Source organism: Stegastes partitus, unplaced genomic scaffold, assembly GCF_000690725.1.
Source record: "Stegastes partitus isolate 25-593 unplaced genomic scaffold, Stegastes_partitus-1.0.2 Scaffold6, whole genome shotgun sequence".
Lineage (NCBI taxonomy): Eukaryota > Metazoa > Chordata > Actinopteri > Pomacentridae > Stegastes > Stegastes partitus.
This window is the reverse complement of record NW_007577737.1, coordinates 1,774,777-1,845,520: the sequence shown is the minus strand read 5'-3', so window position 1 is coordinate 1,845,520 and position 70,744 is coordinate 1,774,777. Positions and strand designations below refer to the sequence as shown.

The window sequence follows — 70,744 nt, the reverse complement described above, 5'->3', positions numbered from 1 at the left end:
CGGCGGCGGCAGGCATCGGATGGAGAGTAGGAGCTTCAGCGGCCTTGGGAGCAGCAGCAGGACCGGAGACAGCTGCATCGGAGGTAGCAACTGAGCCAGATGCACAGAAGGAGTCAGTTTGTGGTGGATTGAAGGTGATGGTGTCCATCAACAACTCGGCTTCACGGATTTGGTACAGAGTGGATATGCGTCCCTCCAGCTCTGTGATCTTCTCGGCGAGAAGGGAGCAGCTAGTACAGCCAGACGGAGAGGTAAGAGGAGCCATGATGTGGGTGTGTGTCTGTGGTACCTGGGGACGAAAGCAAGAGAGGGGGCCAGTACGCCGGCTCAAGGTGCACGATTTTATGATCCCTTAAGCGGAGCGTAGTAGCCGCTAACAGAGGGGGCACGGGCACTTACACGCAGGGGCTCCCCAAAACGGAGCCCACAACGTTGAAATGGTGTTAGCTGTTATCCACAGAGAGAGTGTCAGAGCAGGGCGTCAGGTGGCGGAACTTACCGGCACGGGCCCAGAAGTGGGCCCGCTACGGAGATCAGGCTTCGGTGTAAAGGCAGCGACTTGAGACCCAGTAAAATCCAACGTTAAAATCCTCAGCAGTTGAGCTTTGCGGTCAAAAACACGCCGGTGATAAAAGCAGGGAGGCCGAGAGGCTGGTTGTCCTCAGTGACAGCAGAAGAGGTTTCCCACGCTGTCATTTCACGACTTGTCAAAAAATATGTTAAAATCACAAACCGGATGACTACAATCTTCCGTCCAGTTGTACCATGCTCATGAATAACAAATGTTAAAAAAGATTTGACTATAAAAGACGGTGAGAAACTGGATAAAAGCAGGGTTTTAAGAGAGACGAGCTGGCGAGGAGCTTACAGACAGATAAGGCTGCAGATTCAGTATCTTCTTATTAATCACTCATTAAAACCCACTTTTATAGATTCACTTTTGATTGATGTTCTTTTTTGTTCCTCGTTTAGATTTTCTTTTCCCTTTATATCGGTACTGCCTGCTGTCCATCTCTTTTCCTTCATCTACTTTTATCTTCAGCTTTTATCTTATCTCCCCTCTGTGACGTCGTCTTTTTAATCATTTGAGTGTTCACCTGCACTTTTTATACTCGTTGTTTTCCTGTGTGGCCTCGTCTCACTGTGTGTTGTGTTTTATGTAAAAGCTCTTATAATAATAAAAAAATAATAAACTTTATTTGTACAGCACCTTTAAGAACAGAATTCACAAAGTTTATTATTATCATTATTAGTTTTGCTCAGACTCTACAGACAGCTCGTACAGTGTGATGCTGACGGGCTGGTGCTAGGGTTTAATGTGCGTTTAATTTGTTGTACGTATGCGTTACTCTCTCATGTGTAGAGGTCTGGGTCTCAGGTTGTTTCCAGCCTCCCTGAGCGTTCCAGCGTCCAGAGTTGCCAGCAACGATGAAAACACCAGCTAGGTGTTTATTAGCATGTTCCACCTCGAGCCTTCGTCTTGTTAAGATTTAAGGGAACAAATGGAGACCAGCATTGATCACTGTGCATGTGAGTGGATGGCTGACTAATCCTCCCACACGTACTCCCTTTCTGCTTATAGACATGAAACATCAACACTCATTTTGACTCATGCAGCTTCGGTGTTTTCATGAACACCTTTTAAACCTGAACAGCTACAGAAATAATTATAAGTTATAAACATTATATGTACATAGAGAGCCCAAATTCTAAATCAACACAACTTCATAACACTAATAACATGTTTTGACAGTTTCCCATTTACTTTAAACTGCTTTTATTTTATTGTTATCATTTTTTTTACGATGACCTTGACCCTAGTTAGTACACTCCATATACTAACATACTTTAGGAACAACCATAGTGTGTCGAGTTCTGGTCCAGCCAAGCTTTTCTGTTGCAGGTCCACAGGAGGCTGGTATGAATAAATACTGAAAACTAAAAAGCTGAAATTTTCACATCTTTCATAACAACTGGACAAACTCTATCTGCTGACAAAGCTCTCGTAACAGCAACAAACAGCCTCTAACTGGGCCGGGAGGTGAGAACCCTGTGGTGAGACGGTTTTATAAGCGAGGAAAAGGATTTATTCTGAGTCACTGTGTTCGCTCTCAGATGTAGTTTTAACAACGTGTACCTTAACAGTTGTATTCTATGGACTCCACCATCATCAGGCTGCCAGATGAAACACTAGGAATGTACTTAGTTAAATCCGCCATGTTGAACTATTAGCCCCAGTTTATGACTATTTTTAACTAAAGGGAAGTGATGCAGTGCAGTTTGGACATTAGCGATGACGCATCATTTGCAGTTCATTTTTGCTTTATCATACACCGATAGTGTGACTAACTTTGGACAATGCTGGCATACTTGGCAGCTGTTTTGGTTATTAGCTGTATCTGTGGCTTGTTCCCACACTTTAGCAGCGTTTCAGTGGCTCTGGCCCACATAGAGACGAGAGGCAAACAACAACAACAACATGTGTGATCACACAGCACCTGATGTCATCGGCTTAAATGTGCTTTTTATTTATTTAAAATGATGGACTAGATGTGTTTTCTGTCATTTAATTTGCAAGTGTACAGCAGGAGTTGAGGATGTTTAAGAGTGTGTTGTGATGCTATGAGGTGTGTGTGTCGCTGCGGGAATATCTGCTGACTTGTGTGTGAGTGTGTATGCAGCGAGGTGGGAACGCTACACAAGTGTTCCTGTGCTGTTGGGATAAGTCAGTCATAGAGATGCCATGTGTGTAGGAGTGTGTAGTGTTGACGATCCGCCCAAGCTCTGGGTCTCTCTTCCTCATCAAATCTCCACTCACAATGAGTGACATCACTGGAGTTTCCCCCCCAGGAGGAAACCTTTTTAATAAGAGACAGTCACAGTGGCAGTCAGCAAACCAGAGCGGTAGCAGCAGCAGCAGAAGAAGACAGCTCTCCATTAGGCTGCTAAGAGCTCAACTTGACTTGCAGGGACCAAAGGGACTCGTTTAAACAATGGAACATGAATGCAAGGTATTTCTGGACACCACAGTCGACACAGAAGCCACGAAACAGGAACCACCGGCAGGCGTCAGACCCAGCTCGAAGCTCACCACAGCCCTGCTGGCGTTCACGCTGTGCCTCGCTGTCACTGCTGCTGCTCTCCTCATCGTGAACAAGGATGCCAAGGTGGGAACACAGCGGTTTCTAAACTATTCAAGAGCGATGCTGATTGTAGTAGTGAGTGGTCCAGCTCATCTGAACCAACCAGTCCATAAACATTGTTCTTTATCCTTCTCCTCCTGACACAGGGTCCTGGACCACATGAAGAAAACTTTGGTGAGTACTCCCAACTCAGTCCTCTCAAATGTTCAGCACTGTGCTTCCTCTTTAGCTTTTGTCAAACTAGTAAAACCTTTAGTATGAATCTCAGCTGATACTGGATCTATTGCGGTACACCAGAACTCATGTATGTCTGTCTTCTTTTCTTTCCAGATCTTCGTCACACATTGAGGCAGATTTCAAACGTGAGAGCAGCCATTCATCTAGAAGGTAAAAACAATTCATCCATTCAACACTGAAACATACGTCTTCTGACATGTACAGTTAGTGCAATGTGAGGAAAGAGATATCACGGATGTTTCTGACTGGTACACCCTGTGAAAAATCCTAACTTTAAGGTTCCTTGTCCAGTGGTTCTGAAAATAGCCACCAATGGGGCAGACCTTCACCAGGTCAGGTTAAAGCTAGGCTTAGCAGCTCTTCAGTCAGCTCTGAGGGTTGTTGAGTAACTTTAATGGCTTCTTCAAGCAGTTTTGAAAAAAGTTCTTCAAGTTCTTTAAGAAACTCGAGGGATTGTTTTACTGGGGTTTTGTGCAACTGAACTCCCTCCAGTGGGTAGTTGGAGGTAAACCGGAGAATGTGGAAGGACTCAAAAACAAAATGAGAAACTGGATCATTTCATTGTCATGTTATTCACCAGAAATGATTTTAAGTTATTTATTTTAGAGCCAAAGGCACACGCTTTCCTTAACAGCTAATATAGTTTCCTCTCCATCCTCATGGCTCTGTCCTCTTCAACAGGAGAATACAACCCTAACATGAAGACCTCAGTGGAATGGAAGAAGAATGTGGACCAGTCCCACCTTCAAGGAGGTCTGGAGCTCCGCAACAACGAGATTGTGATTCCTGAGAACGGCCTCTACTTCGTTTACAGCCAAGCGTCTTTCCGAGTCAGCTGCAGCAGCAACGACCCTGCTGACCCAACCTCCATCCCCATGGTCCACCTGAGCCACACCGTGAAGCGCTGGTCCAGGTCATACGGGAACGACGATGCCAAGAAGCACTATCAAACTATCCTGCACTCTATCCGCACTGCCTGCCAGAAGACGGCCAGCGTTGACTCAGAGGAGGACGGGAGCTGGTACTCTGCTGTGTACATGGGAGCCGTGTTCAACCTGAAGACGGGAGACCTGCTGAAGACGGTGATGGAGGAGGAGATGCTGAAGCAGCTGGAGGACGAGCCTGGCAAGACTTTCTTTGGTGTGTTTGCCTTGTGAGGGCAGGTAGCTGAGAGGAGCAGGTGCAGATATGAAGGCACATGGCACACCTGCAGCCTGCTGCTCCACTGAAACCCACCCACACTGCTGAATGTTAAGAGTCCACAGAAGGCCTTCACTGTGTTGCAGAGTCCATGTGGGCTCTAAACTCACACTTTGAAAAAATGTATAAGCAATTTACTGCTTAAAGTTGACCAAGCTATGGTGACTGTAGAGTTGAGCACACCAGCTCATGGTACCTCTATGGGTCTATATATTATGTACTATGTACTGTGGCCGTATCGTCAGTACCTTCTGCTGTACTGCCTTGCTCAGTTTTTACTGCTTTTGGCATTTGTATGGATTTACTACAACTGCTGCATTTTTATTGTGTCACTACAGAATGACAGAAGTGGTTTTTCACGGATGTATTTATTCAACATAACATTGCCATATTTATTTTATTTATTGAATAATTAATTTATTTGTGTGTTTTCATGTGTTTTTTCCCCCAGAGAATGTCCAAATCAGTGATTGTTCTGGATTGTATGCATAATTTATGAAACTATTTATTGTAACAGATTTTTTTTCTCTGTGGAGTTTTTGTTGACATTAGCGAAGATGTTCTTACATCCTCCATCGTGCCTGTGGTGCCATAAACAAAAACTGTTTGAATTAAAATCTTTTTGCAAAGTAAGTCTACAGGAGTTGTGTTTTGTGGCCTCCTACTGCATCCTGTGAAAGAGGAAGCAGGATGTTTCCTTGAAACACACAAAGAAACTGGCTTTATCAGTTTGATGTGTCACCGACACTAACCTCAGCACTACCGGGTCGATCAGATACTGAGGTGTGTCTCTATGAGAGCTTTGTCATCATTTCAACACAGTCAGATGTAACTGACACTATCAATATGGTCAGATACCAGTACAGTGTCTAATGACTGTCAAAGGTACCAATATAGGGATGAACAGTAATACTGATGTACTTTTTTTCTTGATAAATCACCAGAAGAATGGAGGGTTTTCATGCTACTGTCACCGAGAACTCAGTCATGAGGGAACCTTTAAAGTACTATTAAATCCCTCAACATGTGGAAACTGAATTGAAGTGACTCTATCAGAACAAATGTGGTGAATCTGGCCTGTCGTGGCTGAAGGTAAGGAGAGGTTGAGTTCCTTGAGTAATGAGTATTAACCACTCAGAAAGCTCCATGTCCTGGGGTTGAGCACTCAAAAATGTTTTTGAACTGAGTTGCTTTTCCTGTTTTCTATTCTGGGTTTTGATTTACATCTTCCTGTCCTCAAGCTGGGCTGCAGGTGACTCAGTGGTTCGCACCGTCGCCTCGTAGCTAGAAGGTCGCCGGTTGGCGTCCCGGTGAGGACACCCGGGATCTTTCTGCGTGGAGTCTCCATGTGAAAAAGAGGAATGTTTTCTAGAAACTACCTCTCATGTGGTCTACAGCCCACTTCCACATACACATTTTGGTGCTTTATTTTGCATCAGAATTTGACAAGATCTGCTGAGGAAAAGTCCCCTCATGTCACAGTACATCACCCTCCTTTCTGTATTTCTGAAACAATCACAAGAAGCTAAAAACAGACATAACTCTGAGAAATACACCGTGTATTTATAGACGCACTCAGCTTCCTCATTCCAGGACGATATACAGTCGAAGGATTTGATGAAATATAAAACTGAAAGCAAAAACTCTGCATTCAGATTTATAAGGTCTTCATCCTAATATGCTGCTGACTCAGTGCTGTGAGAGGACGTGTTGTAAATGGACGTTACACAAATGAAAGTGAACCGAATTGAACTCAGGGCTGCAGGTGGCTCGGTGGTTAGCACCGTCGCCTCACAGCCAGAAGATCCCTGATCCGGGTGCTGGCCTGGGCCCGGGATCTTTCTGTGTGGAGTCTCCATGTTCTCCCCGTGCAGCGTGGGTTCTCTCCGGGTTCTCCGGCTTCCTCTCACCAGAAACATGCTGAGGTTAATTGGTGATTGTAAATTGTCCGTAGGTGTGAATGTGAGTGTGCTTGGTTGTCTGTCTCTAAGTGTAGCCCTGTGATAGACTGGTTACCTGTCCAGGTGAACCTGCCTTCACCCTGAGTCAGCTGGGATAGGCTCCAGCCCCCTATGACCATAGTGAGGATTAAGGTGTAGAGATGATGGATGGATGTCCTCAAGCTGTCCAAGTCTTCCAATAGCTTGAACATAATGTAAGCAACGATTTGCTGCAATTTGAAAATGACAGATTTCTTTTTTAAATATATTTTTTTGGATTTTGCCTTTATTTAGAGCAGTAGAGAGAGACAGGAAAGGGGGGAGAAGAATGGGGACAGACCTGCAGCAAAGGGTCTTGAGCGGGATTCGAACTCATGACCGCTGCATCAGGGAACTATAGCCCCTGTTCATGGGTCGCCCGCTCAACTAGGTGAGCTATAGGGGGGCCCAAAATGACAGATTTCTGATGAAGGACAAGACAAACCTGATCTGGTGTGCAGGACAATCCAACCACTGGAGCAGGACAAGGAGCTGGTCCAGACACTGGATGGATCCAACCATATGCTGATACCAGGGTGAGTTTAGGTCAGACAGAGACCTCCTGCAGGTCTCTAGTAACATCTGAAAGCTGCTCCTCGTACCAGTGGATGATACTGGCTGAAGCAGACGAGGAGCCCGTAAACACCAGATCGTTGCAACGTCTCAGTAAAACAAGGGAGAGCATAACAGAAGGTTACAGGCATCGTTGTGGGACTGTTGGATGAAGCAGGGTTTAGGGGCTCCGACACCCTGGGGACAAATGGACGCATCAAATGCAACAGGGTCTAAAACAGCAGGTAAGGGTTGAGCATAAAGAGCATGAAATGTGATGAGTGACATTAGCAGCAAGACAAAACTGTCTGCAGCAACTAAAATCGCTATTGTCTAATTAAAATATGTTCTGGTAACTTGCGGTGAACCTGCAACATTCTGTTGTTTTTTATTCATATTGATAAACTACAGCCTCACCGCTGATCACCTCCAGGGGAAACAACAATCACAGCATTGTTCAGGATGACTTCACTGGTGAAGGCCTTTGGGTGCAGCTCGTATTTGTTTGATAGTCTGGGATGAGCTGGCACTACAAAGCAGGAAGACACCAGAGCTCTGCTGTGACCTCATCATGAGTGAGAGCAGATAATTTTAGCTTCAGTATTGCGTTAGGAATCAACACTTGGCTCTGAGGTTGTATATTAATACATGTTTTACCCTGTAGTAGAAAAGTTTCCAGCAGCAACGTTTCCTCAACGCTCACACAGTGTGAAGGGAGGAGGGGAAGTCCCTGGTAGTGATCTGGTAATCCCCTCCTTCCTCCTCCAGCAGCCCACAGAGCGGCGCCTCACAGCGCTGGTGGAACGTACTGGTCACACGCTGGGAATACACTGGACTTTCTTTTGTTTTTCTCCATCGGTGTTTCATTTTTCGTTGGTTGCAACTGTGTGCATGTCAGTGTGAATGTAAAAGAGGAAGCAGGTATTTCATTGGTTCAGAGAGGGAAACACAGACAGAGACACAGAACATGTTGGTTTTGCATCTCCTCGTGGTCATTCAGCTTTTGCTGTCAATTTTTAAAATCTCTTTTTAGAGGTTTTGGAGCTTCTTTATGGTCTTCTATTATAGTTATTTTACACCTTTTGTGGTTGTCAGGGGCTGCAGGTGACTCGGTGGTTAGCACCGCTAGCACCGTTAGCGCCTCACAGTCAGAAGGTCGCCAGTTGGCGTCCCGGTGAGGACACCCGGGATCTTTCTGCGTGGAGTCTCCATGTTCTCCCCGTGCAGCGTGGGTTCTCTACGGGGTCTCCGGCTTCCTCCCACAGTCCAGAAACATGCTGAGGTTAATTGGTGATTGTAAATTGTCTGTAGGTGTGAATGTGAGTGTGCTTGGTTGTCTGTCTCTAAGTGTAGCCCTGTGATAGACTGGTTACCTGTCCAGGTGAACCTGCCTTCACCCTGAGTCAGCTGGAGGTGGAGAGATGATGGATGGATGGATGGATGGATGGATGGATGGATGTGGTTGTCAGGCTTGGAGGCCCTTCCAAACCCCTGGTCCTCTGGGCCTCTGCCACCTTTACCTTTTCTGTCAGCTGTCCACGGCTTTAAGCATTTGGCAGGAGGTTATCTTTTCTCTCTGAGGGGAGACACCTGAACTATGAAGCAGGATTTGAGGTTGTCAAGGTAACTTCAGGTTTAACTCTGGGTTTTCGGTACCAGTATCTCCATGGTAGGAGATCAGTGTGTATAAAAGCTCCTCCTACCGACCAGCCAGTTCTGGTCCATCAGCATTAGAAGATCCAGGCGAGCTTGGTGCACAGACAGTCAGAGGATAAGATATTTTGAGTGTATTTAGAGCTGCAGGGAATTTCAAAGCCATTTTTTGTTCTGTTTGTCTTGGTAGAGCGCTATAATCCACGCTAAAGCCTCATCGCCTAAATATTGACCTGAAAAGATTTGCAATAAGCTGATTAATCAATCTGAATGATGATTTTGTTTTACTGACTCTCAAAATGATTTAGGACTAAAGGCGTCTCACAGCCAAAGGAAAGAGACTTAATGGGAGGTTACTGAGTTTATCGTCCACTGGTTGGCTTTTTATCATGTTTTGGTTAAATAATCTGTCTTTTTGTGCGTAATATGAAAGGACAGCGTTGGTCATTTAGCGATCTGTTATGCATGATGACAGTTAAACTAAATCTTAAATCTTGACATCTGATCAGTTCATACACTAAAGGACAGTGACAGTTATACTAATGAGCATGTTACTGACGCTTTCACTCAGCTACATGATTATAATTCTGCTCTTCGTTTGTAAAACATGTCACCGTGGTGCCGGTAGACCCGTCCTGTCTGTGATTGGTCATCTGTTTTATGTGAACATGTTCACGTCTCGGTTCAGAAACCTGGTTGACTTACCAAGTTGACAACCAGCTTATCCAGTTGCTAGGTTTAGTGAAGCCAGATAACAAAAAGATAGCCTGGATATGTTGAACCTGCTTTGGAAGCACAGGCCCCAGTACGTCCCTGAGCCGGGTCAACCAACAGGCCGGACCACAAAACCGCTATAAAACACTTTCATGTCACACGTTCACATTCATGCACTGACAGACACAGCGGGCTGACGATTCAGAGGCTGAATAGCAGCTACCAGTTGTAAAATGAATCAGACATAGAGGAGGTGAGAAAACTGATCCTTCATGAATAACAGACCGACAAGGTCCATATGCAGTCAACAGAGAAATACACCAGAGGTCCAATTTCTGAAGAACAGTAACCTGGACTTAATCCGAATTCAGTGAACATTTAGTGAATATTTTTTCATATCAATATATTGTGATGCAGTAAATGTACGTAAAATCAAATCACATAAAGCAAACTGATGTTCAGCTGACAGATAACTCCCCAGTGTTCCCCCGACCCGTCACAGGATAGAGAGTGGATCCAACTGCCTGTCTGGAGCCAAGTGGGCCAGGATCTGACTCTGTGTCACTCTGTCAAGTAGATGCTGAGACGTTTCAGTGGATAAGTCCACACTCTGACCTGCTGGTGGCGTTAGATGGAAAGGCAGGGTTAGGGCTAAACGTCTGTACCTCCTGCATGGTGATCTGTCCGACAGTAGTGGACTTATTTGTGCTGCCCTGAGGTACAAGCGTGGTGGCGGAGCAGCTTCCCATGCTGGTGATGGAGCAGTAAAGCTGAACACAAACAATACTTTGAGAAAAACAGCGAGTTTTATTTTCATTCTTGCATTTGAAATATTCTGCAATATCCGATATTTCAGCATATAGAAATATATCTTGAATACTTTACCACATTAAACGCAGCTCGTATATGCAAAGTCAAATGTCATATTTACATCGTCAGTATTTACAGTCCATGTGCATATTCTCATGTATGTCGACATCACTTACATCTTCACTGCTTTACAGACTTGAGAGTTAAATACAAGATCACAAACAAACACACGGCAGGTATTTGCACATGGTTAGTTTCAAACTATGTAGCAGGAGAGCTGCACAATGTTCTGATGGTTTCTACACTGCATCTCGTACAGCAGCCACTGGTCGTTTCAGACGTGCTTCACAACTCACGTTAGCCACGAGCTAATGGAACAAGCTGTGAATAAACACGAGGCTTAACTGGAAGCTAAGAGCATTTCCATTCTTCAGGTAGAGATAACACGTTGTCATGAAAGTTCATGGTTAAAAAAAAAACCCTTATAAACATGTAGTGGAGACAGAGGAACCAACAATGACACGGGATCTCACGAGGAGAGGCGGCTACAAAACTCAGTTTGCTGAAGAAGACACCTACATGTGGCTGAGAGCTCCAGGACACGCTGGTTAGGTTCATGTACAATCTGAATGTTGTGTCAATCCTCACACAAATGTTTAGGAACCCAGCAAAATCAAAACTGTGACATGCAGGAGGAGAGTTTTTACGTTCTCTTAACAAAGCTTTCTACAAAGGTCAGTCCACCCAAATCATGAATACACGTGTCCTCGCATAACTCGAGCATCAAGCCATGTAGGTGCTACCTTTCTCTCCTCAGGTCTGAACAGATACACAAGAAAAACAGCAGCACGAGCTGTTGGTTCAACTGGCCAATGAGAATCCTTGTTCCCATGACGTCACTGAGACGTCTATCTGTCAGCAGCTACGATGAGAAGGTGAAGCTGGTAAAGCTGAGACACTAAAGACTGGTTCTGGGTTCCTCGTCAAAGTCAGGATGAGACTCTTTAAACCGCAACCACAAGTTTTATCAAGGCCGGTTCACCTGGACAGGTAACCAGTCTATCACAGGGCTACACTTAGAGACAGACAACCAAGCACACTCACATTCACACCTACGGACAATTTACAATCACCAATTAACCTCAACATGTTTTTGGACTGTGTGGGAGGAAGCTGGAGAACCCGGAGAGAACCCACGCTGCACGGGGAGAACATGGACACTCCACGCAGATCCCAGGTGTTCTCACTGGGACTTGAACCGGCGACCTTCTAGCTGTGAGGCGCCGGTGCTAACCACCACCTTGTTGCCCCCGCCCCAAAATATTGATTTAAAAAAAAGGATCAAAAAGTGAAATGGTGTACCATCTTCCCAGTAAACCTAGTGGTGCTGATTTATATCCACGTTCTCCCCAGACCGAGGCTTTGGTTCAGGGTGTGAATCATGTATTTTCACAGCCTGAGTGAAGGCCGCTGCCTTCATTTTTTGCCATATGTTGTTTTCTATTTAGGAACAGTGTAAAGTGGAGTTTTACCAAAGATCTGGTCGGTGTTGGAGCCAGTGAAGGTGTCTGATAATCGGCCCCTTCTCTTTTTGACTGAACTAACAACGTCCGGCCATCTGAGCCGTGGTGCTCAGAACCACATCGGTACCACATCAGTCCTCCTGTTTCTTTGAGGTCTGTGAGACACAATTAGGTGACTCAGAGATAAAGAGCTCACTGACAATATAGAAACCAAACCTCCCACGTACTGTCTGTTAGTGAAGCAAGTGGTATAATTTCACTTTCCGTCATGAAAACCTCTTCAGTGAAACTATATCAGGAAATCTTCCTTCTTCTCTACAAACACCCACAAAAACCTGTAGCATTTAGAAATGAGACCGAAAAAGCAGAAGTGTGAGCCCATCAAAACTGGAAGTGCTGCAGAGCGTCGTACAGTGAAACCCTGATGTGAGCCTGGTGGTTTTCTTGTTTATCGCTGTGGAGGACATGTGTGAACTGTTGGTAAAACTGTAAAAGAAGGCGGTGCGATGGCCTGGTGTATCCCCTGGAGGAGCACGAGCATCGGTGCAGGTTTCATTTAACACCGGGGGGCATTGGGGCATCAAACACTTCCTGTTGAGTGTCGATGCATCACGTAGTGCCTTTTCTGCATCAGTTCATGAAAGAAACGTCTATTTATGAAAAGAAAACCACAAACTTCTGGCCACAGGTAATTTAATGTATAATATATATATATATATATATAATGCAGTGAGCCATCTAGCGCTGCTTTTTAATATTTATTCTCCTGTAGATTAACTTTAATTGGTTAACTTTTGACCCTGTTGAGGCAACACACACAAATAAGATTTACTGAGCAGACCAGTGAACAACTCGTCTATAAACAAACTGTTAGTAGTGACACACAACGGACTCGCTTCTGAGACTATTTGAGGAAGAAATGTTCTCACGTCAGACCTGCTTCTGCTTTCCCTTCTGGCCTGTTACCAGCCTGTGGGGCACCACAGGTCTTTAAAATAAATGTCCTGTGCATCGTTCCTGCTTTAACCGGGTGATGCTCATGAGGTGGACGTTCATCAGATTCTGCACCCACAAGGATAAATAAGAGATATAGTCACACTCCGGTCAGGACAGAAACCTAATCACTATGTTTCTGCTAATCTATGTCTCTTCTTCATGAGTTAACTTTAGTCCCTTTGACTCAATTTTTTCCGCTGTATTGGACAAATTAATGACCAGATTTCCGGTTTTCTTTCTGAATCAAGACAACAATGAGGCGACCGTTGAGCCCAAAATAAAAACAGCAGGTTGAATCAGTCCATAAAAAGACCGTTAAAGACATGAAGCTGAACTTGCACCGTTATTCTGCACCTTCTGCTAAAAACAAAATTAAAAAGTACATTTAAAGAAAATCGCCCCACAGCTAGAAGATCCCGGGTTCATGTCCCGGTCTGGGGTCTGTGGGGGGACCGGATCCATCCGTTATCTAGGGATGTGGGCCGGCTGGAGTCCAGGGACTCGGGGTGAAGGCCACCAGGTCACCGGTCTACCACTTCAGAATCATCAATTATTAACTAATTGATTAATTGTGGACCAAGACCAGGATGCCAACCTGTGGTCTTCTAGCTGTGAGGCGACGGTGCTAACCACCGAGCAGAAAAATAAATCTGACTGTAGGACTGAACATGAAGTGTTCTCGGTTCAGAGCTGATCTGTTGCACTTCTTCTGCCTTTTTCACCAGAGAATGAAAATCCCGGACAGAGCTTCAGCTGAACAATAAACAGTGAAGGTGTTTTATTGTGTGCTGCTCCTGTAGCTCTGGAGTGCAGCTTGATAAATAAAATGGAAACACCTGACAAACGACAGCAGCGTCCTCAGCTTTTCTGACCCTCGAATCAACAGCGAGGGCTTCAGTCTGAACACACACAGCTGCGTATGAGACTGCAGCGTCTTTGAACAGAGACCCAAACCTCCATCAGATGTGAACAAGACAAGCTGAGGTGACAAACCATCGAGGTAATAATACAACCAACTAGTTAGTCACAAACCAGCATCCTTGATGAAGTCTGTCCTTTTATTCAACTCTCAGAGGAACACATCTGACTGAGCCTTTGCTAAGCTGTGCCACATTTAAAAACGTCTTAAATATGCATTTGTAGGCTGCATTCATGATATTACTCTAAAAATAACCGAGACTTTGAATATTTGATGTCTTTCTCTTTATCTCTTGTGACAGTAGATTAAACATCTTTGTGTGCTGCTTGGTCAGCTGACTACATCCAGTGGTTAAACAGCATCATGTCGAATACAGTAAACATTAAAGTTCCTGTTTAGGACTGCAAGAACTGTTCTGGACGCAGCTACATTGCATTTTAGTTTGCAATTCCACCTGCTTTGCTCAAGACAGCATCAGCCAAGTTTGCCGATACACAGGTTACGTTCACATTTAGCCTAAACGGTGATACTTCAATGGGTCTTTGGTTCACAAGTAAACGAAGCTACGCGTCACCGAAAACCATCACATCTGAAAACTCCAGCCAAAGTGGACATTTGGAAAAACTCCGTCTTTACGTTAGCATGAAGACAGGAGGAGGCGGAGTCTGACGTCACAGTAAGTGACAAAATCAGCATCATGTGTGCGACCATGTTTACAGTGTGGCTATGTCCATATATGGACTGACGTGTTTACAGTTGATGTTTTCAGTGTTTCCTTGTTGTGTCGCTGACCCACATGTAGGAGCAGCTCCACTTCTCTGTCCGTCCAAACAAACCACCCTCACCCATTATTGTTGAAGTAACAGGAAGTGTTCATTGTTGTGTGTTTTTTCCAGGATTCTGATTGGCTAGCATGGCTTTATGCTTCTCGTTACACTGCCCCCTGTAGGTCTGGCAGCTCATAGCAGCTCTTAATGACGTGTTTATGAGCGTTTGTGTGAATTAAGGTTTTTTTGAAAACGTTCTGGTGTGAACGATGTTATTTTTGAAAACGTAGATCCGTTTTTATGAATACTAGCTACGTGTGAACGTGGCCTAAATGCTAATGGCACAAACTGAAACTATGAACCAATCAGTAAGGGTCCCTGTGAGAAATGAGGGTCTTTGACATGATACGCTGTAGGCATTGGGACACTGTGGAGGGCAGCTGACTGCATCCCAGGAAGGTCTCAGTGTTTCACACACACACACACACACACACACACACACGTATATATGTATATATATATATGGATTCTGTTAAATAAATATAACAAAATCTGTTAGAGACAGATGTTATTTGACAAAATCAGCGGTTGCCAAAAATAGAAGATGCTTTTGTCTCCTTTTGGATTGTGATAGTAAAACTGCCACCGATGTAAACTTCACGGTCTGCAGTGTCGTAATGAAAAACTTGGCAGGTTCGCACAAATAACTCAGCTCTATATGGCACATGGAACATCGCTGGAAGAAGACAGGTGCAAAATGTTAACTAATTTAACACGATTATTCTGTGAGAGAAACGAATAACAAAAAGCACCGACAAGCTCAGTGGAACAAACGTCAACCTTAGCGGACAGTGACCCTACATCGGCTGTTCTCTGGTCTGTGCTGATCGGTGGAAGGGCTCCTGCAACAGATACTGATGTATTATTTCGATTTTGCACTTCATGTTCTCCATCTCCACACAGAACACTAGGATCCTCATCCCACCGCTGCTCACCAGGAGTTCACTTGTAGAGCAGCTGCAGCCGGCTGGTGTGACAGTTATTTCGGCTGATCTTGCTGTCTGGCTGGTAGAGGCTAGACGAGTTTGCAAAGGACGGAGGGATGGGATGGAGGTCGGAGGTGGGCGCAGGGTAGCCGGGAGGAGGAGCTAGAGACCTGGGGTCGCTGTGGGTGATGGTGTGTGGAGGCGGGCTGTGGTTCTGGTTGGTGATGGTGGATGCTCTCCTCCTGGATCGCAGGGCCTGGCGCTCAGACAGCTGGTTCCTCAGCTCTGACACACGCTCCTCTTTCTGAGGGAACGAAGAGCAGGAAGAACTTAACACACACTTCAATTCTGTTTCTAATTCTAGTCAAGTATTCTGCTCATTCACATTTTCAGTGACGTTAATGAAGAACATCATACATCCAGAGAATCCGGAGGGATGTGACTGAGGAGTGCACACAATACAAATCAGTTCGTTTTAGCCAAAATCTCATACAAACGTATGAAATCTTAACTCAGGAGAAGCATCACTTACTGTGATATTTCAGATTCAGCACACGTGCAACTGGACAGAACCTCACAGCAGTCTGGTACCATCATGTGTATGAGGTGTCTGCGGACGTGTTTCGATCAGCCACAGCAGTAAAACTAATGTCAGGTGAATAACACTGATCATTATATGACAGTGTGATGTTCTGCTGGGAAACCTTGGCTCAGGACCTTCACATGGGAAGACTGGAGGAGCACAGATCATGTTCTGCCCCGGTCCAGGGGAACCAACATGAATTGTGCTCCCCCAGTCCTCCCACTCCAAGAAAGGCCAGCGACCAGTAAGTTCAACAAGAGGAGATTTTTATTTCCTTCAGAGGGAGACATGAGCCGACATGATAAACACAAATACTCTAACTTAACCCTGAACAAAAGAAAAGTAAATAAATGATAATAACCTCACCCACCTCCTATGAAAGTCAAAAACAAGAGAAAAAGGGTTAAAATATATTTACAATACTTTACAGGTTTTCACAAAGTTCACAGAAGTCCACCGTGCACCAGCTACTAACTAACTAACTAACTAACTAACTAACTAACTAACTAACTAACTAACTAACTAACTAACTAACTAATTAACTAACTAGTGCTGCTGCCTCCTCCTACAGCACAGACAACAGAGATGTGTCATGCCGGCTAAATACTACAGATGACCCATAACGCGTGATACCTAATCACACAAACTGCTCAGGAAAAGCTCAAGAAACATGACCAAGAGCTCCAGACAGTGACCCCACGTCCAGTTTCTCAAATTTCCCAATCTGATCGAGTAGAACTGGTCTATGGGGGCCCCAATGTTAGGCAGCTGGTTTTAATTTCAGGGTTGTACAACATCTAAACCACCTTCATGCTGATGTGTGTAGTTGATCTGTGACGGTGTTTGGGTGGGTGTTGCATCTCATAGGAACATCCACATGAACCTGAGGTTTCCCAGCAGAATGTTGACTTGGAACATGATGAAAAGACCAGTTGAACAGATGTTCATTTTAGCTGTCAGTGGATTTATTGTTGTGGCTGATGGTGTATACATCTAAGGTGTGGACAGGTGTGATGACACCTGAGCAGACTCTGCGGAGGAAGGCTATAAGAAGCTACCTGCTGAATGTGAAGGGAAATGAGGAATAAAAAGACAAGCCTGTGGACAAGACAAGGGCCTGGCTGACCTCCTGAATGATCTTCTGCAGCTCCTTGTTCTCTCTCTCGAGCTGCCTGGACTTCTCCTCGTCATTGTTGTTGGTGGAAGAGCCCGTCTTCATGGTCTCCTGGGCATCTGACTGCCACTCCCCCCGGGTGATCAGGCGCCGCATCTACAGGACACGGACACGCGTTCCTCACTGAAGAACACCATCTAGTGTGCTGTTACTGCTGAAAGTTAAAGGTGGTCTAATAGTTTGGTGAGACACTTCTGCATGGATTCTACATTCAGCTGACCTGGGACCAGTTATACCAGATGCTTTGAGGCTTCTCATGTTGTTAAAAACATACAAGAACTATGCTTTACAGACGAGGTCTCACAAGTTAATGTTGTACAGGTGAGCTAGGAGCGGCCTGTCGTGTTAGACTTTGGTTTCAATCTGCACAAAAATGGCTCTGCTGGAGGTGAAAGGTCACTGTAGACCTTCAGAAGGGTGGAAGTTAGATTTCTGGTGTTTGGTGTAGATGAGAAGCCACATCGGGGCTTTCTGTTGGTGATGGTATATCTGACCTTGTATGATATTTCATGGTCATACATCTTGACTGCACGGTGCCAGATGGACACATTCTTTGTGTTGGGAACCATGTGTAGGCTTCCCACTGGGTCAAACTCAAGGTCAAACATTTGGATACTGCCATTGCACTTGAACTACAATACCATGTGATGTATACATGGATAGAACCCTTTATGCTTCAGACAACCATCCAACCATGACTAGTGAAAGTCGTGGTTGGAAAGTCCCAATCATCAGGGGCGACCATGCTCCTCTACTGAGGGCCCTCTAGTTTTATCAGGTGATGAATCTGCTGCTGTAATGTGCAGGGATGCGATACAGAGGAGAGAACAGCGCTCTGGTTTTACCTTGGGGACGAACAGAACCACCAGGGTGATGTAGACCGAGAAGATGATGGCCAGAGAGGCGAAGGCGAAGGAGGCGTCCTGCTGCGAGGACAGGATCATGGTGACCGGGGCTGTGATCATGCACAGCACCTGAGGAAGACAGAAACCACGTGTTTAGTGGTTTCATTACAGTATAAGAAACCCTGTACAAGCCAGCTCAGAGAGGGCACTCGAGACGTTAAGAAAAAAATAAAAAATAATTTTAAAAAAAAATTAAAAATTAAAAAAAATTAAAAATGTAAAAAACATCTTTATATTTCTACTTTTATTAGCCTTTTCTTTTATGGATTCATTTTTATTAATATTAATATTGCTTTATATTGCCACATTAGTTATTATTTATTTTATTTATTCTTCTTTTAATTCCCACTTTTATGTCATTATTCTTTTATTTTTGTAATTTGGCGTTCTCACTGCTCCATAGTCTAGACCTGACTGTGTAAAGGTGCTAACCACTGAGCCACCTTGCAGTCTAATTACAGACCCTTTTAAAAAAAAATATTTGGGACATCAATACATCTGACTGAATGCAACTTTTAGATTGTATTATTGTTTTATGTATAGTTGCTTTCGCAGCACAGATTTCATTTCTGTCATCTCTAACGAACACCAGGAGGAGATGAATTACAGGAGGTGTGAGGCAGAATGTGAGAGGGACACAGACAGAGCACGGCTTCAGATGAAACACGAGCGGCGTGGAGCTAAAGCTGGAAATCAATACTCATTGATCAACAGCCAGCCATCGCTGTGCAGGAGCTGAAAATTCTCATCGAAACCAGCAAATGGAAGCAGCGGGCCGAGACCAGCAGCAGCCACATCTTCTCCACGGTGTCATTACTTACACACAGCGACGCACAAACACAATCCGGCTCTGCGCTCGCACACAATCCGTCCAATTCATTTCAGCCATCTCACTCTAACAAATGGCATTTCGGTGCACTTGGGATTCTGGGGATAACCGTGATCGCTGATCTGGAGACGGACTGTTTCCACAGAGAGCAGCCTTTACACAGAGCGCTGCTTCATTACAATGTGGGTCTAATTCGGTAGGTTTGTCCACCGGTCCTAGCCTACCTTCAGACCTAGAAAACAGTCAAACATCTATGATATCCATTCCAACATGGCTGCATGACTTTGGTGATGAACCTGGAAGTGATTTACAGAGGAACGTTATCAATCACTGGACTTTAACAGCATTATGTGCTGTCATTTGTACTTCACTTTGGTATTCCTAAAGTGTCAGCATACGTGTGTCATATATATAATGAAGCTACTGCTGCTGTGTCACCTACATGAAGGCTGCAGGGCGCCTGGATCCTGCTTCATGCTACAGCTGTCTGATAAAGCTGAAGGAAAGAAGGCGACGTTGGACGCTCAACGTAAGCTGTTGTCTGAAATTAGTTCCCTAGATGTGTTGAATGCTGCAAAACTGAAGAAGACGGAGTTGAGCTCCAACAGTTTGGAGATCAGAAGGTGCAGCTCCGGTCCAGTGGGCTCTGGGCCGGTTCCAGCTGTTAGCAGCGATGGCTGGGAGGCCGGTCGACGCAGCTTCTCAGTTTTTTAAGCGTTGCTTGCTGCTGATAGGAATATGTTTTCATGTCCTGCCGTCTGATAGAAGATGTGGACCACCTGCTGTGGGAACACGTCTCGGCATAAAACCTGCTCCTTCCTGTTGCCAATTTGTGATGCTAAGATTAAACGCTGAGTCTGTCGCTCTGCTTGGATCAACACGTTTAAAAAAAAAAACATGTTTTATCACTTTGGTGTTACAGAGCCTGGTTCTGATGTCTATTTCTGAGCTCTCTAATATCCACATCAAGACTACTGAGTCTGGGTTTGTGATGCCCATGAAACTGAAAACATGACTTTTGAATTCTCTTTTTTCACACTTTTAAGTAAACAGCACAAATCAGTTTTATTCTAACTACTGTGCAGAAGATCTCAGAAACAGAGCCTGCTAGCATTGCTAAGATCAAACTAATCTGTGTTAGAAGAAGAGGGGCATCTAAGAAGCCTCGTCCTCCTGAAAACCAGACCGAACCAGGACAGACAGAGGAAACAGCAACAAACGCATGGTGATTTCTTTCCCTGCACCAATTTGCATTTCATCCACTCAGCTTAGATTTAAATTGGGCTCAGAGCATAATGGATAATCCTCAGCGATGAATTAAAATAAAACGATGGGAATGAAAATCACAAAAGCAGCCAGACTGGAGATGCTGCTGATTAAGAAGCTACTTCCAGTCAGTGTGTGTGTGTGTGTGTGTGTGTGTGTGTGTGTGTGTGTGTGACAGACTGAGGCAGCAGCAGATGCCTCGCTCGTCTTCTATATTGTCATGTGGAATACTTCAAGTGAAATTTGGCTGCAGTGAAAGGACTCCTTGTTCCTGAATACGCTTTACGAAGCTGAATAATTGATTGTTTTATCTGGCTGTGTGACACAGCAGACAGGTCCGTCCAATTATAGACACAGAGCTGGCACGTCTTTGAAGACATCTGAGAACGACAGATGTATTCACGCTGTGGAGATGAAAATCCTTCAGAAACCCGATCGCATGCGAGCCTTGTCTGCCTGCTCTTAGACGGGAGTTTTCATGTAGGGCAGGGGTGTCGAACTCCGGTCCTTGAGGGCCGCAATCTTGCAAGTTTTAGACATTTCCCTCTTCCAACACACCTGATTCAAATGATGAGGATCGTTATCAGGCTTCTGCAGAGCTTGATGATGAGCTGATCATTTGAATCACGTGTCTTGGAAGAGAGAAACATCTAAAACATGCAGGATTGCGGTCCTCGAGGACCGGAGTTTGACACCCCTGATGTAGGGTGACCAGTCCATCACAGGGCCACACACAGAGAGACAGACGACCAAACACACTCCCATTCACACCTACTGATAATTAGAATCATCATCCTTATCCTGTGAGGAACCGTAGCACCTGGAGAAGGCCCATGCAGGGAGAACATGCAGAACACAGAAAGACCTGAAGGACCTTTGTTGTGTATGTTACCGCTACGTATTTAATTAAAGTTAAAACATCTTTCTGTGTAAATATCTCATGTTCCAACGTGGACACCTGCAGCTTAGAGACCAGTGCGGCCTGTATATGTACACACCTGGTTTTCTGTTTAAAGTCAGTGGGTGGGGCTTTTATTCAGGTGCCTCTATAGTCCAGGATTTCAGGTACTTATTGTGTACCTTAAAAGGAGCATCACCTTTCCCTGCAAAGCTGCTGCTTTTAGTACAAACTGCTGTGGGAAACCTGTCAGGTTCTGAATCATGTGGCTCTGCATGGGGTGTCGGGTGTTTTCTTCCACGCTCCATTTACAATAAACTGAGCTGGTGGGTGGCCTGCTTCTTAGCCAGCACCACAACCAGCTCACTTTTGGTTTCAGTTGCTGCTTCTTGAAATGTTGCTGTTTAACTAACTTGCACTGCAGTCAGCTGAATATAAAAGTGGGCTGACTTTAGCACAAGACACACGTCAGCGAGTGTAAAAGAGTTTACAGGCAGCACTGTGTCTTTTCTCTTCCATGTAAAATTTAACACAAGCGGTTTTATGTCTGTTAAGTCCCTATGAAGCTGTAAGAGTTCTGATTCCTGTGCACGTCTTGAAAACCTTCTCTGCCTCTACGGTCCTTCTGTGTGCCACAAGCATCGCATGGCCTGTTTAATGACACAATGCTTTGTGTGTGCGCTCAGGTGAGAATTTTATCATCAGACATTCTGACCTGCAGCAGACAGAAGTGACAGAAGCACATGTCTCAACAGTGACAGCAAACACCTGAACGTCTGCAGTGTGTCCTACAAGCCCTGCACAGGAGGTCAGAGCTGGAACCTTTCTTCATCCCGTTTGATTTCATGGATGGAGCTGAAACAACAGGACGTGGGTCATAACTGCCACTGAAAATAATTTTCTCTAAAATTAAATCAAACAATATATTCATTTTCAAAGTAGTTGTTCAAAATAGCTTTCTGTTGAATGATTGGTTATATAACAAAACGTTTCAGCTCTCCATACAAGCCTGTCAGATGGTGCAGAGAGCATACCACCGTCTAACTCAGGTGTCTACTGTGGCATACACAAAGAAACTGAGGGATTTGGACATGTGACTTTATTCCTGATGATGAGGACGTATCGCAGCTGTGTCAGCTCAGGTCTACGTGTTCTGGGTGCTTTGCAGTGTCAGTTTTAGGACACACCTTCTGGCCACCACGCCCTCATTGAAGCCCTCAGACTGGGCTCGAGGTGAGCTTCAGCGCTGAGGATGACAGACCTTCCTCAGCAGAGCGTGAAGCCAAAGACAGGTCAAAGAAGAAATGACAAGCTTGCTGAGAGGAGCTGCGCTGGTAAAGGATTGGAAATGAAAGTCTGCAGTCGAACACAGGGCCTGGAGAGAGGCATGCAGCTGACAAACACATCAGTCTGGCAGCCAGCAGCCCAAACATACGCATACAGCACATTTAAATAGACAGGCTGTCCAGGCCCAGAACTCAGTCCACTGGAACAATTTGTCCTCAGATTTCTTTCTGAGATGAGCCCAGGATGGTACATTCAGAATCCTGTGGTGGTAGTTTGTACCGTGGAGAAGAATGAACGCTGTTCTGTTGCAGTGACTTTCAGAGGAAAATGAAAGTCAAGGTATAAATGTACAGCTGAAACCAGAAGTTTACATCCACTGTATGAAAAGACAGAAAACCTCCTTATCTCTCTGATATTAAATCAGACTAAACTCTTCCTGTTTCAGCTCAGTCAGGATCACCAACATTATTTCTATTTGCTAAACGCCAGAATATTGAGAGAGAGAATTTTCAGTTTTCATTTTCCATACACTAAGATGCCTTCAAACTATTTGGGAAAGCCCAGATGATGATGTCATGGCTTTGGAAGCTTCTGATAGGTTAATTGACAACATGTGAGTTACCTGGAGACACACCTGTGGATGTAATTTAAGGCACACTTCAAACACACTGCTTCCTTCTGTGACAACATGGAACATCTAAAGAAACCAGCCAAGATATCAGGAGGAGAACTGTGGACCTCCACCAGTCTGGTTCATCCTTGGGTACAATGTCCAGATGCCTGAAGGTTCCATGTTCATCTGTTCAGACAGTTCTATCAAGTATAACCACCATGGGAATGTCCAGCCATCATAGGCTCAGGAAGGAGACGGTTCTGTGTCCAGAGATGAAGTGTTCTGGTTGGAATGTGCATATCAACCCCAGAACAGAAGCTAAAGACCTTGTGAAGATGCTGCTGAAGCTGGTCAGAGAGTCATTATCCACAGTGGAACCAGTCCTGTACCGACATGGGCTGGAAGGCTGCTCAGAGAGGAAGAAGACATCACTCCAGAAGAAACATAGAAAAGACAGATTACAGTTTGTAGATGCACACAGGGACAAAGAGCTTCATTAGTGGAGACATGTCCTGTGGTCTGATGGAACTAAACCTGATCTGTTGGGCCTTAATGACCATCAGTGCATCTGGAGGAAAAAGGGGGAAGCTTGAAGCCTGAGAACACCATCCCAACTGTGAAGCACGGGGGTGGCAGCATCATGCTGTGGGGCTGTTCTGCTGCAGGAGGGACTGGTGCACTTCACACAATAGATGGCATCATGAGGAAAGAACATGATGTGGAGACATTGAAGCAGCATCTCCAGACATCAGCAGGAAGTTAAAGCTTGGACACTAATGGGTCTTCAGATGGACAATGACCCTCAGCATAGCGCCAGATTAGCTACAGAGAGGCTTCAGGACAACAGAGTCAGTGTTGTGGAGCGGCCATCACAAAGCCCTGATCTCCATCCTGGAGAACATCAGTGGAGCAAGGAGACCAACAAACCTGACTCAGTTCCACCAGTTCTGTCAGGAGGAATGGGCCAGAACTCATCAAACCAATAGTTTGATGAATTCTGTACTAAGCAAATCATTATTTTCTTTTTTAAATTACCATTCATGTGTCGAATATCTTCTAACGGATGTCTGACTAAATATTTACGGCCCCAGTGATACAGGATGAATTCATACAGGAGGACCTTTGCAACCCCTGGTGGCAGAAAACAGAAGAGTCCATTGAGTTTTATGAGACTGGAGCAGGGCAGGAGGATAGTGAGGGTAAACCCTGCTGCATCCAAACTGCCCTGTCAGAGGTGGGCAGTTAAGCGGCGCCATACATCTACCTACCATATCTATACGCAACACTTACTATAAACAAGCAGCCAACGAGCAGAGGGAATAAACGAGTCTTTGCACCGTAAAGCTAACTACTCAGTCAATAAAGGGAGAGCGGTCAGGGGGAATGAGGGTGGAGGAGGTTGAAGCAGATCTTCAGATGGCATGATCTGGAACGCACCTCCATGGTGGGTGGTCGGAGATGAACCAGACTCCGGGCAGGAGAGCCGTTTGTGGTGGAGGTTGTCGGTGTAACGGTAAGTGCCCACAGGGGCGTTTCTACACCTGAGGCGATGCTCTGTTTCCCAACATTGCACGCTTGGTAGGTGTGTCACAGCAGACCGTTACAGGGTCACATGACAGGAGCTCCACTGCCACCGGAAGCCCGTCCTGTTCAGGCATCACACCAACATGGCAGCTTTCTCTTTTATTACCAAAACAGTTCAGCAAAAAGTATTTCTGAAAACAACTGGGGCAAGAAGTCACCGATGTAGCTGCAGAATCTGTCCTCAGCTCAGTTGAAAGGTTATTTTAGAGGTTTTAAGAAGGAAGGTGTTGGACCTCCGCTGCCTGTGGAGGTTGAGGTCAAGGCTACTTTATGTTAATGAGCAGCAGCTAGCAGGCAACACGATGCACCGCGGGGCGTTTCACGTTAAACTGACGGATCCTGAGTGGTACAGAGTCTGTTTGTCGTTGTTCTCTGGTCCGGCGTTCAATCGTGATCTGAGCTCATCGATTAAGGCAGACTGGAAGCAGGTGAGCCACTCTCAGCCACAGGTGTCCTCACTCAGCTGATGATCCAACTACAGAGCTACACACACACAAAACAAACACACACCTCACTCATGCCAGGTGATAAGGAAAAGAGGGAGAGGTGCCAGCTCAGCAGTGGAGGAGGTGGAAGGCTTTCATCCTGCTTCGTCTGCCAACATCTGTTCCAGTCTAAGGAATGAAAGTCAGCGTTCTGTCTTGGATTTTTACAACAAATCTGTCACTTGTCAGTCTCCCACTTTCATAAATGTCCAGTAATAAATCACAGCAGTCTCTGATGTAAATAACCTCCACGTCTGAAGGAATGCTGTTGTTAGACTTCTAAAGCTTCTTCCTGGCCTTGGTTTCACAGGTAAGGCTAAACTTCCAATCCCTAAATGAATTCATTCTTATTAATTCATCATTTTTATTGCATAGCACCAGTCTGTTGGCCACAAGTACGATGAAGTACCTACGGCCATATTTGTTCAAAGCTGACGAGCTGACTGTAGTTTGTTAGCATCGGCTCAGTTTCCAGGCCTTCCTTTCAACATGATCTCTGGGTTTTTGATCATGTTATAGGTGGAAGGCTAAGAACAAAGTGGCAGTCACCTGTGCTGCAGAAAAAACACCATGACTCTTAAAAATAGACCTCAAAATAGTTTGCTTTTTTTCAGCATCTCTCCCTAAAAAAAGCATGAAAACACAAAAAAACACAAGTCTTTTTCTCCCCAGAAATGTACACACACACACACACACACACACACACACACACACAGATTTAACTTACAGCGACATTATAGATGGCCATGCCCACAGCTCGGTGGTCGTTGATCTTCTCCGTGGAGATGGACTTGGTCTCGTAGGCCAGGAAGATGCCGAGCAGCAGCAGCAAGCCTTTATAACCATAGACCACACCTGGAGAGGAGAGCAGCTGTGAGGAAGGATGCAGCTGTCTGGACGGCAGCTCATTTCATATTCTCAGTACTTGGTGTTCACAGTTTAGCATTTAAAAAACCCTGCAAGTAATGTTTGGTTTTCCACATCCTGTCTTTTGTGACACTTAAACTTCCACCATGAGCTGAAACCTGATCCAGGAATCAAGGAACAAAACCAAATGATTAATAAAAAAAGAGTCAGTTTGGCTTGATAGGACGACTAGAAAAGCAGAACTATTCATTGTCAACATGTATTATTGATCCATTTATTTGCTGTTTTGGTCAAACTACGTCCAGATCCAGAGCAGCCACCGTCAGTCAGTTTGATGTGCAGACTGCTGCTGCTGCTTACAGATAGATTTTGCTAAAGCATGCAGAACCACTGAGATATACAGAAACCTGACAGACACAGTGCTCTAGGATTCGGTGGGAGCTGCACTCACCCAGCCAGGTGTTCATCTTCGCTGAGCTGCAGTGCTCCAACAGAGGCTGGATCAAAACATCAAGGTCTCCTTTGGGGGCTTCTCTGGTGAACTTCTGCTCGCACACATTCAACATGAACACAAAGGTGAACAACAACAACACAACAGCAGCTTCACCAGCAAACACCTGTTCAGAAACTCACCTTTTCTCATTATGAGGTACACCTGTGAAGTCTAGGGCAATCCAACACAACATTCTAACTTTACAAAGCTACTTTGACTTTCTGTACATCACTGAGGTCAGCTGGTGCTGGAACTTCTACTACCTACATCACATTTAAGTGTTTGTAGTATTTTGCATCCTTCATGTATGTTTATGCAAATATCTAAACGTTAGAATTATGTTTAGCCTTGAAAATTAAATAAAAGCGCTGTGGGTGGAATCACTGTAGCTTATAGGGAATCCAAATGTTTTGGATTGTTGGGTGTTTCTGTCTCTGCCTTTGTGAAGCGCTATGAGATGACTTGTTGTTGAAAATATGCGCTATACAAATAAAAGTGAATTGAATTGAATTGAATCAGGATAACTTTCAGTGTGCTTTTAAGAATCAAACCTGTTATTTTATTATATCTTTTCTTGTCTTTTCTTGTCATTTCCAGAACGGTTAACGTTGGATTTTTCTGAAGAGACCTGAAACACACCACCCAGCGCCCGTCTCCTCAGAAATACAGTTTATTGAAGGAGTCCTTTTTATTGTAATTATTTACCTAAACATTAAAATGGAAACTGCTTTTAAATTTTGTAAATTCAACATTAGCAGCTACAGCTTCCACATGTCGCTCCTTCTACATGTCTTATCACTTTCCAGCTGAATTTTATGTAGACAAACCAGATAAGTTAGTAGACATAAGATCCACCTGAGGAGAGCGTGAGATGGTGACGTGTTGATGAGTCTTTACTAAGTGAACGGATGATCATACCTCTACTGTGATGTGTAAAGGATCCACAATCTGCCAGATTATGAGGGACAGGATGTCGATGCAGAGCAGGACGCCAACAGTAGCGTAGAGTTTCCACGGGTCCAGGTGCTGCTGGGAAACAGGGGGTGGTGGTCACTACGACAGCATGTTGAGGGATCAGGGAGAGGCACAAATCCTCTCTTTTTGATTTTGTGAGGGAGGGATTTATGAAGCCATAAATAGACCGGCCTAAGCTGGACGAGAAAACAATGATCCGTCACTAACTTAGGCCAATTCAATCTGCCTTCAGAGCACTGAGCGCGACAGGAATGAGACAAAGAGACAAAGAGAGCGAACAGACTGCTGCGCAATCACCAAACAAAGGTGCTTCTTTATGTATTTTGCTTTAAAGCAGGAAAGAAAAAGACTTTGGAGTCGATCGAACTCTATCAAACTGTTACTGATTTTGTTGCATTAAAGCCTTCTGGCTAAAAAAGAGAAAGGATACAGAGATATGAAGCACCTCTCCTACCAGATGATGATCGATAACGTTCATTTACAGAATCACAACTTGTTTCTGAAACTATCATCAGTACACTGCAGTCAGCCGTGACGTCCACTTATGATATATAAAAACCATCACATGGACACATTAGCACTGGGATCCACAGGAAACGGTCGCTGGCAGGACAAAGAGATGCTACACAATTCTCTGGTCCCACCGTGGGCCACATGTGGAAGCAGAGAAACTGTCAGAAGATGATACTCGACATCCTCTCTGACTGTGTTAAGTAAAGCCTCAGCCTCCAGGGTTCAGCAGAGGAGCTCAGGATAGACCTAATTGTTCACCCATAAACGGAAACATGAACCTCTAAATCCCCGTCACTTTTACCTTCCTCTTATCCTTTTTTTCATCCTTCTTGGTGAAGACTGTGTGGACCCACCAGATCTTGGTGAACATGCTGCCGTACGCGATGCTGAAGCCCAGACCGAGGAGCCACAGGCGGAACTAGTGGAGGAGAAAAGAAATGAAAGGTTCCATAATTAAACTGACTAATACATCAGGCAGATAAATCAAATCATCTCCTCAGCCATTCTCCACCATTAAACCCAGTCTGAGTTTAATAGCCTTTCAGAAATGACCTTGAAATGAAGATAGCTCTCTCCGAGGCTGCCTGTACCTCACACAGTCTTCTGGTGCACAGCAGCCAGGGTCTGCCTTTGAAATGCTGGGCAGGAGTCAGATGAGGTAACGGATAGAAGGTACGGATTCAGAGTGGAGACGGTAATGGTCTTTAAAAAGGAAAATGATCTCAGCTTTGATCTCCTTCCTCGTATGGCACTTTCATGTCTAACTGGAGGGATGATTTAGAATGATGCTCACAGAGGTAATGACACATCGACGACATTGGACTCGTTTAGAAACAGAGGTTCCTACGGGCATTTCTGCTTTGCAGGTATTCTGTGATCACAGGCGTTGTTTCATACTTCAGTGAAAGAATCTGGATTCAGTTGTATAATTTCTGTAAGACAATAAAATCCTGTAATAACAGACTGGAGAGGTGAGCTGGTAACAAAGGGGTTAGATTTCTGATTTTTTTCATTACTTCTCCCCTAAATTAGGAAAATTGGTTAAATACATTTTGACTGTTCTTCAGAGCTTCTTTTGCTCATGTAACAACAAAGCAGCAAACATCTGCTTGTTGGGTTCGTGTCCGTCTCTTCCTTCCAGCAGTGTGAGTTAGTTTCTGTGGAGCCTCCATCCTCCAGACAAGCTGCCTGTTGCTTCAGTGTCCTGCTCCTAAGGTTTGGTTTATTGTTCACTTTTTAAATAACAAACTCAATATCAACAGCAAGCAGGGATTACTGGGGCATCTAAAATCTTTCACATAACAATCAGTTCAGCCAATGGACTGTAGAGATGCATCTTAAAAGATGTATCTCTATGACAACTGAGAAAACTCCATCTGCTAAAGAATGAGATGTAATGTGTTTAAAGGCCCCAGTAGGTTTGAGATCGTCATATTAAGCTGCTTCTGGAAATCTGTGGTGGACACATGTCATCGTTTTGACATTTTATAAACAGTAAGTAACATTTGCAGTTTAATAAGAGTGAAAATATCTAATAATAATAATCAGTTGTGAACCTAAACGAATGCATGTGGAGCAGCGTGTAAAGCATACCTGGCAGACAACAGGAAATTGTCGTCTGTGGACATGAAGGCCGTCGATGCCCAGAGGGAAGACGGCAGCCAGAGCCATCATGCAGCCCACTGCAGTCATGTTGTTCAGGTAGGGCTGAGAGTTCTGGATGTACCTGAAGCAAAAGCCCAAACATCCACAGACATACGTATATGACTGTAAACAAATACAAAAAAATGACTTCTACTACAGTGAAGGTAAAGGAAGAGTTGCCTGGAAAAAAAACGTTAAACATATTCATTATTACATGAAGATATAAGATATTAAGTAAAAAGGTAACACATCCATCCATTAATCCGTTAAACCAAAACAAGTGGTCCTTAGATTGAAGGGATGTTCTATGTAGTAACTTCCTCTTTCACATCACACAGAATTATTCAGCTAATATTTATATAAAGTTTAACACTGTTCAGTGCAACGTTACCTTCACTGACATATAACAAACGTGAGCTCTTGTACCTGACGTTTCTGTTGTAGATGTTGAACGTGAGACAGACAATTCCCAGCAGGATTCCCAATCCAGCAAAGACAGAGACGGTCACGAAGAGCTTCTGGGACAGGTAGCGAAACTCTTCAATGACCACCGTCTGGTCTGCAGGAGGTCCTGGGCCTGAAACATGCAGAGAGATGTAACGTGAAGGATGAAGACACTGTGGGCAGCAGAGGAGGTAAAGAGAGGGCCAGGAAGACTGGAGTTGGATGCATCCAGAGAAACACAGAGAAATACAACCAACATTTTTTACTTCTGAGTTCATTCCATCGGTTGACCTCTACTTTGTATTACTCAGAGGCCATTTCCCAGTTTTACAAAGCAGCACTGCTGTCGTGAACTGCAAGGTGTGCTGGAGGAAATGAACAAGGTTCAGTCAAATAAAACCGTCAAACCTGAGAAATTAATGCTAATAGGCTATGATTAATGTGTAGAATTATATCAGCAGCGCAAAAGAATCGTGACAGGATAGCAACAATAACAGAAATAACTCCCCAAATGAAGACTTAACTGTGGACCTACAGAAGAAGAGTTCAAGGAAAAACTCTATTTGAAAAAGCAGATGAAAGGATAAAAACTGCCTAAGACCATCAAGTGGCTTCATAACATTCCTCTAATCAGGGTGCACTGAGCTGCTAGTGTTGAGGTGAGGATAGTACGCCATGTGCAGCTGTAGAGTGGAGCTGTTCCAGCCATCCATCCATCCATCCATCCATCCATCCATCCATCCAGGAAACCAGGAAACCAGGTAACCAGTCTATCACAGGGCTACACTTAGAGACAGACAACCAAGCACACTCACATTCACACCTACGGACAATTTACAATCACCAATTAACCTCAGCATGTTTCTGGACTGTGGGAGGAATCCGGAGAACCCGGAGAGAACCCACGCTGCACGGGGAGAACATGAAGACTACACGCAGAAAGATCCCAGGTGTCCTCACCGGGATGCCAACCGGCGACCTTCTAGCTGTGAGGCGCTAACGGTGCTAACCACTGAGACACCTACAGCCAATTCAATTCAATTTTATCTGTATAGCGTAGTTTACGACATGTCATCACACAGCGCTTAACATAGTAAAGTATAGACCTTACAGATTCAAAGTTCATAATCTAACAAAGGCCTACGTGTAAAAGGGAGACGATCCCAGGCAGCAAACAACAGCTCTACAGCCTGAGCTATGCTATGCTAAATCTGTGGGCTCTAAGGGAACCAAAGTGTACGAAACAGAGTCCTGCACGTTTTAAGGACCCCACGATATCGCCTCTGTTTTCCATGAAATGCTTCTCACCATGTTGTTTAGTGTGTGTTCAGTAAAGCAAAATGTTGTGCAGTAAAACCAGCAAACTGCGAGGAGTCAGAATCATAATTCATGTAGATAACGCACCGTGCATGTGAGTGGGTGTGAGTGTTCGCTGAAGGCAGATCCCGTGTATACCTGTGCATGTCTGTGGGCTCCAAAAAGATAGTAAGTGAGCGTCCTTTGGGGAAATATATTCTCCTACACTAATACCTCTCCCTGCCCTTGATGGTAGAATCTGGATAGTATGTTACCATGACGACTGGCTCCATAATGGTTACCATGGCAATACCAAAGAGAGAGAGGCAGCGATGCAGCAATGGTTGTCAAGGAGACTCAAAGAATGAGGAAAGAGGAGGGTGAAGAAATACTGGGAAACAAAAGTGAGACAGTGGAGAAGAAAAGAAATGAGAGAGGTTAGACACAAGCAAGCAAGTGAGAAGTTAATGAGGAGATTAGGACGGACTGTAAAGACAGAGAGAGAACAAACAAGGAAAGGTCAGAGGAAGAAGAGAATTTGGACAAGAAAACTCGTGTCATGAATTGGACTCGGAGTTGGAACCTGTCGACTTGCAGCAACAGATCAACCACAGCGTTGTGTTCACCTGGAGGAGGCCTGTTTCTGTCCTGTCACCACCCAGCGATTTCTGCTGCTGTCAGGACGGACACTAGTAACTGACTGTAAGGGCAGGAAGGAAGGAGGACATGCTGATGATGCCTCGGGGTGACTGACTGTCACAAACAGTATCACTTGACTTGTCCACTGGCCGAGAGCATCTGCTGTCACCCGAACACAGTCCAGATGGCCAAGACGACTCGGCTGAAGGAAGCAGGACCAGGCGATCAAACACAAAAACACAGGTCGACACTTCCCCAGCCCTCCCTCGGGGCTTGTCACACCAGAGCAAGAGGCCATTTTGATGACCTTGGTGTGCATTGGCTTGGTTACAAAAGCTAGTTTCTGGCAAACAGCGAGGGATGCATCAGAGCTTACAGCTTCTCAGTGACAGTAGGTGGGAGTGACGTCAAACACTACCGGGGGGACTTTACAGCTCGGCTCGTGTTTTCACAGCTGAGATGTCGACAAACCCTGGAGATGCAGCAGCTTACTTTTCAGCGGTTTAGAATAGAATAGAATAAAACTTTGTTGTCCACCAAGGTGGAGAATTGTCTTCGGCTCACCCACACAGAAGATCAGCCATACATACAGACACAGAGCAACACATAGTGTAGGCAGCCTACTGTAGAACAATAAACTGAATAAAACAGTACAACAGCAGTTCAGGTTCAGGTTATATGTGGGTCGCTCACTTCACTGAATTGAGAAGGCCGGTGGCGTTTGGGATGAAAGACTTTTTAAAGATACCTTTGGCCAGAGGAGCTCTGTAGTGCCTCCCAGACTTCAAATCTGTTTAAAGGAGGATGGGAGCTGTCCACCAAGACTCTCCGAGCTCTCGTCCTCATCCTCTCAGTCCATATTTGGGTCAGACACTTTTACCCACAATTTTACTTCCCATAATTTTACTTTGTTTGGAAGGTATATAGACAGGATTTAGAAGCATCACAGTACAGAAACAACACCTCTGAAAGTCACCAATGATCTTCTAAGAGTCTCAGACAGTGGACCAGTTTCTGTAGGTGTTCTACTGGATCTCAGTGCTGCATTTGATACAGTGGATTCCAGTTTGTTCATGCTAATGATGATTCTTCCACTCACACCAGAGTTAGTTATGGAGTTCCACAGGGCTCTGTGTTAGGACCTATATCATTTACCTTGTACATGCTCCCTTTAGGCAGTATTATCAGGAAGCACTGCAGACATTTCCACTGTTATGCAGACGACACCCAGTTATATTTATCTATGAAACCAATCAGCTGGTCAGACTCCAGCATGTCTGAAGGACATAAAGACCTGGATGACCTGGAATCTCCTTCATTTAAATCCAGACAAACTGAGGTTCTTGTATTTGGCCCTAAACACCTCAGCAACACACTCTGGAACCAGATAGCTGCTCTGGATGGCATTGCCTTGGCCTCCAGTTCTACTGTACAGAACCTTGGAGGTATTTTAGACCCTGAGGCTTGTTCTGTTGAAGGTTTGGTGTTTTTGTATTTCCTTCCCACCGTCGCCGACTGCTTGCTCACAGGCAGTCCAAAGGCAGCTTTGGATTTTTGGGTTCTCTGTTTAACATTCATAAAATCAACGTAATATTTACTCCCCAGTAATGCTTCCACCCCCTCTGCCAGTCAGTAGGGTGTCACCTTGTTTAGTTGTGGAGTAATTGCCCTACCCCCACCTACCCCCCCTTCCTTAAATCAATTCACGTAATTTTGGGGATACAGGAAATCCAATCAGCTGCACTCTGGACACATAATCGAACGCACAAGCGCACAGAACAACCAACCCAAGGTCAGTCTGCGTCCGTCACCCCCTCCCCATCGTTGCATCACTTGATTTGTTGTCCAGTTTCACAGAATTGCAGCATCCTCCACAGTCTTCAAAACAATTAACCATTGTTAGATTTGCGTCTTGTCAGCGCCCAGAGAGGCAGCAGTGATACAGAGCCTTCATGTGTACTGATTAGGAAACACAATTTCATTCCTCAAAGTCAAGGTCATGGAGCCCAATCCCATTAAACCCCCACCCTGATAGCTTTCTCCTGTTTTGTTTGGACTCTAAGCTGGCAACATCTATTTACTGCACTGCTGTCATGGCCACAAACGTGTTCTTGTTTTTAATTAGCAAATGGATTCAAATTGGGGCTGAATTGCACATTGTCCCATCACAGCACTTCTACTCAGTCCTGAATAACTCAGATACGTGGTGAGCTGTGAAAAGCAAGCGGGTGTGTTTCTGTGTCCACATGCTGAATAAAACCCGACTGGCTGATTGGGAAAAAACAGGAGATTGGAGAGTAGAAGGAGTGCAACAGACAGTGATAAAGAGACAAATAAAGGGGCTGAGGAAGATGAATGTCCCTTACCTATCCACTTGTCATTCCCATACCAGGACAGATTGCCTTTAGTGCTGTCGTAGTAGCCAATCTTCTTATAGCTTCCTCCTGGAAGACAGAGAGAGAGGAAGGGAGCGGGTAAGAGGAATGTGATGTCTCTTCCTATAATCAATGTTTCATAGGTAACACTGAATAGCCAACCACGATAGCCAAATGTGGGAAGTAGTGTGTATCATGAACAGTCTCGTAGCTAGAGCTGGCATTGAACATCTCCCCTGGATCTAAACCCTCTTGTAAGTCAGTGATAAGACATTTCCTCATGTGAAATACATTTTACATCCATCACAGCCAAACTCATGCTTCAGAACTCTGTATTTTGTGTTGAATGGAAGAAAAGAAAAGTATTCCTCAAAGTCCAATTTTAAGAAACAAAGAAATATCTTTGGTGTGTGACATTGAAATTCAGGAGCCACAATAATACTGGTATCAGGAACATCACCACAATACAGCACACAAATAAATGATTCAACACAAAGTTCTATTGACTGGATCTGAAATGGAGTGAAATCAAAAGCATTTTCTGAGATGGGTTGGGTTGCTTTCTTTCTGAGATGAGAAGATGAATATCGATGTCGTGTCTCTGTGTTGTGTACAGAGCTGGAATCAGAACAATGCTAGTCTAGCTTAGCATCGAGACTGGAATCAGGGAGAAGAGTCCACAGCACACAATACAGCAACATCTGAAAAGCTCACTAAATAGCACACTGGGTCTCATATCTCTGTTGTGTTCATTTTTCTTCTTCTTCTTCTTCTTCTTATAGTTTCGGTCTGGAACAGGTGCACAATACATTTCATCATACTGTGTATAATTGTGTTGGTGACCAATAAAGGCCTTGAATCCTTGAATCCTTGAATCCTTGAATCGTGTTTGAAGTACTGAGATGTTTCTGTGGCCAGTAAAGTGATGATGATATTTTTTATTTGTACTGTTAATTGTTGTCGTTACACTCCGGGTTCAGTGCTGCTGTGTATTCATACTTCCAGGTCAAAAGCGTTTAATCTCATCATCGGCACTGTCACAGAACACGGACACGTATACGTCTCCTGCTTTTCTAAAAGGCAAGGTTAAGTGTTGATACCGTATGATTAATGTTCAGAGACATATAATTATCTCAGGACAGTTAGCAGTCATTATGTGCTCAGAGTAGTCCTGCTAACAGATTGTCTTTGAACATATCTGTTGTTTGGCTCTCCTCCTGTCTTCCAGCACCACCTTCTCTCTTCCTCTCCTCATTTTCATCTGAACTGTCCTTTTTGTCTTTATCCTGCTGTAAACAAACAAACACACGGCCTGACGCTGTGTGTACACGACCAACCATGTGATGATATACAAACATGACAGCATTAGGTTAGATGCAGAACGTAAAAGCCTTTAAAAAGCACGAATGTATTTAGTGTATATGACAATATTTAAACCAAGGATCAAACTATCTGTGCACCTGAATATCTTACCTGATGACGAAAACATATAACAGAAGGTGTAAATGCACACAGACCACGTCGTGCTCAGAATACATCTGAACTGAAAAGACCATATTTGGAGGTGGTCTGGCTTCAAAATGTTGTTTTGAGTGACACATGTTCCTACCAGCTGGATCTTCTACATAGTTAAAGACTCTTGTGTTGTATGTGCTGCAGTGTGGGACAGAAGTGTCCTTTGGGCCAGTGATGGTCAGACATGAAGTCAAAAGTCACTTCTGGATCAACTATAGATCTCTTTAAAATAATAATAATAATAATAATAATAATAATAATAATAATAATAATAATAATAACACAGGCGTCACACAGCATCCGCAGTCTGATGTGAATAATTTTTATTCAATACAGAGGCTTTAAGAACCTACAGAAGTCAAATCTTATCACTGAACAACTCCCTACAGCTTCTTTTATACTTTCTCCTCCTTCTCCTGGGAAGCCACAACCCATTCTCTCTAAAAAGATCAGTCATCTCTCATCTGTCTGATCTAACTGTGGCAAGTTTTCAGTCACCTCATTTTTTAAAAATAGCATCAACAGTGAATTCATTGTGCACTTGGATGTTCAGCAGACATCCAGCTTTCCAGCCGAAGTCTGAATTCAACTCTCCAGCTGCATAACCTTGAACTACACATGAACCAACAAGCTCACACATGAACTTACAAACAATCTTTTTATCCCAGCTGCAGCATCCTATATGTTTTTTGTGGGTTGTGCTCACACAGGATTGTTCACTTGTACATGAATTTAATTCAACCATCACATTTCTCAGGTTTGTCATTTGTCCAGTTTAAAATCCCAAAACATCTGGATTAGCTGGAACACAAGCTTCCTCTGCTCCTTTGCCCTAATGTTCAGTGATGATCAATTCATATCCACGTCCATTTTTTCATCTTTTCTGACCAGAGACCTGTACAAGGCCTGTTTGTTTCTTCACTACCATGAAACAAACAGCAGTCCATCACTGACCCTCTCCTTGTCGGACGACGAGGCCTGAAGCAACGAAATCCGTCAAAACAAGCTTAATTTTTAATTACTCCGACAAACACAGAGCGCCTCTAATCATAACACGTTCCAGCAACGACAGAGGAACACAAATCATGGGCAGAGTGAACACAGGCTCAGTAATCAAAGCAACCAGCCTTCTAGAGCCGCGCCACCAAAGATAGGACACATCACAATCACCAGATCATCACTCAGCCACCTGCACTCCATTAAAAACTGTGATGCAAGCGCCCGACATAAAAACCAGCAGGCCTGCACCAGGGTAATGATGTGACTGTTTCCAATGGCTGCAGGTTGTTGTCGAACAGCACAGACACAATGCTGGTTAGTTTCCTGAGATAAACAAGCACCGTGGTGAACTCCCATCACCTGGTAGCTTCCTGTAAAGTCGACTGCACATGAGATTCAGCCAAGACTCCGAAAGGTAGAGAGCTTCACTATCCCTCAAGCCACGCCGCTCACCTCCTGCGTTCACAATCCCTCTCCCGTTCCTGACTGCCAGCTCAGCAGATCGTTTTGTAGCTTCTCTAATTATTGTTTGATTGACTCTAGCTGACCTGATGTTTTGTGTCCAAAGAAGTGATGGTGCTCTGCTTGTACGTCCATCCCATCAAGCAATCCACAGCGCTAAATCCAGTGTTACACATGTAGACGACATGCACTCAGTCTGCTATTCACCTGCACTGACTGGTATGTTGACAGAGGTTGCATCACATTGGGTTCATCACCTGGGCAAATGTTTGGTAGCTCGCTAGCTAATCACACTTCACAGGACGAACACCTAACCAAATAGTTTTGGTGTCTAAACTTAACCAAATAGTGAGTGGAAACCTAAATCAAAGGGTAAAGTTCCCCTACGTGACACAAGCTCCAAAAAAAACCTGTATTCTCTGTATGAATGCTAAAACATGTGTTGTACCATTAACTGTAGTACCTGATTGCACCACCTGGCGGACCCTATCACTGTTTAATACCTCCAGCGACCTCAGGGGGCAGTCATCAGGACAACGTGCAATTCAGCGTTGGCAAGTAGAGAGTAAAGTCAGAGTTTAGCTAGCTATGGGCACACAAGACTTTTATAAGGCCTCATGTCCTCTAGCCAGCGCTGATGTATTTATTCAATGCTTCCTTCCTTTTCGACACCTGTGTCAACAATGGATGTACATAAAGGCCCGACTGCTGAATGAGTCATGATCGGTCCTGGTCCCACCCAGGACATCCTGAAGGGACACATTTCTTTGAGTTTCTATTGACAAATTAATGAAAACGACAAGATAATTGCAGATTTTGCCTCATCGGCTGATTATTGAGCTGAATTCCATTTTAAAGCACAGATGTATTCTGCGGCATACCTTGAAGTTGTTCGATTAGAGTCCAGGCCATTCGAGAGCCTTGAGCGTCAAAGACAACATGACCCTGAAAGAAAAGGCCAGAACATTAACCTGTTAATACCTCCATCCTGTTCACTGTGCCACTTTTTCACTGCCTCTCTCATATCACCAACCAGCACTCAAGCCTTCCTCCCTCCGCTGGCTCTTGTACTTACCGAAACTCCTTCGAAGGAGCTGGTGTTCATGGCTCGATAGATTTCAGCAGTGATGTCTCGATTGTTGTAGTTGAAATCTTCCAGACGGTGACCTTTGGCCTTTAGGGGCCCCACGGTCTTGTTGAGGGCCAGGGCTAGAGCCCAGACAGCGTCGTAGGCCAGCGGGGCTTCCTGGAAACCACCCGTCTCTTCTGAGTTTTTACCACCAAGTTTAGACATCAGCTGGGCTAGAAACTCCTGAGAGGTCTGAAGGGGAGAGGACAGGACGGTTACACATGGATGATGTTTGATCATTTATGTAGAATATCTGAATTAGTCGGCTTTAATAGGTTGATTGGTTATAGATCAAAAGATTTACATTTAAAGTGATTTAAAATGCTGATTTAATTCACTCTCTAAGGCACCAGGTCACCAACGCGGTGCAGAGTCGTCATCAATGAGCTCCATCTTTTTCACCCTGCTCCAGCTCCCGCTCAGGGCAGAAAAGAGGGAATACTAACAGAAAGTCTAAAGGGGGCAACACTAGAACTGGTAAAACCTATACGAGACACCAATTCTGCTGCTAATCCTTGTATTTGGAAGTCCTGAAAAATGCCTTTGGAACTTCAGAATGTGAAGTTGATCCGTAGTTTCTCCCTCTGGGAGAGAATCTATCAGATTTCCTCGGACAAAGTGTCATTGTTGTTCCTCCTGCCAACCCAGCATCATCAGATTCTGTTGCCAACCTGATTAACTTCCGAGAGTCATCCATCCCAGGGGAGTGAAAGAAGCAGCTTAGACAGAAGCTGTCTCAGAGATCCAGTGTTGTCTCCCCGACTGGATGGGATGCTGGGCTAATGTAGAGCACACAGTCTGCCTGTTTGATTCTAGACCTGTCTGACACTGTTCCTGACTCGCTCAGACGGGTCAAAGACCGAATGGACTGCTGTTGGATGTGAAAACAAGAAGCTCTGATGTTCGTTTTCTTCATTGTTCTGGGAGGCGACATGGTAACAGAGAGGAGAACACAGATGTAGATGTTGGTAAAGTCAATCAGACCAACAGGTTGAAGAAAATCAAAGCCCAAAAACACAAAACGTCTCCACTCACACTGCCAAGTTTGACCCTGACGACTGAGTTTACGTGGCTCAGTTCATGGTATAGATAGACAACTACCCCTTGACTTACATGTTCACAACAGCAAAGCTTTATGCTGCAGGACACAAAAACATGTTCTGATGTCCTCTACAGACCAGGCAAGCACAACATCGCCCCTGACCTTATCTCAAGAATCGTTGTATATAATGATGACTCCATACCCCAGTCTAGTTTAAATCCCAACTGGTACCAAGTCTAAACCCCAGAACCTTCAGACAACCCATGAAGATGCATGGACCAGTCGGGAGCTTGTGTTGACTGTGATCAGACATCTCTACCTTCTCAACACAACTGAGTTAAGGCCTGAGAAATGTTGAACTGTTTTGGGACTGCTTCGGCTTGTCTAGAAGAGACGGTGAGAATTGTAATAAGCAGGTCAGTAACAATGTTAATAATCAGTTTCAGTGCCCCTGATTGCAAATTTTCCTCTAAACTCTCTTAGCAGACTAAAAGGTACAAAAAAGCTGCTTCCTCTGCAGTTGCCTGGTTTGTCTAATTTCAGCCCCCTTTGGAGGACTCATTCAGCAACCACAATGTCTTCATCATTGTTGTGCTGATCATACAGTTTCACCTGCCTGTTACACCTGACCGCACCTGTTCAACGATGAGCCCCTTTAGCCATCTTCAAATGTTAGATGCCAAGAATTTTTTGGCATTGTTTATGGACTTAGTAACGCACTTAGCCTTATAATAATGTGCACAAGGTGGTCAAAAGTCTTGGTTTCTCCCTGGACTCATCTTTGAATTTTACGAAATAAGTCTGCAGCATTGTGAAAGGCAGCTTTTGTCACTGTGGAACCATTGCCAAATTTATCTTGCGAGGACGTGTCAATAGTTAACCATGCTTTTATGGTGAGCGTGTTAACTGCTGGACTATTGTAGCTCCCTGTGCAGGGCTTAACTCTATGATAACTGGTACAAAGAACACCCAGCACAGAACTCCAGCTCTGGCTCTTTTGCACTGGTTGCCAGTAAAATATAGGGATTCATTCAAACATTTGCTCTGTATTTTTAAAGTCCTTTATGTTTTAGCTACCCAGTGCACTAATAATACATTCACTCTGCTTCCCGACATCACATCGACTCCTCTCAGTTCCCAGACACAGCAGCTGGACATGAGAAATCCTGGAGCACCACTGATGGGCCACATGATGAAACAACGCATGTCTCACCAGGTTGGAGGCTCCTCGCACCGTCTCCGGGTTCAGCATGACGATCTCAGTGGTCACATGACCCTCCACGGCCTCCGTCATCTGCTCCACAGTGCAGTTGATGGACGCGTCCTTGATCTTGAACCAGTTGTCGGCGTACCAGCCGATTAGGAACCAAACGTACTTCTTCCCGTAAAGCTTCTCCTTGTACACCTGCAGACAGACGATAAACGACGACACCAGGAAGAGAAATGTCACTCGTTATCATTGTTTTAATTGTGAATATTCTGATGTTTATTGTGCTGTTGATGCTTTTTGTAATTGAAGTGTTCTGTAAATGAATTTCTTTGGGTAAAGATGGCAGATAACATCAGATTGTTTTTCTTTCTGCTCCTTTCATTCAGGAATGTTGGTGTCATGTTTAATTGTTTTGTTTTAACTCAATGAATGGAATAAAATTAAAAGAAAAAAGAAGAAAAAACCCGTCAGAGTGCTGTGAACAGCACATTGTATTGACTGTGAGGACACCAAACTTTAGCAGTGAAGCTCAGACGCCACAAAGCTTTCATACAATGACTCGCATTCAGTACTTATGTGTGCTGTGAGTGAATGTGAAGAGGAGAAGCTGTACCTCACAGAAGACCTTCCTGGCCTCCGTCTCATAGAACAGGCCAACGATAATTCTGGCATCTTGGCGCTTTGAGGTGTAAAAGAAAAAGGACAGAGTCACACATGGGAACAAAAAGCACCAGTCAAAGGCCTGCAGAGTGGATGGGGAGCCAGCCCTCCTCCCAGCTCCTCACTACACAGCAGTGGAGTTCCTCTCCACTGGGCCACAATCATGCTGTTACCATGGTTTCTTCTGCGATGGTCAATTAATCTTCCACACCAGAACTAGGCCGACATACTGAAGAAGGTCATTGTGAGGCGTGTGTGTGCCAGAAAGAAAGAAAGTCAGGCTGACACAGGCAGAGGAAGGAAGGGAAGTGAGTACAACATAGACGCCACGTTTCTCCTCAACAATGTGCACACATTGGTGATCTTATCACAGTCATATTTACAATAAAAACTACAATGACTATCTCACGGTTGGATTAATCCGTCAACCAGTCCAGTTGCAGTTTACATCCATGTCTGTCCAGATTTATACTGTATATGTAGGGAAGACTATGACAGGGATATTCTCGTAGTTTAATCGTAGCAACTGGACCTGCTTGAGTTCCTTGAAGACGTTCCACCTCTCATCCAAGAGGCTTCATCAGCTCTGACTGACTAGTTGGGAGTTTGTTGCTCCTCTTCATGTGGAAGATGAAACCACATCCACACCTAGCCACAACAGACCCTAGCGAACCTCATGGTGTCAGGGGGAGTACTAACGACTCACATAACGAGGGGGAGGAGCAACAAACCCCCAATTGAAACCCAAACTCAGGTGTTAATGGCTCCTTCAGGATATCAGTATGTGGAACTCCCAACTACTCAGTCAGAGCTGATGAAGCCTCTTGGATGAGAGGTGGAACATATTCAAGGAACTTAAGCAGGTCCAGTTGATACGATTAATCCATGAGAACAACCTAGCGAAGTGTAAAAACTGAAGGAAATTTTAAAAATAACCATGTTACACACTGAATTTATTTCTTCATGTGAATGTGTGCTGCTTCCTGTAGTCTTGTTGTTGAGGTTGTTATCTTTAGTACCACTAAAACAGATGCCTGTACTCACTGACTGTAGCTAGAAACTGTAACCAGAGATGCCAAAAATAAGTATTCGTAGTTAAAATGTGTCACCAGTGGTCCTTTATCTATATTACCCCAAAGTGTAATAACCACTTTAGCTTCCACAATCCAGTGATGTGTTTAGAGAACCTTCAGAGAAGCTAGTGCACTTCTGAGAACCAATTAATGTCTGTTTGAGATACGTTTCCTCTCTTATTCTACAGAGCATTAGGAGCACACAGCTCAGTCAGAAATCAAAGAACAGCATTTTAAAAAGCAGAAAGGAACTTGTAGGTTTTTCAGGTGATGCAGTAGTAAAAGGCAGCCGGTGTTAACAGCGTCATAAGAAGCTCAGTGACAGGCTGAGACTCGGGCTGCTGCTAGAGCGACGACTATCATAGTCTGAGCAGCTAGAAACCAGCAGGGTGTCGGTGAATTTGTGTCGCGCTTTTCCATCTACAGCAGCAGAAACATGCAGCTGCTACGCTGCAGTGACTTTCTGGGTCGTTTGTGGTTTGAGCTTCCTGCCAGTGCAGGAGGAGAGACTTCACTGAAAATAACAACCAGAAAAACAAGAAAAACGTGTCCTAAATACATGTCAGAGACTTATCCTGTCCACATGAACTAGTCACTTATCAGGCCTGAACGGGGCAGAACTACCATAGAGCAGAGTCCCACAGCCTGCTGACAACACTGGACAGGAGAGCTGGTTTCATTCATCAGCTGATTCATTTTTATTTTGCTGTTCATTTGTTCATTGTTGAGCTATCATCAGTGAACTTCCTGAATGTTTCCCATCAGAAACCTCCTGGAGCAGGCTGAGGGATGTTGCAATGGAGTGTGTGGAAAAATCACTACAAAACAAAAGTGTTCTCAGCAGAGAGGCGAGTGTGTACGTAGCTTTAGTGATGGAATTACTGGAGAAGTGAACATTAGAACACATTCGTCATAGTGAGTAAACGTGGATGGAGAGTTACGCTTGAATTAATAGCAAATTAAAAAAAGGGATGTGATCAGATGTGTTTGACTCTCTTTTACCTCCTGAGATGAAGTAAATAAAGGATTCAGCCATTATTTAAGAATAAAATAAAAAACACAATTCAGTCAGTAACAGCTCCACGACTTCGAGGCCAACCCAACAGCCCTGGGCTTCGTGGATCAGAGACGTGGGAGAGTTTCCACGTCCTCTGTACTTTCTGGGTTATCGTTTCTAGCAATCGGGGGGCGCTCTAAGTTGGACTGTTCAGACATGGCCGGACTGATTTGTGTTCAGCTTCCTGCTGTGTGTAAGAACAGTCGGCGGTTCGGTACCTTGAGGTTCTTGACAGCCACAGCAGGGTCGGAGAGGAAACTCTGACGAACGCTGATTTCTATCCCCGCTTCCTTCACCCGCTCCTCCAGATCATCCAGCGTCTGTGAAACACACACACAGAATAATGAGGATAATGAAGATGATAAATCGACAGAGACCGCAACCAAAATAGTAGCGAGAGCGGTAATGGAATAGTAAATTGGAGAAAGAAATGTGGAGAACAGTAGACAGCGATTGAAGCAAAGCAGAGAGGGGGAAGAGGAGTTGGTGGTTTAGAAAGATAACGATGGGTGATGATTAAACAGTAGGTGACAAGAGTAAGGAAGGAAGACGCCCATTAGGTACAAGAAGACATGATAGGAGATGAGGAAGATGAAGGAAGGGAGAGGAACAGGAAAATAATTAAAGTGTCTCCCTTCATATCATCACTGTGTGATGAATCTAAGACTGTGGAAGGTGACCTCGTCTTTTCTTGTTTGTCCATATTTGTCTAATTTCTGGAAGGACAGTTGTCATTGGTTTCCTTCTGTCGAGGGAAATATCTGTTGATGAAGGTCTTATTGCTTTTCGGTTGTTCAGAACAAACCAGTTTGTTTCCCTGTCTGGTGTGATTACAGCAACACTCTGCAGCCTCCAGGTCTCAAACAACCAACATGAGAAAGAATGACTTTTGTAGATGGAATGGTGAGAGAGAAAGTGTTGACAACGTTTAGTAGGTAAATGTATGCACACACAGTCGGGAACATCAGTTTACATGTAAAGACCACGTAGATCATGGGAGTCTTGAGTTTCCAATGCCGCTAAGAATGTTTGATTAACACAACTTTCTACATCACCAGAACCAAACATTTAAGTTGTTGTATATATTTGTGACCCAGCAAATGTTGTCATATGTCCAGAAGACCTGGATGACTCTGAAATAACCAAAATGCATGAAAGTGTTTTTGTGATAAAGACGTGTGTTGTTGTAGGAGTCCTCTGAAAATCAAGACTGCATGTACACACACTTTATGAGCGCATGAACATTTTGTGGATGATTGTGTGTTTACATGGAAACTAAGGAGTAAAAAGGACAAGTCTTATTTCTCTACGTACACACATTCTACCTGACTTTTCTACTTGTCAACACTTTCATTTAAAATCGTGACTCACTGATGTGAAAACTTCTGTTGTTTGCTGGATGGTGGCGATCTTGGTCCACTTCCACTTCTGGAAGAGCTGCACTCGGGTCGGGTTGTGCAGCGTGGCAGATGGGTGAGTCCGGAAGAAGGTGGGGAAGCGCTGGCGGTTGGACAGAGCTGGAGAGCTGGAGCCATACGACAGCTGGGACACAGGGAGATGGATACAACCACGTTACAGCTACAGTCATCCTCATGACTTAAACTCAGACTAAATGAGAGCAGAAACCCAAAAAGAAACGTGTTAAAGCAAGTGAAAGCTTGACTTGTAAAAATACTACAAGTCCTTGAAAAACATCCATCCATCCATCATCTCTACACCTTAATCCTCACTAGGGTCATGGGGGGCGGAGCCTATCCCAGCTGACAGGCAGGTTCACCTGGACAGGTAACCAGTCTATCACAGGGCTATAAAGAGAGACAAACAGTTGCTCAGCTCATTTACTGCATATACATTAGCAAACAGATCTAATGCTAATTTATGTGAGGATTCCTGTAAAATGGAGGTTATACCACTGAAAGCTGCCTAAACGTTGAACTTGGTTACCGTCCATTGTTGCGCTCACCTGCTCTCGTGGCTTTTCAGGAGACGTACTGTTCGTCTCAAATCAAGCTATTATCTTTTGGCTTTGACATGGACTAAACTGGCCTCTCAACAGTCATGATTGTGGCACACTGGAGTTCACATTTGATGTAGAATTTCATTCATTTATTAAACTAAGGGCAAAATAACTAGATATATACTCAATGGGGCAGGACCAGGGCTCCAGGGCTGATTGTTGTCCCTGTGCCCCCAGTTCCAAGTTACTGAAGGGATGTCTTTTTTGATCCCTGCTTCCGCTTTTAGCCATGATGTCAATACATTAGCAGGTAGTATTACAAACAACATCACAGTATGACACATTGATACGTATGTGGATCATATAAGCTACAGGATATTATAGCCTCCTTCTAGAAGGTAAAAACACTGCTGACCTCAGGAAGACGAGGTGTGTCAGAAAAGTTCCAGGACTGGTGTCACAAAAGATATACTTCAAACCCAAAATCCAAACCAGGAGTTTCCCCTTCAGACGATCAACCAGCACCTCTACAAAGAGATCCTACAGCGTTTGCTTCGTCCAGAAGAGGCAGAGTTGTTTCAGGACCAGTGGAGACTGCTTCACCATGACAACCTGCTCACAGCACCCTCAGCATCCCACAGCTCCTGGCTGAGAAGAACATCTCCGTGCTGGAGCAACCTCCCTACTCACCCCACCTGGCTCCCTGGGGTTGGTTCCTCTTCCCCAAGCTCAAGGGCTCATCCAGGGGACCCGTTTAGAAGACGTGGATGACATCAAGATGGCTGTGACGACGGAGCTGAGATGATCCAGAAGAATCCTTCCAGGAGTGCATGGCGGCCTGAAGAGAAGGCTGGAGGAGGTGGGTTAGACTCCAGGAGGATTACTGGGAAGGAGAACACTGGTAGTTTGTAGTTTAGATTTGAAATATATCTTTTGTGACACCAGTCCTGGAACTTTTCTGACACACCCAGAACATATCATGTTTTGGTGAAAAACAGTAAATGTAAACATCTTTATATGTACACATAAAAGAATAACTGACAATATTATAACAACTGATGATGGCCTGTGTGCTGGAGGGGAGTTGTGGCGGTCCACTTGTGTATTAGTCTCATGTAGTGAAGTGAAATGTAAAGTCATCTGGAAGCGGTTCAATGAATCAGAATCATGACTGCAGCCAACTTCTCAACTTCTCTGGCAGGCTGACTCGCTCTCACTGTGACACCCCTTCAGGTCATTTTTTTTCAAGTGTACATTTTGGCTCTGTGTCTTCGGTGTTAATGAGTGTCTTCTGTGATATTTTCAGATTTTCTTGCAACCTTTGGTGCAAGTGTTCTCCGTAGTGTTTTCACACTAACCCCAAGAGATCATGTGTCACCTAAATATTGAATATTGTCTCGGACACTCGGGCAAAGAGAGGAGCAGAATCGTCAAATGATCACCTCCTCGTGGGGAGTTGGATCCGATGGCGGGGAAGGCTGCCGGACAGACCCGGTTAGACCCAAACGTGTAGTAAGGGTGAACTGGGAACATTTGGCAGAGGCCCCTGTCTGTGGGGTTTTCAACTCCCACCTCCTGAAGAGTTCCCAGAGGAGGAATCTGAGTGGTCCATGTTCAGCCAGTCCACATGTGATTTGTGGATTTGGAAAAGGTGCATGGCTGACCCCCAAGGGGCTCTATGGGGTATACTGAGGGAGTATGGGGTACCGGGCACTTTGATACGAGCCATTCAGTCCCTGTTCAACCAAAGTGAGAGCTGCAGCACAAAGTCAGACAGGTGAGTGTTGGACTCCACCAGCACCGAATCTGTTTGTGGTGTTCATGGACAGGATCTCAAGGCACAGCCGGGGTGAGGAGGGCGTCTGGTTTGGGGACCTCAGCGTCATTGGACAGTGACCTTCAGCATGAACTGGAGGTCATTGGACAGTGACCTTCAGCATGCACTGGAAAGGTTTGCAGCCGAGTGTGAAGCAGCTGAGATGCAAGTCTGCACCTTCAAGTTCGAGGTTTTCACCAGAGAACCATGGAATCTACAGTTTGTCTGCCCTTAACCCCAAGAACACGATAAATACTGTCAAGCATGATGGTGCTCCTCATGCTCCTGGGCTGTTTTGGTGCCAATGGAACTGGTGCTTTACACAAATGAAATAAAATCAAATAAAAATAATAACAATAATAATAATGAAGAAGGAGGATTGCCTTTACATTCGGTTGGGTTGTTGATCCAGTTGGATGTTCCAACAAGACGATGGCCTCAAACACACATCAAAGGTAGTACAAACATGGCTGGTTTCAGACTGGTCTCCCCAACATCTGACTCATATAACGCCTAAAACATGACAGCTGTATGTTGAGATCCACACACAGAGGTGGAGGTTCTTACCACGATGAGGTTCCACATGCGAGCGGCTTCGGCCACCAGCGTGGACACGGAGCTGCAGCCCGGCATCAGCACAATCTTGATAGGCTCTGTGTACAAAAGGTCGTACAGCAGTTTGGTAGCCTCACCGGGATCACACTGTGGACACACAAACACCGACAGCATCAGTCAAGGATGTTCCAGGCATTACGGTATACAGCCTGTGAGCACCATGTCTGCAGTGTAGGGTATTCTCAAGCAGACTAATGGACGTCTATGGAGAATTATTACCCAATCCAATCCAATTCTGCATTCAGCCTGCGAGACAGTCAAGTAAGATTGTGGTAAAAATACTGTACATGAAGTTCATCTTGATCAGTGAATAGTCACCTTAGATCAACACAGGTTAAAATATCACTGTATATGTCTGTTCAAGAAACCATTTAAATTATTCTTGATCATCTAAGGAGAAGATTAGCTCTGCTGCAGTTTTCCAACAAGAGCCCTTCAGTGATCCTGAGGACTGAAATCAGGTGTGATCAATGGATCAGACTCTCGTTGTTTAATTTTCCATAATTACCCTCTAATCTTCAGGAAATAAAATCTTGTGAATAACAAGAAACATGATTTATTTTCCAGAGATAACAAAATAATTAATCATGAGCGTGACAAAATGGCATTAAAAACATAATCGCAGATAGGTCCAATTAGACTGAACTGCTCACAAATTAATTTCTGTTCGAAGGATAAAGAAAAATAACAAGCAGCATGTTCACATTTTTCAACAGTTAAAGAAATATAGATATTTTTAACCTTCATTTACCCAGAAAAAAGCTAATTGCTAATTCTAAAGCAACAAGAGACAGTTATCCAAGTGGGATGTAATCGTACATTAATAATGAACGTTTAAAATCATTTGTCATTTGATTCGTTCTAATGGTACCTGGAGGACACCCACACATACACGAGGACAACATGCGGTCTCGTAATGTGACCCAACCCCTACACCGAGCAGACACCAGACAGGTGATGGCGCTACCAATGCACCACCTCGTTGTTGTGTCCAGCTGTTACCCCGAGGCCCCGCTCTGTTTATTTCCTGTTTTATTTTGGAATTTTCTGTTGTCTCGTCTTGTTGCAGGTGTTTTTACATTCTCCAGTCTTTGTCCTCTTTCCCGCCTGTGTGATCACCTGCTGCACCCTTTTTCTTATATTCTGTTCGTCTGGTGCCCTTATCCCAGCCTTCTCCCATCAGTGATCTTCCCTGGGTTGTGTTTGTGTCTGAGACCCAGCCAGGTTTGACCACTGAGCTTGTTCTGGTAATCTGGATACCTCTGCCTGATCACGTTGTATGATAAACCTGTCGGACTGTTCACGAGTCCTGAGAGTTGTTCATTTGAGTCCAGACCGGTTTGTACATCGTGAGCTCGTTGCCCTAAAGTGCAAAAAGCAAACCTGGAAGACAGGAAACTATTCTAGCTCATATGGCTGGTGTCCTGTTGCACAGCTTTGGTCTCGCTTTACAGCCATCATACTGTGAACAGCTTATCTGTAGTTACAGCATTGTTTTAATTGCAATGATGATATAAGTACTTGTTGGATGAAAACTGACATATGGTGAGAGTTTCTTCAGTCTTTGTGGTGCCTTAGAATTTAAATATTGACTGTGGGGACAAAGTCAGTCTTCTAATTGTTGACATCAGAGACCTGCAGACATTCTGTTAGAATCTCCAAAAACGAACTGCTTGGTTTTTCGGAAAGCCAAACACGGTGACACCTTCCTGTTGTCTGGTGCAGGTGTTGTTCTGTCTGAAACACATCATAGACGAATGCTGATAGAAACTGAACACAAACAGGAAAACATAGAATACACAGCTCACTGTGGGTGGTCAGGAACATTATGTATAGGTGAATAGCGTTCCCTTCTACGACAGGCTGGTCCTGAGTATAACTGTACCCGGAGCTGAGGTACGCAGCCGCCGGGCCGAGGCGCGGCACGTTCCAAGGTCACATCAACCGGAGCCCTGACAGGCTCGTCTGGAGGACAGCGTTTATCTGCGTAGTGCTGGGGAAAACATTTACCTCCAGCCAAGCCTCATTATCGTGATCCACATGTTACAGATGGCTCTGCTCTCTGCATCTACAGCCTGCAGCCAACGAACGATCAATAAGGCGTTTAAATGATAATGATGCAGGTGTGGTTATCGTTATTTATTAACAGAGCTAAAGGGAGTCACGGCTGAACAACTGAAATTTGATTTTGTTGTTGTCATCATCATTTCTCCTCATAGGTCATTTACAGAAAACTGTAAAATATGATTTGTAATTTTGGACAAGAAGCACGACAGTCAAATCTAGCATGACCCACATCAATAAGGAATACAGCAGGAAGAACTGGAGTTTCCTTTTATAGCTCTATGAGGAAAACCAGACAGGTGTGTCCTGTGCACGAGGCAGGTACACGACAGAGAAGGTGTAAACCTCCGCTGACCACCACACATCCATTTGTTTTCCCTGAACTATTCTGAGCACTGAGTAAACCTCAGCAATGACAATATTCCTCAGATCTTTTTCTTGGATGTACTTGTGGTGATTTAGTTGTTAGCACTGCCGTTATATCCTGTAGTTGCTCCACATGGTGCCTCCGCATTAAAAGGTATTTACTGTAAAAACAACAACAACAACAACAACAAAAACATTCTGCAAGTATCAACAGCAAAACGTTTTTCAGTTTATCGAAGCAACTGAGAAGTGAAATAGAGAGTGAAATACTGATGAGAACAAAGCCAGTGGCTCCTGCTTCTGAAATGCTCAGAGACTGAAGGCTCAGACTCACAAATACACAAAGAGTGGCTTCATCCTCTTTATAAAAACTGTATCATCATAGTTTGTTCACAGAAAAAGATGTGTGTGTTCCACATTGTACATTAACATCCAATCTACTGGAGCGCTCACCTGGTGGAGCTGGTGTCCCATGTACAGGGCCTGTAGTCTTTCCCCCATTCTTATCCCCCCACTTTCCTGTCTCTCTCTCTGTCCTATCTAATAATGCCAAAAAAGGCCAAAAAAATATATTTAAAAACAAAACATCCAGTCTGCTGAACGGTGAGGAAGGACTTCCACCTGTAGGACAAACCAGGGTCACCTCACAGAAACAGATCCAGCTGGGGATCCACCTCTTTTCTTTCAGAGTTTCAATCATTATTAAATTAACAGCAAAGTTTTAAAAAAAAAAATTTCACAGGGGAGGAAGAGAAAAAAAAAACCTTCAATTCACAGTAATGAAAACCTTAAAATAATAAGGCCCCTGAGGTTTTACTAAAGAATGTCTTCATATAAGTGTAAAATCAATCACAAGAGAAGTTTGTGATCCAATAATGAAGCACTGAATTAGTCTTTTCATTACATTATATCAACGTTTACAGAAGAAAGAGCTGAATGGCTGCTAAACACTTTCGCGTCCTGAACAGCTGTCAGAGAGTCACGATGAAGGCCACAAGCTAAAAACCGTGAACATTTAAAAGGGGCTCGCCTTCATTTCCTGTTTCTTTGTTTGCCAACATCAATAGCTGAAAGGACGAAGCTGTTCCCTAGCAACCAACTCTTGAAACAGTCCTCATCCTGTCTGGGAGGGTGAAATCCATCCTGTGCTGCTAAAGAAGACAGCTGAGGCATGTGCTGGATTTCCTCTCTTCACCTCATCACACTGAGTCAACAAGCACGGAGACAAGTCGTCCAGATCAGCTTTACCCTCCTCAGTCCTCCACCAGACACAGTCGTGATCCGACACTAAATGTAAAACCTTCTTTTATGTCGGATAGCAAGGCTGTCGGATTGTCAAGACGGAGGTCCAGATACAACGAGGGCTTGATGCTGGAAGGCTCATTAGTTGTTAATTATTGTTCATAGTTGTTATAATAACTGGTAGGGCTGGTCCCAATAGAACTTTCTGCTCTCTGGATATTCAGGCCCAATTAATGATGAATATCAGAACATTTGGTGCGGTCGGCGGACACTTCCAACCCGGGGCAGTGCTCTGACGGGGTGGAAGTGTCCAGAACACACAGGTAGTACTTGGATGCTGATGCTAGTTTAGTTAGCGCTCACACTTCTGTTTCCTCCATCGGTGGCGGCGGGGGAGTGGCAGATACGCTCCACCGTTATCCTGATTGGTGACATAAAATGTCATGTCGGAGTCAGAATCCAAGGCTGTCGCTATGTTAAGGCTGTTTTTATGGATTCTGTTGGTTTTTATAAAAACCTGTTGGATAGCAAGGTTTAGGATTGTTAAGGGTCGGATTATCGAGTCACGACTGCAGATAGTTGTTTTTCAGCGGGCCCACAGTAATCTGGAGCTATGTTCCTCACAGTTGACCTTCTGATTAAACCTGGTGCTCATGGGAAATCACCAGCACATTCAAATCAGCCTTCATCTTTTAGCGCTGCAGCATCTGAACTGATATTTAATCATCTATTTGCTGGATTTGGGAAAAAAATGCTGAGAAATTTCACAGTCCATTGACCACCTGATGACGCAGGCGGTTTTCTGGCCTCTTGGGCATCTCTTTGTGTGGAGCTGGACCGTGATCAGCTGGAGACCCATCAGAGCATGCTCAGTGTGATGTGCAGCTGGCCTGGCAGAGCACAGAAGTAGTTTGGAGGTATCTGATCAGCGATCGCTCCGGCCAGCACTTCTTACGTTTGGCTAACTCTGCTCAATATGTTTCTCTCACATCGTCCTCCCATCCGTCTGCTCCCGTCTGTGCAGTAACGAAGGTGCGTGATCTTGCCTCTTTCTTGGAGTCAAATCTGTATTTGTTTGAACTGCAGTTGTCGTGGTAACTGTTGTCATGCCAACCTCTACACCCCCTGACCCCCTACCCCCACCCCCCACCGCTGGCTTTTGAAGTAGAGATCCAATGCAGAACAGCTTGAACCAATCAGAGCGGCCTCTTTCTAAAAACACCGACCAATCAGTGCTGCGTTTAACTGTTTGTATACCCAGCGTGTGTGTGTGTGTGTGTGTGTGTGTGTGTGTGTGTGTGTGTGTGTGCGTGTGCGTGCGTGCGTGCGTGCGTGCGTGCGTGTGTGTGTGTGTGTGTGTGGAGAGACTCAGGTGAGAAGAGGCAGTGTGACGGAAAGAGACTAAAATTATAATCTGCCAGTGGAGGACTTCAAATCGGAAACCTGGTCTCTCTCTAAAAAGGGAACGACTGCACACAGAGACGCTGAGGATGAAAGCTTCAGCGCAGAGACAGAAACCTAAAAATGGTGTTTTCGTGCTATTAATAAAGCTTAAACATCTATTTTACAAATTGAAGGTGAGGAGGGGTGAGGACTGACCAGTCAGCCTGAATAAAACCTTCCTGTAATCCCTGATGTTTGTTACTGTTTCTAACCGTTTGCTGCTATTGGAAGAAGTGCAGCATGTAATCAGCCCTGATGCTGCATTCTGTCAAATGCTGCCTGAAAAATTCACCTGACTTTAAAGTATCTACATCAGAACTGCAAACATTCCTCCAGAGGCAGCTGATGTTAACGTGAACTTCAGTCGGAGCACATACAGCCTATAGATGCTCCCTGTTGGTGAGGTCTACCAGCTGCTCCCCTTCACAACGCTATCGGTTTGTTCCACAGTATGCTGCCATGTCTCATGTCGCTTCTGTGGAAGCTCATGAAATTAAAGAAATTAAAGCTAACAAATGATACCTGGATCGAAACCCACTTCAGCTGTGTTCTGCTTTGATGGTCCTCTGAGCTGGAGGCCCACTGCTAATGAGAGGACCACAGAGTCAGATGTTCTCAATGTATAGGCAGCTGTGAGCTTATAAATGACAGTGATTTGTTGATGCCGGTCCACCATAACATCACTGGTGATTAAATGAATAAAATCCTGTCGTCATCGTAGAGCTGATCTGGTGGATTCACTCGGCTCCTCCTTGGGTTTCTCTGGTCCGTCTGTGAGCAGATCCTCCTTTCTGAGCAAACTCTGAATCAAAACATGTGCGGGTGGAAGGACTGTTGTTGGCTTCACTCCGCAGAAAAGACATCTGGCTGAGCTCCAGAACAGAATCAATCTGGAGTTCACAGAAGGTGAGCACCATGAAGCCCTCAACACAAACACCTCCAGAACAGATGCATTCAAGGTAACTCAGAGAAGTCAGGCTGTATTCTGAACACAACACTGTCCACCTCAGGTACCCAGACCTTCAAATGAGTCAACAAGCGTGTATGGAGCCTAGCTAGCAAGCATAGAGCTGGGTGGTGGAGCTTCACAGGCTGTAGCTACGTAGCTGCTCGTCAACACCAGCAGCTCCTTCAATGTCTTTAACTTGAATGTTTGCACCTTCAGTCCAGGTGAATTAGTTCTTTAATGGAGCTAAACATAGAGCAGTCAGCTCCAACAGTAAACCTAGCTGCTTAACACTGTCTACACTCCCTTTATTCGCTCTGAGCTGTGGGACATGGACACAGGGCCTCTAGGGGGCTCCTGTGGACACCACAGCGATGGCAGCGTATTATGTATTGGGTCCTGTGACTGCCGGGGTTGGGCCTCTGGATCAGATTTGGATCTGGGAGCTTGGTGGATGGGTGTTGGCTGTGTGGGGTGTGTCGCCCTACTGGGGAGGCTGCTGCTGTCGGGAGGAGCTTCGTCTGGAACAGTGTTCAGGTTGGTGGTCCGTGTCAAATGACATCCAGGACCCAAGTTTCCCAGCAGGACACTTCATAGTAACGAGATGATTAATGCTGTTCACGTCACCTGTCAGTGGTTCTAATGGTGCTGCTGAGTGATGTATTGTTCACTGCTGGTTTTACAGCGGGGCACTAAATGTCGCTTATATGCTCGCTGTTTGCATGGTTTCAGAAAGCAGCCGCACTCTGTTGTTCAGAGGGTCAGTCTGAGACACACGAGGCTCATCGGTAGCGTTCCATCCTCCATCGGCTAAAAGGCTTCGACCCCCGATTCGACTCCCAGCTGAACAGACCTTCGCTGCAGGTCGGCGCCGGCTCTCTTTCCCCTCACCTCCTGTTTAACTCCACTCTGCTGTTTACTGAAGGCAAGAAAACAGCCTTAAGTGTCTCACTGCTATACTTTTCTGGACTTTCTGCGCTGCTTCAGCATGAGCCAATCACAACATTTTCATCTCTGCTTTACTGCACACACAAGATCTAAAGTACCGCGCTGCTTTCATACCGTCGGACTCGGGGTTTAGTGAAAGCTGACAGAAATAGACGACTGGGAAAGTTTCTGAGATGAGAGCCATTAGGACAGAACGTGGTGCTGTTCCAACATGTTGTCCCGACGCTGTTATGTTACACCATGCTGTGGTCGGCAGAACATTTCTCTGGGGCTGTGGCCCATTTTATGGCCTGGATGCTACGTTTTAAAATGCACAGCACACAGGAGACAGACGCCTTCTGGTAGCACAACTTGATGCTGGAAGTGAAGATGTATATATTAGGAGTTGCAATCACCTCTCAGATGAATGTGACGTTTACAGAAGAAGCCAGGTCAACTTTTTCTGCAGCTTTGTGGCCAATAACTGTTGTCCCTGAATCCCAAACCATGTATAGATCAGCAAGTCATCAATAACATGATGGAATAAAAACATTTACAGTGTCAGATTGGGAAAAGCAATGCACATATAAATGTATAATCCTTCTTTAAATTGATCAATATCAGTCGAATTATACTCATCAGGTCGTGTAAATAAATCAAATGGTCCAGTCAACCAACCAGTAAACCACCTGGAGGCTTGTTCTTACTCCTGCACTGTAGCTGATCTATAAACTATTAGTTTCTGCTAACTACTCACTCATTAATGTGTCTGATTGAACCCAGTTTGATCGTTAAATCACTGATCGGTGAGCAGTAATAATCAGTGTATCATGCACTGTTAGTTCAAGCACACATGCCTTCACTGTGCAGCAGACAGTGCCTCTGAACACAGGGATGCTGGAGGCAGCTCGGTGTCGCATTGCCTGCAGCAAACCTGGTTCTGGTTCTTTGTGCTACAGCACGTGCAGTGTCATGTGACAGATACACTAATTGTCATCATCATAAGAAGACACAAGTCAGTCTGCACTGCGTATGTCAGCCGTTCACTCACCATACTGTCGTAGTGGATCAGCTCCAGCTCGTAGTCGGGCAGGATGTCGGTCCTCTTGTTCACCAGGTCCAGGGCCATTTGAGCGGAGGGCAGGCAGGCTTGTCCCCCGGGCCAACCTCCGCTCATCGGAAACAGGGCCCCGATGTAGAGCTTCTTCTTGCCTAGAGCCGGGCAGGAGCAGGAGAGGAGGAGAGTGAGGGTGAGGGTCAGAGAGCAGCGGGGGACGGATCTGAGAGGGAGGATTTGGCCGAGACGAGCCATCGCTGCTGCGGGCTGGACGGGTCGGCGGAGCTCCAGAGCTGCTGGAGGGAGTCAGCAGGAGGCAGCTCCCATGAGCAGGAGCTCACCTCTCACACAGCAGCTTACTGTAAACACACGGAAATAATGTGGGTGCAAATCTATCATTGAACAGACACGTTGCAGCAGATGCAGCTCCTCTGCTCTATGGCTGCAGGAGAACTTCAGAAGCCCTCAACATCTAAAACAGAGAAGAAGCCATCCTCATGCAGCTCGTTGAACGGCTTCAGTCCGGGACGAGCCTCCGGTCCAGTCCAGGTCCTGCAGGTCCTGCAGCTCTCTGCGCTGTCCGAGGTGCTGAAACTAAACCGGCTCCGTCATGTCCATCCTCCTGCAGCCCGCTTACAGAGAACACACCGAACAACGTCCCGGTCCCTCCGTATAAAGATGAATAAAGCAGAACCACTGAGCTTTCTTCTCCGGGTCTTCCCTACATGCTCACAGCTCCTCCGTCCGAAGCCGAACACGACGACACCGAATTCACAACAACACGTCTGTTTCCGAACATCCACCGGAGGCTGACGGAGAGGACGGCGAGCCGGGCTCGGTGCTGCTGGACCGCGCAGCCGCTCCGGAGGACGAATGACGGATCCGAGCGGAGCCAGTCCGTGCTGCAGCAGCGGGAGGGAGAGAGAGGGGGAGAGGGGGAGGAGGAGGGACCAGCACCGCTCCTCTCCTCCGACCGACTCCACACCTCCGGCACCGGCGCTAATGACGCTTCATCTGGCGGTTCTTACTGCGCCATTCCTCCTCAATCACAGACTCAATAACAATCCAGCCTTCTATATATACATAGACATACTCTCATTATTAGTTTCGTTATTTATTTAGTTCCCTTTCTTCACTGTTTGGCTGTTTCTATCCCTCTCTCTCTCTCTACACACACATATATATATATGTACTTCTTGTGTATTTTATTCCTTATTCTTATTTATCTTATTATTTGTGCACAACGCATCTCACTGCCCGTTACACCATGTATAACTGTGTTTGTGACCAATAAAAGACCTTGACTCTTGAACCTTCAGTTACAACTACAACTAGTCTGGAGCAACTGTACTGGACAGCGTGGAAAAGCCTCATTCAGACCACAAAGGGAGGCCACATTTGTCCCCTGACACTCATCCTACCATTTAATTCAACAAACCAGGTACCAAAGCCACATGGACACTTTCAGGCCCCAGGTGGGCCCCACTGGTCCCCCAACTCCCACCGCTGTCCCTGCATCCTTCTTGTACATCAGATAAGAGAGAACTGGTCACTCTGAGCAGTAACACCAACACCATGTACACCAGTTTCATATTGTCTGTCAGGTGATTTCATCATTTTAAATGGAAACCAAAACTAAAAAAGGTGCCTTTCCAACACAAGCAAGGAGTAGCAGCAGCTCTAGTTGAGTCTACAGAGCTGAGGAGCATCATACCATCACCTACACTTCAATCTGATTCATGTCTGTAACATACATCATCAGCGACTACAATCTTTAGGAAAGATGCTCTTTTCTTTGTATGTTGGCCACTGATGGCAGTCCTGGGTCTGGACTCAGCTGGTGTCTCAACCAGACAGTGACCCAAACACACATCACAAGTGTAAAGACACGGTTAAATGAGGCTGGAGTTGAGGTTCTAGACTGGTCTCCACAAATTCTGACCTAAAGTCCATCAAGAATCTGTGAGGGCTGCAGGTGTCTCGGTGGTTAGCACCGTTAGCGCCTCACAGCTAGAAGGTCGCCGGTCCGCGTCCCGGTGAGGACACCCGGGATCTTTCTGTGTGGAGTCTCCATGTTCTCCCCGTGCAGCGTGGGCTCTCTCCGGGTTCTCCGGCTTCCTCCCACAGTCCAGAAACATGCTGAGGTTAATTGGTGGTTCTAAATTGTCCGTAGGTGTGAATGTGAGTGTGCTTGGTTGTCTGTCTCTAAGTGTAGCCCTGTGATAGACTGGTTACCTGTCCAGGTGAACCTGCCTTCACCCTGAGTCAGCTGGGATAGACTCCGCCCCCCATGACCCTAGTGAGGATTAAGGTGTAGAGATGATGGATGGATGGAAACTCATGACTGCCATGATATACAATATACTCGTACATGGTCCACAAGCACTTGTCAACGTTGGTTCACATCTCTATGTATGTATTCTGTGTGTATTCTGTGTGTATTCTGTGTGTATTCTGTGTGTGTTCTCATCCACTTATGCTCATGTTTCCATTCATGTGTTTCTGTGGCACATCTCAGCTGTTTTTCCAGAACATAAATAAATCCACCATCTGAGCTCCTTCATTGTCATCTCCTGTATAATGTGGAATCATTTCAAAGATCTCGTTGAGCAGTAATGAATCATGCACAGCCCCTCCCCCACAAACTCCTACATTTACATGATTATTACGATCTCTCCCTGAGACGAGCACTGCTTTCATTTTGTCCCTGTGTGTGTGTGTTTAATAATGCATCAGCACAGTAATGGGATGACACTGATGCTTTTCTTCTGATTCTCATGATTGGCTTCGTTCTTTCTTCTCGGCCACAGAGCCGCGACTATTTATTCATACAGTCTGGCGCTGCAGCCTGATGTCTATCTGTCTCTGGTCCATCCCATTTCTTTTTCCAGCCACAGCTCTCTACCTGACTGGCTCTCATTTTCCTGGGTGGGTTCATATCTCTATGTGCCTTTTTCTTTCTGTTTTTGCCACTGCTCTGGGATCATCCATGCTAGAAGAGATGCATGTATCTGTGCCTCCCACATTCCTCAGCTCCAGCTCGTTTCTACCAACAAACTGTGCTGTCGTTGACTGTGGCTTCAGAGCAGACAGCTTGTCAAACCAGTTTCCATGGACATGGAAGTGAGGATACACAGCACTATTACGCCTCCTGCATCATTTAGAATTTTTCCTGTTGATGATTCAGAATAATTTTAATAATTTAATCATTTTAATAATGGATTGTCTGACCTAAAGAACAGGTTGGTTCTGTGGGTTAGTTCTGCAATATTAAATACTCTTGGTGAAGTAGCTAAAAGCTTGTGTTCAGTGGAGACAATTAAAGATCTTAGGATAGTTTGCATCTCTGATCTGACTCATGCATGATGCATAATTCAAGGACATTTATCTGTCGACCTGTTCTTGGCAGCATAACACAGAGCTGCTAAGGATGTAAGGATGTTCATTTACAACTGTGAACAAAAGTGTGATCAACAAAAATTTTGCTATTTGGCTACAATGACCAGAGAGAGGAGGAAAGAAGGCCTTTAACCCCAAGAACATCATACCTACTATCAGGCATGGTGGTGGCAGCATCATGCTCTGGGGCTGTTCTGCTGCCAGTGGACCTGCAGCTTTACACAAAGTCAGTGGAACAATGAAGGAGGAGGATCACCTCCACATTCTTTAAAAAAAAAAGAAAAAACTAAAATCATCAGAGACAAGGTTGGGTCTTGAACACAGCTGAATGCTCCAACAAGATAACAACCCCAACCACACATCTAAAGTGGTGAACAAATGGCTGAACCAGGCTGGAGCGAAGGTTTTAGACTGGCCTTCCTAAAGTCCTGACTGAAACCCCAGCCACAGCTAACAAATCAAGAGCAGTGGTCACAGACACAACCAGAAGCTTGTAGACGGCTCGTAAATGCACCTTGTTGAGGTGAAAATGGCCACGAGATGTTTACCAGATGTTAGCATTGGTGTATGTATGTAGTTCCTCATTTTATTTTAAGCAGAAAAAATCCAAGTCAACGCGCAGAATAACGCACAAGAACGGACGTGTTTTAATATTCTGCCAAAACCACAATCTCAACCCAAACTGTCCAAATGCAAAGTGATTTAGGAGGACATGAATCTCTGAGTTTTCACGTCCTGGCCTTCATGGTCTCCCTGAAAGCTGCATGCAGTGCAACAACAGAGTTCATTTCGGTTTTCATTTATTTTCAATCATATCCTACTGGCAGCAATCATAAACCAAACAGCAGTAATGTGTCCTTTAAAATACATGAGGCAAAACAAACTACAAACATAAATCTAATTTCTATGAGAAAGATTTAGAAGATTGTGTACAAATATTATTTTACCAACTTTCTGATTGACATTACAACAAAGTCACCAACAGGTCCTGAAGCCTCCTGACTTTGGCCAGTTGGTGATCCAGCAGTGTTTACATTGGAACCAACATGTCCAGCCAGTGGGTGAATCTGACTCTCCAGTCTGTATGATAGCCTGAACCTCCTCATTAGTGCTGCTGCTCCACAGATGAACTCGAATGACATCGTGTTAGCAGTAAATAAAAGTGTGAGGTTTGTTTAAACAGAACAACCGATCAAACAGAGCTGCTGGTTCATCTCGTCTCTCTCACTTGTTCCTTTCTTTCTTTGCTTTTCCCCTTTTAGTCTTTTCTTTGCTGTGACTATTTTCTCTCTCTCCTCTGTCTAACAAATCTTTTCATTTCTATATTTGCCCAGGCACTGAAGCCGTGCAGCATCGTCTCCAAACAGAACCACATGTGACATGCTGCCATTTCTAACAGTGCTGCTGTGGTCCAGAACCTGCACGTACAGCTGCATTCTGATCCATGCACTGTCACAGAACCAGCGTGGCAGAACTCAGGACAGCAAGTTAAGACTGGTTTCAGTTCAGTTTGTGTCAGGTACCCGTTCTGCCTTGTTAATACCCTCGCCTCTTGCTGAATAGACAATGAACAATGTACACGTCGCTCTAAATGTGAATCACAGGACAAAGGACTTTCCTCAACAGAGATCTGTAGGATGAATATGTGGTATAAACTCACCCATAGTTGATTTAAATGCATTTAATGTAGAAAAAAAAGCCACACAAATGAGAGCAGCCCTCCTGGTTTGCATTTCCTGCACACAGACGACCACCTTTCTCTGCTGTCTGTCAAAACCGAGTCCCGTCAAGGTTGACTGCACGAAACCACATTGACATGCAGCTTCCAGCAAAGCTCCAGAGACCAACGTCAGGCATTGGACTGACAACACAGAACCAAAACAACAGAGGCTGGAAAGTTTAAACTGGTTAGGAGTTGCATTTTAACTGGTCAGTACATGGATCATCAGACGGCACAGGGACAAGGTTCTGCACCAACAGCACAGTTTGATTAACAGGATCCCCAGACAGCTGTAGCTCGGTGCTGCTTTCTAGCAAACACAACCGGCCAAGGCTGTTGGTGGGAAGCCAGAGGGGGTTGTCGTCCTACAGAGGTCAGGGCACCTTCACACGTGGAGGTGTCTGTCTACACCCTCCTCAGGCCAGCAGTGCTATTAGCAGTAAGTGCACTGGGAGGTGGGCGCTGCAGATTGAATAGAGGCTGTGGGTCAAAGCCTGTCATTGGCCACTTACCTAGGGTGGCTTTCTCCTCTCCTTCCCCGTCATGATTCAAAATCCACTTTGCCAAACTACACCAACCTCAAGGCGAGCAATGCACCACAACGAGTTTTGTTGAGGATTGTGCAGTAAGGCAGCGCTGCTCGTTGTTTTCAGTGGATTATCCGTTTTAATGGCACTGCTCGTCTGCCTGCATGCCAATGTTCCACCACAACAGTTCCTCCCATCACTGTTTTGAGGGAACACTGAAGCCGCATCCTTTGCTGAGCTCTGCCCAAGACGATTATGAAGAAATATAAAGACGCCAACGAGCATCTTTCCCTTATAGCAAAATGATAATGAAGTGCAGCTGGACAATGATGAACTGAAATGAGCTGACTAACGACACCAGGATGTATCAGGCCTGAGTGGGGAATGTCAGAAACCAATCTGCTTTGTGTTAATAAAGAACTGAACACATGTTGCATCAGTGCTTTGATTCTTTACAAACTGAATTAATCCAATCAACTGAATTATTGGTTATTTAGACAGCCACAGACAAAGCTGTTATATGTGAGGTGAAGTGTGTCAGAGGACTTTAAAGCAGTAGAAAAGATGAAATGTGTTTCTGAGTTGAACAAAACTGTAGTTTTTAGTGACAAGTTTGTCTCAACACCTGATGAATGTGTGTCATTAACACACAAGAGTCTAACGTTAAAGAGTTGGGCTTATGGTTGATCTCAGCGGTTTGAGACTGATCAGATACCATAAGTAACATGACTAGTCATTGGTTTTCCTTCCACCTGAATCCTGAGCTGCTGAGCTCTCTTCAAAGTGGAACCTTCTCTATGAAATCAATACCACTGACATTAAACTATATTTTACTGACTTTAATTCTAATTTATTTATATAACATAACTCACCTCAGGACCGTTTACATAATAAATTTAGGACCTGACAATATTGTAGGGATCAGCCCAACAATCCCCCTTAAACAGGTGACATTAGGGCTCATTTAGAAAAACTCCTTTTTAACAAGAAGAAACTGGTGAACGAAGCAGACTGAGCGGTGATCTGCCTCGTCTGGTCGGAGTGAGGCGAGGTCTCGTTATCAAGAGAGCTGAATTAAAGTAAAAACTTTAATAATTGGAGTCTGTTCGCTTCACAGAGCAGCTTCTAAGAGACTGGAGGGCTTTTTCCCTCATGCTTAACATCTACAGTTGTGACTCAATAATCGGACCCTTAACAATCCTAAACCTTGCTATCCAGCAGGTTTATAGGAAAAACCCGCAGAACCCATAAAAACAGTCTTAAGATAGCGACAGCCTTGGATTCTGACTCCGACATGACATTTTATGTCACCAATCAGGATAACGGCGTATTATCTGACTGAACAATCCCACAGATTGGCTACGTTCACACTGCAGGACTTGATGCTCAATGAGGATTTCTTTGTGAGTTCCTTCACATTTCCAGTTAAATGGCACTTGTATGTGATCTGCTGTGTGAACTTCATACGACCCAAAAGTGTCCTGCATGCGTAGAAGAGGACACGACGACGTCACACGCAGCAAGCGTGCTCAGTGTTTACGGAAGTAAACATGGATGGTAACGGTGGAGCGTATCTACCACTCCCCCGCCGCCACCGATGGAGGAAACAGAAGTGTGAGCGCTAACTAAACTAGCATCAGCAGCCAAGTACTGCCTGTGTGTTTTGGACACTTCCACCCCGTCAGAGCGCTGCCCCGGGTTGGAAGTGTCCCCCGACCGCACCAAATGTTCTGATATTCATCATTAATTGGGCCTGAATATCCAGAGAGCAGAAAGTGCTATTGGGACCAGCCCTACTAGCTATTATAACAACTATGAACAATGATTAACAACTAATGAGCCTTCCAGCATCAAGCCCTCCTTGTATCTGGACCTCCGTCTTGACAGTTCGACAGCCTTGCTATCCGACATAAAAGAAGGTTTTACATTTAGTGTCGGGTTATCGAGTCATGACGGTACCTACGACAGCTGACATGTGTTCCAGACCATAATGTCACCGTGGCTTGTTACAGTTGGGGAAGTCTGGAACAAAGGCGTTTAGAGAGCGCTGTGGGTGAATGTAAGAGGACAGATCGAGAAGCGCTGGCTTGTGCGAGGGTCCTGATAGGACTAAATGAGCTGCAGGCTCCATCTGATATTCATGGGCTTTCTGTCCCTGGCTCAGCAGTAAGCCTTCAGGGTTGTTCTAAAATAAAGCACAGGCTCAAAGTGATGATCAGATGAGAGAAACATTCAGAGTTTAAATCCCAGACAGATAACATATCTTCCTTTATTACTCGTTCTGGGTAATGTACTGCACTCAGCAGGATCAGTCCACCTGTAGTGCACGTTGATCTATAGTGCTCCGTATACAGCAACGATTCAGGAATGAAAATGTCCTGCAAGAAGAAGTTGATCCTAATAAATATGAATAGAAGTACAAAGAAGGCTTGCAGCTAGAAAGTGACCAGTTGTGTCCTCTTTTTAGGTCAGTGCGTCTCTCCATTGGCAGCCAACAGCACCCAGCGAGCTTCATTAACATTTCAGCCCATCTGCATCATATCAGGACGAACAAGGACAAATCTGGTCTTGAGACCTCTTTTTTTGCTGGCATTCTGCTTCTGAGTGTCGCTGCGGGCATCTTGCAGGCAGGACTTCACCAGAGGCTGTATAGCTGTGAATGATTCTGGAGGGCGCTGCTGTGATTGGTTGCAAGGGTTGCCAGGTCACACAGGGCAGCACATTTGGCTTCGCAGGTTGCTAGATCACTGCAGGGCGACACAATTGGCTCAACAGGCTGCCAAGATCACTGCAGGCAGAGGGATGTGCTGCTAGAGAGCGGGAGCTAAAAATGACTCTGCAGCTCTGAGAGATACAACAGCTTTGATTTATCTGGGACAAAGACGGCACGTCGCCATCAGAGGACACACAAAGGCTGACAAGCAAGTGTGGAAAATATAGTTCCTTCTGAGTGGGAGAAAATGATTACACTGTGTGCTGTATGTTAACCAGGGTCATGACACTATGCCTCTGCTACCGATAATATTCATTGTGTGGTTTCAGTTAATTCATTTGTGGTTAAGATGTCTACACAAATCTCCAGATTTTGACTGGATGATCTATTTGTAGTTCTTTTCTGCTGTCCTGGGATAAAACACAAACTTCTCAAGGTCATTTTTATACCATTTAGCCACGACAGGCTCTTTTTTTCTCAGTTCATTTTAAAAACATTCACCTTTAAATAAATTATCCATCCATCCATCCATCATCTCTACACCTTAATCCTCACTAGGGTCATGGGGGGCTGGAGTCTATCCCAGCTGACTCAGGGTGAAGGCAGATTCACCTGGACAGGTAACCAGTCTATCACAGGGCTACACTTAGAGACAGACAACCAAGCACACTCACATTCACACCTACGGACAATTTACAATCACCAATTAACCTCAGCATGTTTCTGGACTGTGGGAGGAAGCCGGAGAACCCGGAGAGAACCCACGCTGCACGGGGAGAACATGGAGACTCCACGCAGAAAGATCCCGGGTGTCCTCACCGGGACGCCAACCGTCAACCTTCTTGCTGTGAGGCGATGGTGCTAACCACAGAGACACCTGCAGCCCTTTTAAATATGGAGCTTGATTTAGGATGTGGCTTTGTCCACCTCCACCTCTGCTTAGATGCCAGTCCTCTCTGTCTCGTGGGTGGCTTTCCCATATTTGGATCAATCCTAGTTCAGCAGATCCAGATCTACAGGTCAACATGGAAGCTGAGGCCTCAGACACCAGAGTTCGAGCTGTCCCGTCCCAACACTCTGTAGCCAACAACAAACTTCATCTTGTGCCTTCAATTTTTGCCCTTTTCTCCCGAAGGTTATCCCCTGCAGAAGGGAATTATGTCATCAGTAATCGGGACCTGTTGGCCCTGAAGGAACTCCCTAACCTATCCACCTGGTTCCCGCAGCATAACATCTCACGTCCTACCCAGACAGTTCTCCGCTGAAGAGACTCCTCCAGGGAGCCTGAGTGGATTCTAGGCAAGACCATTGTCTTAGCACGAATAGCAGCAAAGATGACGGTAGAGAAACAAGTTTCTTAGGAATTTATTTTGTCCTATTTTACACTGTTTAAACACCCTGAGTCTCTGAGTCCATTAAGTTCATGTCATGCTCTTTCTCCAACTTCACCCCAAACACTCAAAAGCGATGAACTTTTAACTTGTCCAGCCTCCACTGCCCTGGGACTGCAGCTAGTTGACTGCTATCATAGTCAGGAGCTCATCCATGCGTAGGGGCAGCGGTGGCTGACCACCGACCGACTGCTCTGTGTGACGGTCCACCTCTCTGAAGGCTCAGGCCTCTGCATTAGAGCTCCCGTTAATTAGAGCAGTTCAGACTCTCCTTCCTCCTAATACGCTGCTATTATTCTCATCAACACGTCTGATTCTCCCAAACACAACTTCTGCCGTTCACCTCCGTCCTGCTGAGCTCCCCGTATATCTTTCACATTTAGTCGTTTGTCATTCTGCTCTATTTCACTTAACACTGTGCTACTGCCCTCTCACCCATGTCCGTCTCCATTCTCTGCCTTCCAGGTCGTCTTCCTCCTCCATCGTCTTCCTCACTTGTTACTGTTGAATGGAGTAAAGCTCATGTGATCTGCACATCCATAGAATAGACTCTGATCTCCGTGGCTGTCTGAGGACATGCAGCTAAAACCAATCAGCTAACTCCAGCTCCTCTATTCCTCGTCATTAATGACGTCCTTAACTTAAAATGGTTAACTCTAGATAGAAGAATGCATTTACATTTCAGTACCCAGCTTTAGTCATTGATCAGAACTATGGCGTTGTGTTACGGATGCCTGTTTCTGAAGCTTAGAGAAACAACCACCCAATCAGAGCTTTGTAGCTGGCATTTAGAACAGCAATGGCATCTTCCTCTAGCACATACCTGCCTACCATGACAGACCAAGACACAGGAAGACGGCCACAAAAATAGCAAATAGCATGTCTGATGGATGAGCAGTGGACATCCAGAGGGAGCTTGGGGTAGAGTCGCTGCTCCTTTGCATCGAAAGGAGCCAGCTGAGGTGGTTTGGACATCTGATTCGGATGCCTCCAGGGAGGCTTCCTCCGGAGGTTTACCAAGCACGTCCACCTGGGAGGAGACCACAGGGCAGACCCAGAACCCACTGGAGGGACTATAGCTCTTGGCTGGCCTGGGAGCACCTCGGATCCCCAGGAAGAGCTGGAAAGCCTTGCCGGAGGGAGGGACGTCTGGAATGACCTGATCCCAGATGAGCGGAAGAGGATGGATGGATGGATGGATGGATGGATGGATGGATGGATGGATGGATGGATGGATATCTGTACATGCAGCACAGGAGCAAGATGTCCACAGAGGTAGGACTGTTTTACTACATTACAACCTTCTGTTCAGAACTATTATTACTTGTGTTCAGACAGAACAAGGCCTAAATACAAACACAGGCCCACTCTGCATATCCACACCTGGTACCTAGCTACAGCCAATGTCTATATTGTTATTACAAGAGTTGTAAATGTAGCTCGTGCAAACAGTACTGGAATAAAATTCATACAAATACAACAAAGTTTTGCTTTGCGATCAAGCGCTGTCACCGAACAGCAGTAAGAACTTCTTCATGTAGACCTGCTGCCACACAGAACTCCCCTTTGGTCCCATTTTATGCAGACAAGTGTTACTTCTTCCCCAGAGTAGGGTCAGTTTGCAGTCTACACGTCCCTGTTGGAGGCCATGCAGGTCCTGAACATTTCTATGCAACACAGACCACAGCTCTCTTGCCCTCAGGCGAGGAACTCAACCTCCACTGACCCTCCGACGCCTCAGCTAGATGAGGAGAGAGGTCTCTGACAGGCCAGTAACTCACAGTGTTAATCTGACACAACAGGCCAACACATAGCTGCACTAGACATGCATTGTTCAAGCTGTTTAGGTCGTGTTTTCCTGCAGCTCTGTCCTCCTCATGCCTCTTAGACAGAGACATGAGGTATGAGGCTGTTAGAGCAGGAGAACATGACGATTTGAGACCGGTTGGCTGGGGTCTTTCTGTGTGGAGTGGCCCAATACCAGTCAGCACACTCACTGACTCATAGAATGTATGATATGTTCCTACAGTGCTGTCCCACTGTCTGATCATCAAGTGCATCAGGGCTCTCTCACATACAATTAACCTCAGCATGTTTCTGGACTGTGAGAGGAAGCCGGAGAACCCGGAGAGAACCCACGCTGCACGGGGAGAACATGGAGACTCCACGCAGAAAGACCCCCGGTGTCCTAAGCAGGATGCGGACCAGAGATCTTCTTGCTGTGAGGCGACAGTGCTAACCACCGAGCCACCGTGTAGCACTGAAGTATAGGTACATGTTTTAATTTTATGCATACTGTCATGCCCCCCACTAACAACACCTCACCCACTCTCCCCTACACCTTAATAGCTGAATGTGACATCAGCTGGCCTTTGTAACGGTGTAAATCAGGGTGGTATTGGGACCCCTGCAAATATTCGGATATCAAAATTGCTTTCCGGGTACCACCAAAACAAACAAATATTCGGATATTCGGGTCCAGCCCTCGATGTGTGGTATTTTAAGCAAAAGCTCATTTTTTGCCCAATAACTCTATAAGCACAGAGAAGAACCTTTTAAAACTAACTTTCATTGGGGGTAAACAACAACCGGTCCAGCTGAATGGATGTACGTACCACTGTATCTACTGGATAAATAGGCAGCTGCTGTAAAACATGCATCAGCTTTAAGTGTAGGAGACTGTCCAGCACATGGAGGAGCAACATGTTGATGTGCTGGATCACTGTCCATTCCCTCCTGCTCTGCAACAGGTACATGTCCAAGTAACGTCCACTCCAATGCCAGGACCCTGGGTCAAAATGTTACGGTTGATCAGTGTATACGTCAGTGTTTGACCGAACAAGACAGCAGCCTAAGTACGGCAGCATCGTCAACACACCACGGCTGCCTGATTAAACATGACATGAACTGTGTAGAGCTGATGACAGGAGGGGCCAGAAGGTACAGCAGGACTCCACAGTACACTGGTACCCATTTCATTACTCTCAGATTGAGCATTTCAGCTCATACATACATAGTGAGCAACATGAAAATAACCTCCGATGCTTGATCGGGAAGACGCTCCTCTCAACACTGCGTCCTCCGACTGTTACTACGATCCCTGAGCTGACGCGCTCCATCGTGGTGACCTCACCGACCATCTGGCACAAACAGCCAAGAAGCTAGTATGACACACTGCTTAGACTATGCTATGACCTTGACACTGGTTTTCACATTTGCTGAATATGTATTTTAGCCACAAGCATACAACAGTATCTACTGAATGCTAATGCTGGAGCATCCCGGGAAAAACAACACATTTAGTTGGTTCCTGGAACCTTGCTCAGAATAAGAGTCAAAATATCTGACGGGTGAAGTGAAGCCAGACCATGTCAAGGTTTATAAGTATTATCAGGATCTTAGCTGGATTCCTAAAACAAACAAGAGAGCTGATGTGGTTCTAGCAGGACTGCAGAGATGTGTTCTCTCTGCTTCCTGTTTGTCAGAGATCTTGAGGGCAGTCTGCAGAGAACTCGCTGCATTGCTCACTGCAGCTTGTTAAGCTGATTACTTTAAGTGCAGGGTCATAACTGAGAGCAAGTCAGACAAGCATGCTAACATTTCTGTTAACCCTTCTCCTATGTGGACTATATGGCCATGGCTTTAGTGGAAATCACACCCTTGCAGACTCTAACACTGATATAGTCTGTGTTTCATATGTGGCCTGGCCAAATGAGCTGCTGTTAAATTTCACCTGCAACACTGACATTTCAGTTTTCATTTACAATAATTCTGTGGTCATTAAAAACAATGCAGTCCACTTAACCCTCAGGGGATGCTTTAGTTTACCCTTTGAGGATATTAGAGGACAAAAATGTCCTCTCCCAAAAACTGCTATAAAAACATAACAGATTAATTATTTTTTCTACTTTTTTTGCCCAAAGCTTTCACTCAACTTCTGTCCTAATCAAAAATACCAAACATTCAATTATTTTTATAATTTTCACCCTTTAAATGCCAGCTTGATTGCATGATGTCACAGCTTTTATGAAAAAAAAAACACATAAAATGAGTTATTTTCTATATAATAAATGTTGCAGGGCTAAAATATTATACAGATGCTCATAGGTCTTAGTTCAGTTGATTTGCTGATTTTCAGAGGATCTGTGAACAAACCAATGCCTCTCCCTCCTGTTCTCTTTCCCACACAGCCGACTGACCTTCCTCTCACAGAGCTGGCCACAGGTAGGAGGTGGAGGTGCACAGAGCGAGACATATTGGGGAAGCAGGCTTAATTAAAAGATGCTAATGAATTCTGCTACCTGCTGGCTGCACACATCAAGTCACTGGTAAATCCTGGATTAATGCTGCTTCCAATTTAAAAACCAAGGAAACACAATACAGCAGCAACAACAAGAAGAAGAAGAAAATACCCGAAAGACAGTCACGGCTCCAGCACATAACGCTGCTGTTCAGCCTGTCAGAGTGTGACCGACACACAAAGCTCACACAGATAAATGGTACGGGGAAAGAAAGAAAGAAAAAGAAATCCATAAATGGAAGCAATAGCTCCAGGGGCTTTGACAGACTACAATTATTGTGTTGTTGAGCCAGATTTCCTGCACAGCCTCTGCTCAGGGAGAAATAACAGGTCAGTCGTTCTGTCAATAACACATCTGATTTGTTGTTTACCGAGGAGCTGACAGCCCAGGACACGCCGACCTCTGTGGCTATTGGGAAAGAACACTGCATGTGCTCACTTAAGGGTTTAAGTTTCTTCATTGTCTGCAAACTAAAGACACGATCTGCTAACTCTGTTTAACAAGCATATCGACAAGAAGATAATTATAGCAACCTGCTGCCCAGAGGACTGTGCTCTGTCTAATGAGCTGGAAACAGGAAAATATCCTGGTCAGTCTTCATTAGATAATTGTTCAAGCAACAAATATAGTAACGTAATAAACAGCATATGTGGATGTGATAAATGCAGAAAACATAATAACCGTGAGTCACATAACAAAAGCAATAAAACTGATCAGCTGCTAACATATTTTTTATATTATGACTGAAATTTGAGCTGCATGGC

The 70,744-nt window shown here is 45.0% G+C and overlaps 2 protein-coding genes across 2 annotated transcripts; one reads left to right on the top strand and one right to left on the bottom strand.

The window, feature by feature from the left end:
* The first annotated feature begins 2,549 nt into the window (after positions 1-2,549).
* Positions 2,550-5,213, top strand: LOC103356956 (tumor necrosis factor-like). The gene is made up of 4 exons (XM_008281305.1): positions 2,550-3,167; positions 3,290-3,317; positions 3,474-3,530; positions 4,062-5,213. The coding sequence occupies exons 1-4, from the start codon at positions 2,994-2,996 to the stop codon at positions 4,535-4,537; spliced, it is 735 nt and encodes a 244-aa protein (XP_008279527.1). The 5' UTR covers positions 2,550-2,993; the 3' UTR covers positions 4,538-5,213.
* Positions 5,214-15,495: 10,282 nt separating this feature from the next.
* Positions 15,496-56,184, bottom strand: gabbr1b (gamma-aminobutyric acid (GABA) B receptor, 1b). Its single transcript, XM_008281293.1, has 18 exons — positions 55,924-56,184; positions 47,837-47,971; positions 44,868-45,038; positions 43,715-43,816; positions 41,320-41,385; positions 40,710-40,901; positions 38,401-38,646; positions 38,207-38,270; positions 34,341-34,418; positions 30,022-30,172; positions 29,545-29,677; positions 28,253-28,369; positions 27,382-27,489; positions 26,422-26,515; positions 25,831-25,958; positions 18,082-18,210; positions 17,189-17,332; positions 15,496-15,783 (listed from the first exon to the last, which is right to left on the bottom strand). The coding sequence occupies exons 1-18, from the start codon at positions 56,182-56,184 to the stop codon at positions 15,496-15,498; spliced, it is 2,607 nt and encodes an 868-aa protein (XP_008279515.1).
* Positions 56,185-70,744: the final 14,560 nt, after the last annotated feature.

Bases quoted from the DNA above. Each gene is read 5' to 3' on its own strand.
- gabbr1b (XM_008281293.1), bottom strand. From the start codon at position 56,184: ATGGCTCGTCTCGGCCAAATCCTCCCTCTCAGATCCGTCCCCCGCTGC. The intron at 45,039-47,836 runs GTAAGAACCTCC...CCTGTGTCCCAG, and splicing joins GCATGTGGAACCTCATCGTG to CTGTCGTATGGCTCCAGCTC. The intron at 38,271-38,400 runs GTAAGTACAAGA...CTTTTCTTTCAG, and splicing joins GCTCCTTCGAAGGAGTTTCG to GGTCATGTTGTCTTTGACGC.
- LOC103356956 (XM_008281305.1), top strand. From the start codon at position 2,994: ATGGAACATGAATGCAAGGTATTTCTGGACACCACAGTCGACACAGAA. The intron at 3,168-3,289 runs GTGGGAACACAG...CTCCTGACACAG, and splicing joins TCGTGAACAAGGATGCCAAG to GGTCCTGGACCACATGAAGA. The intron at 3,531-4,061 runs GTAAAAACAATT...CCTCTTCAACAG, and splicing joins AGCAGCCATTCATCTAGAAG to GAGAATACAACCCTAACATG.